General features: G+C 61.2%; 3 protein-coding genes and 1 long non-coding RNA gene across 4 annotated transcripts in view; 2 read left to right on the forward strand and 2 right to left on the reverse strand.

The window, feature by feature from the left end:
• Window positions 1-8,118, reverse strand: part of MARCHF9 (membrane associated ring-CH-type finger 9) — a 17,107-nt gene extending 8,989 nt beyond the window's left edge. Inside the window, exon 1 of the mRNA XM_075901732.1 lies at window positions 7,091-8,118. Coding sequence (XP_075757847.1) covers window positions 7,091-7,465 — 375 coding nt within the window. The 5' untranslated portion in view covers window positions 7,466-8,118. The remainder of the gene's footprint in view (window positions 1-7,090) is intronic.
• An 18,166-nt stretch (window positions 8,119-26,284) lies between these two features.
• CDK4 (cyclin dependent kinase 4) lies at window positions 26,285-34,084 on the forward strand. Its single transcript, XM_075901730.1, has 8 exons — window positions 26,285-26,430; window positions 26,922-27,155; window positions 28,698-28,833; window positions 29,014-29,181; window positions 30,260-30,369; window positions 31,181-31,231; window positions 32,410-32,545; window positions 33,321-34,084. The coding sequence occupies exons 2-8, from the start codon at window positions 26,938-26,940 to the stop codon at window positions 33,411-33,413; spliced, it is 912 nt and encodes a 303-aa protein (XP_075757845.1). The 5' UTR covers window positions 26,285-26,430; window positions 26,922-26,937; the 3' UTR covers window positions 33,414-34,084.
• A 1,913-nt stretch (window positions 34,085-35,997) lies between these two features.
• TSPAN31 (tetraspanin 31) lies at window positions 35,998-54,464 on the reverse strand. Its single transcript, XM_075901734.1, has 6 exons — window positions 54,272-54,464; window positions 41,936-42,103; window positions 39,045-39,125; window positions 36,931-37,080; window positions 36,505-36,618; window positions 35,998-36,415 (listed from the first exon to the last, which is right to left on the reverse strand). Exons 1-6 carry the CDS (start codon window positions 54,332-54,334, stop codon window positions 36,341-36,343), a joined length of 651 nt encoding a protein of 216 aa, XP_075757849.1. The 5' UTR covers window positions 54,335-54,464; the 3' UTR covers window positions 35,998-36,340.
• A 187-nt stretch (window positions 54,465-54,651) lies between these two features.
• On the forward strand, window positions 54,652-60,292 carry LOC142818914 (uncharacterized). Its single transcript, XR_012896611.1, has 3 exons — window positions 54,652-54,748; window positions 56,010-56,146; window positions 59,950-60,292. It is a non-coding gene; the product is annotated as an uncharacterized LOC142818914 (long non-coding RNA).
• Window positions 60,293-60,948: the final 656 nt, after the last annotated feature.

Genomic DNA, 60,948 nt, shown 5'->3' on the forward strand with positions numbered 1-60,948 from the left:
CCCGTCTGGGCCGGGAGGCTGGGGGCAGGACGACTCCCGTCTGGGGCGAGAGGCTGGGGGCAGGACGACTCCCGTCTGGGGCGAGAGGCTGGGGGCAGGACGACCCCCGTCTGGGGCGAGAGGCTGGGGGCAGGACGACCCCCGTCTGGGGCGAGAGGCTGGGAGCAGGACGACCCCCGTCTGGGGCGAGAGGCTGGGAGCAGGACGACCCCCGTCTGGGGCGAGAGGCTGGGAGCAGGACGACCCCCGTCTGGGGCGAGAGGCTGGGAGCAGGACGACCCCCGTCTGGGGCGAGAGGCTGGGAGCAGGACGACCCCCGTCTGGGGCGAGAGGCTGGGAGCAGGACGACTCCCGTCTGGGCCGGGAGGCTGGGGGCAGGACGACTCCCGTCTGGGGCGGGAGGCTGGGGGCAGGACGACTCCCGTCTGGGGCGGGAGGCTGGGGGCAGGACGACTCCCGTCTGGGCCGGGAGGCTGGGGGCAGGACGACCCCCGTCTGGGGCGGGAGGCTGGGAGCAGGACGACCCCCGTCTGGGGCGGGAGGCTGGGAGCAGGACGACCCCCGTCTGGGGCGGGAGGCTGGGAGCAGGACGACCCCCGTCTGGGGCGGGAGGCTGGGAGCAGGACGACCCCCGTCTGGGGCGGGAGGCTGGGAGCAGGACGACCCCCGTCTGGGGCGGGAGGCTGGGAGCAGGACGACCCCCGTCTGGGGCGGGAGGCTGGGAGCAGGACGACCCCCGTCTGGGGCGGGAGGCTGGGAGCAGGACGACCCCCGTCTGGGGCGGGAGGCTGGGGGCAGGACGACCCCCGTCTGGGGCGGGAGGCTGGGAGCAGGACGACCCCCGTCTGGGGCGGGAGGCTGGGAGCAGGACGACCCCCGTCTGGGGCGGGAGGCTGGGAGCAGGACGACCCCCGTCTGGGGCGGGAGGCTGGGAGCAGGACGACCCCCGTCTGGGGCGGGAGGCTGGGAGCAGGACGACCCCCGTCTGGGGCGGGAGGCTGGGAGCAGGACGACCCCCGTCTGGGGCGGGAGGCTGGGGGCAGGACGACCCCCGTCTGGGGCGGGAGGCTGGGGGCAGGACGACCCCCGTCTGGGGCGGGAGGCTGGGAGCAGGACGACCCCCGTCTGGGGCGGGAGGCTGGGGGCAGGACGACTCCCGTCTGGGGCGGGAGGCTGGGGGCAGGACGACTCCCGTCTGGGGCGGGAGGCTGGGGGCAGGACGACTCCCGTCTGGGGCGGGAGGCTGGGGGCAGGACGACTCCCGTCTGGGGCGGGAGGCTGGGGGCAGGACGACCCCCGTCTGGGGCGGGAGGCTGGGGGCAGGACGACCCCCGTCTGGGGCGGGAGGCTGGGGGCAGGACGACCCCCGTCTGGGGCGGGAGGCTGGGGGCAGGACGACCCCCGTCTGGGGCGGGAGGCTGGGGGCAGGACGACCCCCGTCTGGGGCGGGAGGCTGGGGGCAGGACGACCCCCGTCTGGGGCGGGAGGCTGGGAGCAGGACGACTCCCGTCTGGGGCGGGAGGCTGGGGGCAGGACGACTCCCGTCTGGGGCGGGAGGCTGGGAGCAGGACGACCCCCGTCTGGGGCGGGAGGCTGGGGGCAGGACGACCCCCGTCTGGGGCGGGAGGCTGGGAGCAGGACGACCCCCGTCTGGGGCGGGAGGCTGGGGGCAGGACGACCCCCGTCTGGGGCGGGAGGCTGGGGGCAGGAGGAGGTTCAGAGCTGGGACAGGGGTTCAGGAAGCAGGCTGGGCACCGTTTAACCGAGACGGCTTCCAGGTGGTGGCGCCGTGGGGCTAAGGCAGGGTGAAGGCAGCTGGCATGGGCAGCAACGGCTCCATGGGCTGCCCCTCACCTACCGGCACTGAGCCCACAGATCCCACTGGCCGCGGATCCCTGTGACTGATCAATGGGGGTTGCAGGAGGCTGTCTGCAGCCAAGCACAGCACGCAGAGACCCCCTGCTCTGCCTCCCCCAGGGGCTGCAGGGACGTCCAGGAGCAGCAATCCCCACAGCGCTGACTCCAGCCAGGACAGGTTCGGCGCGTTAGACCCGCCCGCTCGGAGAATTACATCGACGTGTGAGAGAGAAACGAAAACTATGAAATGCACCGAGCTGCCAACCCAAACTCACCCACTTTGCCAGCAGTGTGTGTGTGTGGGGGGGGGGGGTCGGGAGAGGAGAAGAAGGACAGTGTGTGTATGTGTGTGTGTATGTGTGTGGGGGGGGGTTGGGAGAGGAGAAGAAGGACAGTGTGTGTATGTGTGTGTGTGTGTATGTGTGTGGGGGGGGTTGGGAGAGGAGAAGAAGGACAGTGTGTGTATGTGTGTGTGTATGTGTGTGTGGGGGGGGTCGGGAGAGGAGAAGGAAGGACAGTGTGTGTATGTGTGTGTATGTGTGTGGGGGGGGGTTGGGAGAGGAGAAGAAGGACAGTGTGTGTATGTGTGTGTGTATGTGTGGGGGGGGGGTTGGGAGAGGAGAAGAAGGACAGTGTGTGTATGTGTGTGTGTATGTGTGTGGGGGGGGTTGGGAGAGGAGAAGAAGGACAGTGTGTGTATGTGTGTGTGTATGTGTGTGGGGGGGGTTGGGAGAGGAGAAGGAAGGACAGTGTGTGTATGTGTGTGTGTATGTGTGGGGGGGGTTGGGAGAGGAGAAGAAGGACAGTGTGTGTATGTGTGTGTGTATGTGTGTGGGGGGGGGGTCGGGAGAGGAGAAGAAGGACAGTGTGTGTATGTGTGTGTGTATGTGTGTGTGGGGGGGGTTGGGAGAGGAGAAGGAAGGACAGTGTGTGTATGTGTGTGTGTATGTGTGTGGGGGGGGTTGGGAGAGGAGAAGAAGGACAGTGTGTGTATGTGTGTGTGTATGTGTGTGGGGGGGGTCGGGAGAGGAGAAGAAGGACAGTGTGTGTATGTGTGTGTGTATGTGTGTGTGGGGGGGTCGGGAGAGGAGAAGAAGGACAGTGTGTATGTGTGTATGTGTGTGGGGGGGGTCGGGAGAGGAGAAGGAGGGCAGTGTGTGTGTGTGTGTGTGTATGTGTGTGGGGGGGGTCGGGAGAGGAGAAGAAGGACAGTGTGTGTATGTGTGTGTTGCAGTGTGTGTATGTGTGTGTGTGTGTGTCAATGAGACACACACACAGTGCGAGTGTGACAAAGATTAACATGGCCAAACTCCCTCCATCCCCTTCTCTCTGTGTGGAGATGGGGTACAGGAGTGAGGGGGAGGGACACCCTGACATCAGCGCCCCCTTTCTCCCTCCCACGCCCTGTGCAGCAAGCAGGAGGCAGCTCCCTGGCAGGGGAGCAGGAGCAGCAGGACAGGGGGTGGGGGGGCAACTGAAGTGCCAGCACTAGAGAGCTTCCTGGCCAAACGGGTCAGGATCCCCGGTCAGAGGCTCCGAGATCTACCGGTCGATCCCGATCGATGGGCTGGGGGCCACCGTGCTGGAAGGAACCGGCGGGGCCTTCTCACCATGTCAACCGGCCACCCAAGAGCCGGCCTGCGCCTGACGCTGCCCCACCTGGGTTCTGGGCGGCCCTGCCCCGTCCCTCCTGGCCCCGACAGCCCTGCTCTCAGATCACACCAGGGCCTCGGGAGGCACCAGGGAACTTTGGGGGGGACAGAGCTGGGGGAGCAGGGGCGTACCTGGGGGCCCTGTACACTTGGTCCTGTACATCGCCAGGACACCTCGCCCCTGCCTCAGGGGTACCCCAATTCGGCCTCCCTACCAACGCACTCTGCCACATGCCCTGTGCAGGCTGCAGGGGCACAGGGATGATCCGGGCAGCACACGCCTGTCTCAAGCCAACACGCCAACGCTATGCCAGCCCAGCCAGGCCTCGGGCCCGGCTCTGCATCAGGGTCACCACTTGCCACCCACCTGCCGGGGCCACACGACCCCGTTCAGAGAAAGCTGCCAGCTGCCTGTCCCTGCCGTGTGCAGGCTCTCTGGGAAGCAGGTACAGGGGGACGGGCACACCTGCCGAAGGCCTAGGAGCAGGCTCCTGGCTGCGTGCAGACTGGCTCGGGCGTGTCTCGCCCGCTGAGCGGCGCGCCATCACAGAGAACCCAAATTGCTGCAAGCATGGAAACATGCACCAACACACGTGGGCCTGCCCGGCCATGTACTAAAGAGACAGGCACACATTAGCCCCGCGGTGTGCGCACCGCTCCATCCAGAGCACACGCATGTTGGCACACGTGTGACTGGGCATGTATGTGCCTTCACGTGTGCATCGGCGCATGGCCAGGTGCAAAAGCACAGGCGTGTCCCCACCGACATGCTCCGGGGAGTGCCAGACATGCCGCTGGGGAACCCGGATCCACTGCCTCCTCCTAGCCACGCCTCGCCTCGCCCCTTCCTAGAAAGATTTTGCTCCTTCCAGGACGTCCGCGGCCAGGCCGCTCACCCCCCGGCGTCCCGCCTCCTCAGGGGATCCGGCAGCCCCAGGCCTGCGAGATCGGGCTCTGCGCGGTTTCCACGCAGGGGAGTTGGGAGCAGCGAGGACGGTGGCTGCCGGCTCTCGAAGGGGGAAGGAGAATTAGCCGTTCCCAGATCCCAGCGTACAGATCCCGCCGGCACCGGCAGGTCGGAGTCTGCTGAGAAGTGGGGATGGAGGGAGCATCCCGTCCACCCCATGGTCCCAACCTCCTGCTTTTCTCTCACTTCCCCTCCTCACCCCGCCCTTGCCGGTCATGCCAAGGACCCAAAAGATTTCTCCCTTGCCCCGGCAACCACCTGGCACAGCGACTTCCATGCCATGCTGGGCACCGGCCTTGTCTACCGTCGCTGCCCGCTCCCAAAAGCAAACAGCATTCCCCCTCGTGTGCCCCACTGCTGCCGTGTCTTAAGCATACCCAGCTGGTGCCCCTCTGGCCGGGACGTGCAGGAGATCTTGCCGGGTTAAGCCTGGGCATTGCTCCTAGGGGAGATCTACCAGGGGCCTGCAGTCAGCTGGAGCATCAGCAGGGGGCGATCTCTCCACCCAGGGCTTGCCCGTCCGCTGGCACGCACGGATAAGTGGCGGCCGCGCTCCGCCCCAGCAGTGGCTGCATTTCAGCGGCGGGGAAGGGAGCTGCTGGACACTGTGGGTGGCCCGCTCTTGGGGCCACCTGCACACCATCAGCACTATGCGCCGCCCCAGCCCTGCCTGGGCGGAGCCGCATGAGGCTCCGCCCACGCCCAAGCAACAGCCCCACAAGCCTAGTCTGGCGAAGGCCTGGGCGTGATTTCAACCCCAGGACAGCCCCTGAAAGCTCCGAAGTGGCTTCCTCCTCCGTCCCGCAGCCGTAGCATGGGACACGTCCCCCGGGGCCCCAGATCCGCCCTGCAACCCAGCCCCGGAGCACACCCAGTCCGTCCATGGCACCCAGTCTGGGAGCGGGGAGGGAGGGTTGCAGTGGGCTACAGGGGACCTGGCCCCTCAAAGGACTGGTCTGTGCAAACATAGACACAGTGTCCACTAAGACCACTGTCGTCTGGGCCCTGGCATTTCCGAGGAAGGCCAGAACAACTCAAACACCGCCCTTGCCATGGTGTACAGACCCGGCGCTGCCTGGTGCACAGACCCAGTGCACGGACCCGGCACACAAACCCAGAGCTGCCTGGCATACAGACCTGGCACACCGACCTGGCGCACAGATCCGGCACACTAACGTGGCGCACAGACCCGGTGCCGCCCGGCGCACAGACCCGGCACACCAACCTGGCGCTGCCCAGCACACCAACCTGGCGCACCGACCCGGCACACCGACCCTGCACTGTCTGGCACACAGACCTGGCACACTAACATGATGCACAGATCCGGCACTGCCCAGCATACAGACCCAGCACACCAACCTGGCGCTGTCCAGCACATAGACGTGGCACTGCCCGGCGCACAGACCTGGCACACCAACCTGGTGCACTGACCCGGCACTGCCCGGCGCACAGACCCGGCACACAGACCTGGTGCACTGACCCGGCACTGCCCGGCGCACAGACCCGGCACACAGACCTGGTGCACTGACCCGGCCGGCGCACAGACCTGGCACACCACCCTGGTGCACTGACCCGGCACTGCCCGGCGCACAGACCTGGCACACCACCCTGGTGCACTGACCCGGCACTGCCCGGCGCACAGACCCGGCACACAGACCTGGCCTTTGCTCACGCTTTGTCCACTGGCATTTTTACCACTTGGCACCTGACTGACCCCTGCTGCACCTTTGCAGTCTCCTCCAACATGTTTTTCCTCCTCGCTCTGGCTCAGGCCCTGGCACGCTCCCCTTCTGATGGCCAGCCACAGCCTGGCACTGCCTGACACCTTCCCTGCAGCCCCTGGCATCCTGATCCGCTGGCTCCGCTCCCCGGTTGACAGCCCTGAGCCAGCCTGACCCGCGTCAGGAATCCCCCGGCACCCTCATCCCCCTGGTACCTCCACCCAAGACCTCTACTTGGCCCCCTTCAAACTAGTAACTCACCAGGCACCGTCCCCTTAGTAACCAACCTGGCACCCCACACCCCAAGTAACCCCCGTCACCCGCACCTCCTTCACCCCTAGTAACCCTGGTAACTCCTGGCAACCTTCTCCTCCAGTACCCCCACTCCGACTAACCCCAGACAACTCTCCTGCCTAGTAACCGTGGTAATTCCTGGTACCCCCATCCCCAGTAACCCCTGACAACCCTCCCGCCTAGTAACCCTCACCTCCGGTAACCCCCGGTATCCCCTCCCCAGGTAACCCCCCCAACAACCCTCCCGCCTAGTAACCCTGGTAACTCCTGGCAACCCTCACCCCTACCAACCTCTCGGCTCCCTGCACCTCCAGTAACTCTTTGTAATCCCTTGGCACCCCTCACCCCTAGTAACCGTGGTAACCCTGACACACCACACCCCTAGTAACCCCTGGCACCCCTCACCCTAGTAACCATGGTAACCTCCTGTCACCCCACATCCCTAGTAACCCCTGGCACCCCTCACCCTAGTAACCGTGGTAACCCCAACACCTCAAATCCCTGGTAACCCCCGGCACCCCTCACCCCTGGTGACCCCCCAGCACCATGCACTCCGAGTGACCCCCCGCCCCCCCCCCCGTCGCGAGGCGCCCCCTGACCTGCTCGGGCCCCTGGAAGCAGATCCGGCACTGCGGGGTCCTCATGCCGCTGTCCAGGCTGCTGCTGAGCGACACACTGTCCAGGGCCCCCCCGGCTCCGGGCTGCTGGCCGGGCTGCTGGCCGGGGGGCTGCGGCCGGGGCTCCTTCTCCTCCAGGGCCAGGCTGCGGGGCCGGGGCTCGCCCAGCCCCCCGTAGTACTCGGCCTCATCGTCCTGCCGGGCCGAGCAGTCGGCGAAGGGGGGCCAGCCGCAGCCGCTGCCCCCCAGCGCCCGGCCCCCGCCAGCTCCGGGCTCGGGCTCCGGCCGGCCCCGCCGCATCAGCACCAGCAGCTTCAGCTCGTTGAAGAACATTCGGATCCGGTACTTGAACATCATTTACCCCCGGCCCGGCGGCGGCGGCGCCTCGGGGAGCTGGGGCAGGACGAGGGGCGCCCGGGGCCCGCTTAGCTGTGTCCCGCCGCCCCGGGGGCAGGGGAGGCGGGTGGGGGGGCCTCGAGGGGGCAACAAGGGGCAGCGCCGCCCGGGGGACACATCTCCGGGCGCGCAGGGACCGGGGCGCACGGGGGGCAGCTGGGGACGGAGGGGAGGGGGGCGGCGGGGCGGGGCGGGGCAGGGCAGGCGGCCCCGGCTGCTCTCCTAAGGCCGGGCCGGGGCTGGGCCCCCCCCGTAGCCCGCGTCCTGCTGCATCCCCCTTGGGTCTCTTGGGGAGGGCGGCCGGGCCCCCCGCGGCGGCTGCAAAGGGGCTTACACCCGGGGCGCCTCCGCCGGCTCCTTTGTCTGCAGGGCTCCGGGCATGTCCGCCGGGGCTCAGCCGCCGACGCGCGGGGCCCCGAGCAGCCGCATCCTGCGCCCGGGCCGGGGGCGCCGTGCGCCGCGCGTCTCGCCTCTCCGCGCCCGGCGCGCAACAGGGGGGCCCGGGCGGCAGCCTCCTCCCGGGGCACGGCGCCCCCCCGGCGGGGCAGGGCAGGGCAGGGCGCGGGGCTGGCCGCGGCCGGGGCTGGCCAGGAGAAATATGGCTTCTGCTTCCGGTACAGCAGCGTGTTCAATAAAACATTTCGGGAGGCGAGAGCGCGCTGGGGAGGGGGGGGGGGGGCCGGGCCGTCGCGGCGCTGCGCGGCTGATCAGCCCCCCCCTCCCCTTCGCCAACGTGGGGAGCACGTGGGGGAGTCCCCGGGAAATGTGAAAGTGACCAGAGGGGGGGTCCCCGTCCCCCCCCCGTTCCCAAAGGCGGGAGCCGCCCAGACGGGGAGGGGGAGAGGCCAGGTCTGGCTTCTCCGGGAGGGAGGCAGGTGCGGGGAGACCCAGCTCCGCCCCGCCCAAGCCTGGGGTGTGTGGAGGCTCCGTCTCTTTGTCTCCTTCCCACCTGGGTCCCCGCGTCGGATGGAGGCACTTTGGCTGGGAATGTCCCACCCTGGCCGCCCGCTTCCAACCCCTCCCCGCCAGGGCGCCGACACCCAGTGGGACCAGCCCCACCCGTCACATTATCCACCAGGCTCGCAGCTGTTTCTTTGTTCACCCTCCACCCCCTGCGTCTCCACCTGTGGACTGGCAGGATGGACTGCAAGCCCCAGAGGGTGGGGGGTCCCCAAAGCAGGCCTTCAGAACGCAAGAGCCACCAGCCGGGTCAGACCAAAGGTCCACCCAGCCCAGTGTCCTGTCTGCCCGCAGTGGCCAATGCCAGGTGCCCCAGAGGGAGGGAACAGAACCGGGAATCGTCCCTGTCACCCATTCCCAGCCTCTGACCAACAGCAGCGAGGGACACACCCTCCCTGCCCATCCTGGCGGATAAGCATTGATGGACCCATCCTCCATGAATTCTAGCTCTTTTTGGAACCCTGTTCAAGTCCTGGTCTTCACATCCTCCAGCAAGGAGTTCCACAGGTTGACTGTGCTCAGCATGAAGAAAAACGTCCTTTGGGTTGTTTTAAACTTGCTACCTATTCGTTTCATCCAGTGACCCCTAGTTGTTAGGGGATGAGAACAAGAACATAACTTTTCTTTATTCACTTTCTCCATACCTTGTACAGCACCCGGCAGGCAAAAAAAGGTTCCCCGCATTCCCAGTGGTCTGGCCGGCCCCTTGCATGCACCTGTCCCTCTCTGGCTGATTTTTGGATCCATCCTGGCAGAACACTGGAGCAGCCAAAAGGCACAAAGTTCGGCCCATAGACATGGGGCCTAATTTGTGGAAGCTTCTAACTGGAGACTTGTCAAGGAACCCAGTAAGCAAGGCAACCGGTGGAACTCCTTGCCGGGGGATGTTGCGAAGGCCAAAAGTAGAACAGGGTTCAAAAATAGAATTAGATAAGTTGGTGGAGCATAGGCCCATCAGGGGGGGTATGTCTACACTACCCCGCTAGTTCGAACTAGCGGGGTAATGTATGCATACCGCACTTGCTAATGAAGCCCGGGATTTGAATTTCCCGGGCTTCATTAGCATAAGCGGGGAGCCGCCATTTTTAAATCCCCGCTGCTTCGAACCCCGTGTAGCGCGGCTACACGGGGCTCGAACTAGGTAGTTCGGACTAGGGTCCTATTCCGAACTACCGGTACTCCTCGTGAAACGAGGTGTACCGGTAGTTCGGAATAGGCACCCTAGTCCGAACTACCTAGTTCGAGCCCCGTGTAGCCGCGCTACACGGGGTTCGAAGCAGCGGGGATTTAAAAATGGCGGCTCCCCGCTTATGCTAATGAAGCCCGGGAAATTCAAATCCCGGGCTTCATTAGCAAGTGCGGTATGCATACATTACCCTCCTAGTTCGAACTAGGAGGGTAGTGTAGACATACCCTGGCTGTTAGCCAAATTAGATCACGGATGCAAACCCATGTGGTGGATGCAGGGGTGGCCCAAGGCAGGTTGATGGCAGCTGGAGCCTCAGGCAGAATGCGCGATCGGTGCCCTCGCCTCCACAGCCCTCAATGGCGTGATGTCATTATTGGGCGCCCCGTTTAACACGGCACCCTAGGCAACGGCCGAGTCGGCCTATATGCACGGGCTGCCCCTGGGTGGATGTCCCTAGCCTCTGACTGCCAGCAACTGTGAGTCGGGCTCCAAATTGGTGAGACTGGCTTTAAAACCCTGAGACAATTTAAAAATAACCCTGGGAAGTGAGACTAAGACTTTTCAGCTTGGAAAAGAGGAGACTAAGGGGGGATGGGATCGAGGTCTATAAAATCATGAGTGGCGTGGAGAAAGTGAATAAGGAAAAGTTATTTACTTGTTCTCATAATATAAGAACTAGGTGGCACCAAATGAAATTAATGGGCAGCAGGTTTAAAACAAATAAAAGGAAGTTCTTCTTCACACAGCGCATTGTCAACCTGTGGAACTCCTTGCCTGAGGAGGTTGTGAAGACTAGGACTAGAACGGGGTTTAAAAGAGAACTAGATACATTCATGGAGGTTAAGTCTATCAATGGCTCCCTGGTCTCTGTGTGTCAGAGGGTGGAGATGGATGGCAGGAGAGAGATCGCTTGATCATTCCCTGTTCCGTTCACTCCCTCTGGAGCACCTGTCATTCGCTGCTGTGGGCAGACAGGCTACTGGGCTAGATGGGCCTTTGGTCTGACCCCGTCTGGCCGTTCTTATGTTCTTAAGTGGCAGGGACTAGGGCCCACTTCCTGCAGTTCCCATTGGCTGGGAACAGCAATCAACGGCCAATGGGAGCTGCGCTCACCCGTACCTGCGTACCCGTACCTGGGGCCCATCAAGTGCCAGGAACCGGAGCCAGCCCATGAGTTGGTATTTGCCCACCCCTGCTTTCGCATCTCCCTCAGGGCAGAATTTTGGGCTGAACTTTTTAAAATCCAAACGCTGGGATTCCTGTCTGCTCGTCCAGCTCCGGGAGCTGGGACTTGAAGAAAAATCCCAAACGCTGCAAAAGGCGCATTCAAAACACACTTGCCGAGTACACACTAGTGGCACCTCGGTGCAAGGTGAGGAAGAAGCGTCGGGCCTACGTCAGTTTCAACGGCGCTTCCAGTCTCCCTGGGGAAAGCTGAATATTCCCAGGTGTTGTCAATACCACAGAGGAGGGTTTGAAAATACAATCGGGGGTGGAGCTGATAAGCTCTCGTGGCGTTGTGGGGCTTTCCCCTTGTGACAACGTGAGGATTGTATTTGCTCTATTCACTTTAGCATGTTGCATGGGATTTCGAAGGTGGCATGGGATTTTAACAGGCAGCAGGTTTAAAACAAACAGAAGGAAGTTTTTCTTCACTCAGCGCGCAGTCAACCTGTGGAACTCCTTGCCAGGGGATGCGGTGAAGGCCAGAACTTTAACAGGGTTCAAAAAAGAGCTAGATAGATTCATGGAAGTTAGGTCCATCAATAGCTATTAGGCAGGATGGGTAGGAATGGTGTTCCTAGCCTCTGTTTCTTTGGAGGTAGGTGACAGGGGAGGGATCATGTGAGGATTAACTGTTGGGTCCCCTCCCTCTGGGGCACCTGGTATTGGCCACTGTCAGCAGACAGGACACTGGGCTAGATGGACCTTTGGTCTGACCCAGTGTGGCTGTTCTTATGTCCTCTAGTAACTGTGTGTGTGTGCCTCAGTTTCCCTAGGCACTGCACCAATAGTGAGATGGGGGTGGGAATTTCGGTGGGACAGCCTCTCCCACTTACACAATGGCGGATTCTTTCTGTGACGTGAGCCTGGAGGTTGGGGGGGTGTTATCGGGTGACACCTTTCACCCCAGAAGCTGGATGAAAGCTGGAGGTAGGGCTGGCTGGAGGGGGAAATGGGTGTATGAGGGAGTCTCCCTGGCTTGTGGGGCAGAGATGGGGGGCAGGGCCGTTGGGTCTGAGCCCCCCTCTCCCCCGGGTGGATTGTACTTTTGCTTTTGGTTCCTGTGCTAACAAGCCTGTGCTACGCTATGTCCCTGTGAACTAGTAAACCTTCTATTATACCTGCCGCCTGAAAGTCACCTCTGGCTGTGGATTGGGGTGCAGGGCCAGGTAGCTGTGACACCCCCCTATTTTCTTGTTCCAGGCTGCGTGGGACCGTGGTGCACCATACGGTGCTGTGTTGTATTGTGTTGCATTGCATGGCGTTCTGCTTCATCGGGTCACATCACTTGACTCTGTGTTGTACATCACAGTGCAACGCAACGCAACACAACCCAGCATAATGCAATAAAACAGCGCCACTCACTGCCATGCAAGCCCACACCATGCAGTGGTTGTGTGCAGCATTCCCTGTAAGCGTGCGCTGCGGTGGCCACCCAGGACAGATTCAGATGCTGCCCAGCTGATAGGCAGAGGGCCCACAGCCACCCACAGCGGGCAGCATGTGTTTCTACTGGTGGTGCACACCTGCCCTTGCTTCCATGCACATACAAAAATGTATTCCGCACGCAGATGGGAAAAATTAGAGGGCCCATTGGTCGTGTGCTGTGCTGAATTGTGCCATGTGGTGTGGTGCTGTGTGGCTCTAGGATGTTGTGTTTCTTTGTCGTGCCACATTGCATTGCATGGTGCTTCGTGGGACTGGCATGGCATTGTGCCGCGCTGCCTTGTGTTATCTGGAGCTGCACTGAGTGGGACTGTGTTGTGTTGCATTGTCGTGTGTCACTCTGACCCCCAGACATTAAGGAATCCCGCAAAACGTGTTGAAATTGACACGATCCCAGACTGCCCTTCCATCAAACCCGGTTATTTGTCATTCGAGTCCCTTGACACTTGGAATTTACATTCTGTCCTGTAGCAGGAAGGTCTCAGAGGGCAGAATTTGCATAGGAAGCCACTTTGCTCATTTACCAGGGAAAACCACATTTGATTTCTCCAACGAACCTATGGCTGGGAGCCCAAAAATGCTGCCCAGTACATCAAAGGACTTGTCTCTGGATATGTACAGATACAGCCAAGAAACAGACCTCCCCATATCCAGTCATATATAACTCATCTCTTTGAGTCCCTCGGGCCAAATGACTCCATCGGAGGCACTGTTAGCCCAAAGTGGCCAGTGAAAACACTGTTATATTTACAGGCCATTAATTTCTCAATTCCCACTTATTATCGCTGGATAATATCCACAGGGTCACATGTTCTTACTTGGTTGTGGGCCCAGCCAATATTGTTTCCATGCGTTTTGATAAGACAGTTGGGATAATTTCCTTCCTTTCTAGAAATGATTAATGGCTTTGACCTTAATTTGCTCCGAAAGAAAGAAAGAAAGAAAGAAAGAAAGAAAGAAAGAAAGAAAGAAAGAAAGAAAGAGATGTGTGGGTGGATTGATGGATGGAAGGAAGGAAGGATGGAGGATGGGTGAATGGATGAATGAATAGGTGGGTGGGTGGATGGATGGAAGGAAGGATGGATGGGTGGTTGGTGGATGGATGGAAGGGTGGGTGGGTGGATGGAGGGAGGGAAGGGTGGATGGATGGAGGGAGAGAGGAAGGGAGGGAGGGGTGGGTGGATGGATAGATGAAAGGAAGGGTGGGTGGGTGGGTGGGTGGATGGAGGGAGAGAGGAACAGAGGAGTGGGTGGGTGGAGGGAGGGAGGGATGGAAGGGAAGGATGGATGTGCGGTGGGTGGGTGGGTGGGTGGGTGGAGGGTAGATGGATGGATGGGTGGGTGTTGGATGGAAGGAAGGGTGGAGGGATGGATGGGTGGGTGGGTGGGTGTTGGATGGAAGGAAGGGTGGAGGGTAGATGGATGGATGGGTGGGTGGGTGTTGGATGGAAGGAAGGGTGGAGGGTAGATGGATGGGTGGGTGGGTGGGTGTTGGATGGAAGGAAGGGTGGAGGGTAGATGGATGGATGGGTGGGTGGGTGTTGGATGGAAGGAAGGGTGGGTGGATAGATGGGTGGAGGGATGGGTGGGTGGGTGGGTGTTGGATGGGTGACTGAAATCCATTTACCTCAGGACTTGGATCACAAAGGAGTCTCCCGCCCATCTTCATGGGCCCAGAGATTGCATCCCTCAGGGGATTGGCCAGTTGGATGGGCCAATGGGCAGGGCCAGTTTGACAAACCTACCCTGAGGTTCTGTCCAAATTGGCCTATTTTAGTCTCGCTTTTGTGGCCTTGCTGCTGGAGCGCCCCCTTGTGGCCGGGCAGCGTATGTGCACCCGCCCTGCCAACTGGCCGCTCTAGGCCCTCCCTTTCTGGGCTAACAAAGTCCAAGAGACTAAGTCCAACGTTCTCACAGAGCTTCTGCCCTGACTGGGAGCCCTGCCGTCCTTACCCTCTTCTCTCAGGCGAGTGGTGAGTAAGACACAAGAAGTCATTCTGCTGCTCCCCTCTGTGCTTGCTGGGCTCAGCTGGAGTCTTGTGTCTGGTTCTGGGCACTGCATTTCAAGAAAGATGTGGAGCAATTGGAGAAGGTCCAGAGAAGAGCAACGAAAATGCTTGAGGGTCTAGAGACCATGAGCTGTGAGGGGAGGCTGAAAGAACTGGGCTTGTTTAGTCTGTAAAAAATCGGAAGACTGAGGGGGGACATGAGAGTCGCTTTCAAGTATCTAAAAGGGGGTCACAAGGAGGAGGGAGAACAACTGTTCTCCTTGGCCTCTGAGGATGGAACAAGAAGCAATGGGCTTAAACTGCAGCAAGGGGGGTTTAGGTTGGACATTAGGCACTGTCAGGCTGGTTAAACACTGGAATAAATTGCCCAGGGAGGTTGCGGACTCTCCATCTCCGGAGATACTGAAGAGCAGGTTGCACAGATGCCTGTCAGGGATGGTCTAGATGGTGCTTGGCCCTTCCCTGAGGGCAGGGGACTCGATTTGATGATTTCTCAAGGTCCCTTCCCATTCTAGTATTTTGTGACTTTCTCAGGGGGTCCACTTGTTCTTTTCCCCTTCCCGGGGCTAGAGGGAAACCCAGGCCTTCATTAGAACCCTCCCCCCCTTAGAATCCTAGGGTGCTAGAACAGAAGGGACCCTGAGAGGTCATCAAGTCCAGTCCCCTGCCCCCCCTCCCTCCCGGCACAGCCCAGCACCTAGATCATCCCTGCCAGGAACTTGTCTCACCTGCTCTTAAAAGTCTCCAATAATTGATCATAATTGTTAGTGTTAATTAAATAAGCCAACAGGCCAGCCCACTGGTTTGTAATTAGCTGTGTGGGCACCGGTGACCCGTAGTGACACACAAGAGATGACCCGTGCTCCCGATGCCCCTTTTAATTGCTAAATGAGGAGATCCGGCTTACCCCCTGCCTCTCTGGGGGGCCCTCCCTGCACCCCCTCCCTGCACCTGTCACCCCGTGTCTGGGGCCCTTCCCACACCCCTCCCCTGCACCCGTCACCCCATGTCTGGGGCCCTCCCTGCACCCCCTCCCCTGCACCTGTCACCTCATGTCTGGGGCCCTCCCTGCACCCGCTCCCCTGCACCCATCACCCCATGTCTGGGGCCCTCCCTGCACCCCCTCCCCTGCACCTGTCACCTCATGTCTGGGGCCCTCCCTGCACCCCCTCCCCTGCACCCGTCACCCCATGTCTGGGGCCCTCCCTGCACCCCCTCCCCTGCACCTGTCACCTCATGTCTGGGGCCCTCCCTGCACCCCCTCCCCTGCACCCGTCACCCCATGTCTGGGGCCCTCCCTGCACCCCCTCCCCTGCACCCATCACCCCATGTCTGGGGCCCTCCCTGCACCCCCTCCCCTGCACCCATCACCCCATGTCTGGGGCCCTCCCTGCACCCCCTCTCCTGCAGGCACCTGTCACCCCGTGTCTGGGGCCCTCCCTGCACCCCCTCCCCTGCAGGCACCTGTCACCCCGTGTCTGGGGCAGGGGCTGTGGTCCCACGGCTTAACCGCCCCCCCGGGGTCCCAAGGCGCTCCTGGCCGACAGGAAGAAAGGTGTTTTGGCAGGTGTTCGTCTGCAGCCCCCCCCCCTTCCCCGCGTGCGTGGAGCAATGGGGCAGGCGCTGTCTGCCGCTGAGCCCCGCGCTCGGCCCACGCGTGACACGGGTGGACGTTTGTCCAGACTCAGCCCACGGCTGGTCCCGCGTTGGAAGCGCCCCGGCCCGCGGGAGTCAAGCCAGCAAGAGCAGCCCCCCCCCCCCGCCTCCCCCAGGCTTTTTCGCTCCGCTCCCGCCTGCCGGGCCCTGTCCGTGGTGCTGAAACTCGGGCGGCCGATCCGCCGGCTCTTGGCGCATCTGTCTCCTCCCGCCCCGCCCGCCTCTTCGGGGCAACGCTCGGGCGCTCGCCCCGCGGCCCAGCGGTGGCCTCCTGCCCCCAGGCGATGCCCCACTCGCCATATCGGGCTGGGTTGCGGCAGGGCCCCGACGGGCCGGGCGCTGTGCAGCGAGGATGGTCTCCGGCCCCAGCTAGGAAGGGGCAGGCAGCGAGGCAGGATGAAGGGAGCAGCAGGCAGGTAGGGCGGCCTAGTGGGGGGAGCAACCGGCGTAAAGGCGCTCAGAACAGCCAGGGTCCTGGATGGGGCAGGCTGGATTCTGAACAGGGCTGAGCGCTGGGATTGAGGCCAGCTGGGTTCCCCTAACAAACCTGGTCATGCCCCCAATCGGGAGCTGGGCAGCCCTGCGGATGATCTAGCTCCCCCCTGACTTGCCCGAGCTCTGTAATAGGGACGTAAAATCCCGGTTAATCACCTCCAGGATGGGAGCATCCGCCTGGCTGCTGCCGGCTCCTGGCTCCCAGCCTCCGCCGGAGCAGCCCCTGTCCACGGTGGATCTGGGCTCCCCCTGGACAGAGGGTGCTCTGGATGCTGGATTAGCTCCTGCCTGTGGGGTGCCCGGGGCTGCCGCACATAGGGCCTGCTCTGGACGAGAGCTCCAGCCCCCATGGATTACCGGTTAACCAGAATGGGTACACATTAGCCCTGTGGGGTGATAGTGGTTAACCTGGTATGACGGCGCATTAGGGACCCCTCAACCCTGCACCCCCATCTGCAGCAAGATGGGATTCCGCCAGCCAGTAGAAGAGAGAGGACTTATTGCTTCTCCGAGGCACAGCGCAGCCCGGGTTCGATGTGGGCATCCAAGTAAGGGGGCAGGCAGCCTCAGACCCCTTGGGGTAGGGGTCCACAGGCCCCTGGACCCCCAGGACTCAGCTTGGTCTCTTCTCTTCATGATTGCCCAGCCAAGACTGCCCCTTCCCCCCACCACTGAACACACCTCCCCCAAGTAGCCACACCCCTTCCTTTGTTTAAACCCCTTCCCCCGTCAGGTGAGAACCGTGCTTACAGACAGGGGACAGTAGGGGTCACCCACAGCCCACACAGCAACTAGTGACTGCCCCACCAGCGTGGACCTAGAGCCACTAGAGTAGACAGCCCCCCAACTACGTCACACCTGGTACCCGCTTAACCTTTCACATCCCGATTCTGCACACACCAGCCGCAGGACGGCACCCTTGGGCGCTCCTGGCACAAAATGCCTGGAGGAGCCGGTGGGGCTAGAAGAGCCATCACCGTGGGTAGCCCCGGGGTGTGCCTGTCGCGGGCTTGGTGATATGCACAAGCCAGACCAGCGAGAAAGGTCACGGGAAGAGAACACTTCCCTCTGATTGCGGCCCTGCGAGGAGTATCCTACCGCTGCCACCAATATCGCCGAGGTGAGGGAGTCACCAGGCCCTGCACCACCCTCTGCAGTCAGACACAACTGTCAGCCAGAGGATTCATTAGTCCCCAGGGATACCGCGTAGAACAGACTTGTCAGCCCAGGAACCAGAAGCCGTCAGCGCAATCTGTCCTGGGGAGAGGGAGGCCCAGAGGGGCTCAGAGCTGGGACCCTGGCTGGCCCTCCACCTGCACCCCACGCCAGAGGAGACTGACTTACTCCCAGCAACCCGTTCTCAGCCCTGTCCTCCACCAGGCCCCTCCTGCAGCTTTTGTCCTGCTTCCAGGGCAAAAGGACACCTGGTCCCACCCCCCCATCCCAGGCCTCAGCCACTATGCACCTTTGCAGCCACTATGCACCTAAATTCCCATCACCAGTTAGGTATTGGTGCAGTGCCCAGGGAAACTGAGGCGCGCACACAGGGTTACTACCGGACAGCAGAACTCCCACACTACAGAATAAGGTGAATACAATCCCTGCTTCGGCACAGGAGGTGAGAGCATCGCCTGCCCCGTTAAGGAATGCCTTCCGGCCACTCCCCCACTGCTCGCCTTGGTCTCCTGTGACGCTGTCAGTCGGGATGTTTCCGGCAAGGGGGTGTATTCCCCCGGGGGCACCCGGCTGGGGGGGGAGTCTGCTCCTAGCTCCCAGCTCCCAGCATTTTGATCCTGCAAATGGGAACATGCCAAAGGGATCAAAAAATCAGCGATGCGGGGAGAAAACACGCCAGGCTAGGGCGTGTGCATGGCAGCTGAGCCGGGAGAGGGCCTGGCAGCTCCCAAAGCTAGTGTCGGACCTTTGCACGGGTCCACGTTCACCCCCGTGCGGAGCCGGACCAAGGCTAGAGGCAGCGGTGTGCGGCCCAGGGGTCTCAATCCGTGCTCAGCACCCAAAGTGCCTCGCCAGAATGTTTCGGAGGGTCGCATGGCAGCGCCTGCCCCACGGGCCTGGCTGGGTTGCCCCACACGGCAGCCTCCGGGGCCCAGCCATCATGACAGCAGGAGCCAGACTGGAGCGACCGGCCCTGCAACCCCCGAGCCAGGTCCCAACTCCACAGAAATGTGGTCGGGAGGCTGAGAGGGGCAGGGTCTGCCTGAAACCAGCCCAGGGCTTCCACTCCCAGCCTCGCGAGTGGGTCGCGCCAGCCCGTAAAACGGGCCCTGGACCCAACGAGGGTGAGATTCCAGCTTGCGCCGAGTGAGGCCGGGTCACGCCGGAGCTAAGCGCCAAGCACAGAAATTCCGTGGGCGGCGGGAGCCCGACTGGCCCTTCCCCAGGCCGGGTGCTGCCCGGGGTGAACGTCACCTGCTTGCGTTGGTTCCACGGCCGAGAGGCCCCGCCCAGCCCCTCGCCGGGTACACGGCGGCTTTCGCGCCCCCGGGCAGGCGGGTGGGAGGGAAGATTGGGAGCCTCCGACTCTGGGCAGGTTGTCTGAGTCTGTTTCCTCCTCATCGGCCTCTTTCCTGCAGGTGGCCACTTGTTCTCTGACACTTTTTGTTTCCCACCATCCCGTCTGGCTTCCAGCACAGCGCAGGCCCAGGGCAGGCGTCAGCCTCAGTCCCTCACCGAGCGTGGGCCCTGAAGCCACACAAAGCAGCTGGCAGACAGCTCCCTCCTCTTGGCCGGAGGGCTGATGGCTCGGCCGTCTCCTCCCCGGTTTCTTCCCAGGGACTGCAGAGCTGTGTGTGTGTGTGTGGGGTGGGGGAACCACACTGATCCCTCTTGGCCATCTGCAGCATGGCCTGCTCCCCAGGACCCGTCTGGCCGTGTGGAGCCCTGGACGCCTCCGCCAGCTCCCTGCCATGGGTGGGCAGCCAGAAGGGCCGGGGAAATTGAGTCCATGTCCTGGGTGCCGTAGCCAGAGGATATGGGGCAACCTGGCATGCATGCTGCCGGGCAAAGGGGGTGGAGGTCAGTGTGGTGGGGGGGTGCACAGGTGGGAGGAAAGAGCAGGGTTGGCACGTAGGGGGCACTGTGCAGCGTTTGGGGCAAAGGGGGCACCATGCCGGGATCAGCAGCAAAGGAGGCACAGGAGGACGGCAAGAGTTGGGGAGCCCCTGGGCGCCAGGGAAATGGCTGGTGCTGGGCCCGCAGGGGCACCATGTTCCCTAAGGCCGGCCCTGAGCCAACTTCTCCCTGGACCCCTCCCGCTGCTGGCCCCAGTTATCCTGCAGAGCTCCCCTGAAGGGAGCTGCCAGCTCCCCCACCCCCCGCTCTGACAGCAGCGATGGGCCGAGGTGCCCACTAGGGGGCCCCGGTGCACCATGAAATGCAAGAGGCATCAGCTGCTGAGCTTGCAGAGATGGGCCGGCTACTGCCCCCCACCCTGCCCAATGGGGAACAGGCAGGGGGGGCAGCAGGGAGGGGGAGGGGAAACCCGCTTGATTGGCATTAAGAGCAAAGAGGTGGCTCTGCCCGGGGCCTAAAGGGTCGGGATGGTCCCAGCTCCCGCAGAGCCGGCAGTCCCCTGGGTTTAGAATCCCTCCCTGGGCTGAACCCAGCCGGTAAGGCAGACCCGGCGAGAGCCCGGCGCCTCCTGCAGGGGGCTCTGGGAACCCTGCCCCAGCGCAGCAGCCATCCCAGGCTCGTCTGGAGGGCCCCGGGGGTTCCCCCTCCAAGCCAGGCCCATCCTTAGGGGTTCTGGGGCCCCAGGCAGGACTATTAACCTGCTGCCCCTGTGCCCGATGGCATTTTCAGAAAAAGCGCGTCTAGATTGGCAGAGTGCTTTTCCGGAAAAGCGTCCGTGCCAATGTAGACGCGCTTTTCTGCAAAAAAAACCCCGATCGTCATTTTCGCAATCGGGGCTTTTTTGCAGAAAAGAAATCTGAGCTGTCTACACTGGCCCTTTTCCGGAACAGTTTTCCAGAAAAGGACTTTTGCCTGAATGGGAGCAGCATAGTTTTTCCGGAAAAGCCCTGATGATTTTACATTAGATCGTCAGTGCTTTTCCGGAAATTCAAGGGGCCAGTGTAGACAGCTGGCAAGTTATTCCGGAAAAGCGGCTGATTTTTTGGAATAAGTGGCCAGTGTAGACACAGCCTTCTTGTGCAAGAAGCCTGCAGTCTAGGTGTAGCCTCGGGCCCAGGGATGCCCCAAATTTTCGGGCGCCCTACGCCACGGCGTAGTCTGTGTCTGGGTAAAGACAGCCCTGCCTGAAATGCCTGGCAGTTCTCCTGCTTGCGCAAAAGGGTTTTTTCCCGACAAATGGCCCAATTCACACCGGGATTTTTAGCGCCAAAACCTCTTCCGCAGAAAGGACTGGAAGACGATATGCAAACGAGCATGTGCGAGATGCAAATGAGCGCTCTATTTGCATTGCCTCTTCCGCCAAAAACACACAGTGTGCACGTGGCCTGAGAGAGAGCTGGGCACCCGCGCTTTGGGGGCGTAACTCCGGCCACTCAGGGGCGGAATATTCTCCCTCCGAGTGACACAAGTTTCGCCAGCGTAGGCGGCGGCACGGACGGAGCCGTGGGAACAAGCCACGAGCCTGCCGGATTCCTTGGAACAACCGGGCGTGATGCCACCTCGGGCCCAGAGAGGCAATGCAGAGCACCGGGTCCGGCTTCCAGCCTTCCCTTCCATGACCAGCATCTGCAGGAGCAGAGGGCCTAGTGCAGTGGTCCCCAACCTTTTGGGGCTGCCGGGCTGTGACGGACCGGACCGTGTCTGGGCACAGCTGAGGGCGTCCGCTCAGGGCAAATTGCTCAAATCCGGGGCTCCTTACAGCCCCCAGACTGGTGACCTCTCCAAACCGGCCACAAACCAGTCCCACAGAGCGCTTCAGCTGCCTGCCTGAAGCCTCCCGAGCAAAACCCCTCCGACACCCCAGCAATATCCGTGCCCCAGATGGCCCCGGGCCTCATACACAGGTGGGGGGTCTTAGCACCCAATCCCACCTACCCTGAACATGTCCTGTCCGGTCCCAAGAAACCAGCCACAGATCCCTGGTCAATTTACCCTCTGAACCTTACCCACAAATCACGTTGGGCCAATCCTTTAGCATCTAACATCTAAAGGTTTATTATTACAATAAAGAAAAGCATGAGAGTAAGGTTGTTAAAGGATAGTACGTTACATGCACCGAATCTCCCAGTCCTCAATGCAGGCTCTAGCAGAGATGTTACAGCTGCTGGTTTAAAAGTCCTTGTTGCGCATCCTAGGATCAGGATGGGTCCACAGGTCTTTCCGGCTCTTCGATCCCTGCAATGCTGCCTCTGGGATGAAGTGCTGAGCTGAAGACCAAGATGGAGTCCACCACATGGCCTATTTATCCCTCCTTCCTGGTCTCTTCTTGGCTACAGCAGGTCACCTGGCCCACGGCTTATTCCTGTGTTCCCTGCTGGTAGCCCTTAGGTATGAGTCACCCTCATTCTTTAGGTGTGTCCTTGGCCCATTGAGTGCCATTGTCCCACAGGGCCTCACTGATTAGCACGTCCATAGGCCGGGCTCTGCCCAATGCTCAACCACATGCAGAGAAATATTCAGTATCTACACAGATTCCAGATTCCTACCTACACACACAGACATTATACAATCACATGACTAGAGTACATAGGATTAGCAGACAGTGAGCTATTCAACACCTCACATGGCCCCCCTTTTATACCATTTTTGGGGCCAACACCCCCACCTACGGGTGCATCAGTGATCTGGCTGCTCCCCTCAAAATCCAGTAACGTGACGGCTTCCTGCCCTTCCCTTCCATGACCAGCATCTGCAGGAGCAGAGGGCCTAACGCAGTGATCCCCAACCTTTTGGGGCTGCTGGGCGCCCAGGGGTGGGGCCGTGTATGGGCTGGCCCTGGCACTCAGCGGGCGCACATAAACACCCTGGCGGGCGCCATGGCACCCGCAGACACCACATTGGGGGCCACGGGTCTAGCATATGGGTTCCCAAACTGGGGACGTGCCCCCTGGGGGGGTGAAGAAATTCCAGGGGGACACAAGGCAACCCAGCCTCTCCTCCATCAACCCCCCCCCCCCCCAAAGTTTTGCTGCTATTTTTGTTTTTGCCCCTGGTCAGTTCCTTTTTTTTTGCCCAACAAATTTTGCTGCTGGGGGCGGGAGGGGGGGGGGCTGGAGGGTTTCTCAAAAATCAAAAAGGGGGCGTGATGTCGAAAAGTTTGGGAACCACTGGGCTAGCAGGGTGAGGGGCCACGACCCAGCCTAGAATATTGGGGCATCGGCCAAGCAGCGTACGGGGAGCCCGGGTCTGGTATCGACGGGGCAGATCAGGCCTGGGGTGCGAAAGGGACAAAGGGTCTGTTTTCTGCGGCGAGTCCAAGGCTGCATGGGGTGCGCCGGGTACTTGGCCGCCAGGGGGAGCCCAGGTCCCTGCCTGGGACGGCTGCCTTGGGCAGGGGGCTTTCCCTTTGTAAGGACCTGGAATGGGCAAGAGCCCCGTTCAAACTACCCCACACGCCTGGCTCTTGAGACAGAGGCCATTTGACCACCAGGTGGCGCCAGACTATCCTGTATGGGGGGCATCCCCCCCCCCTTTGATCTCTCTGGGCCCATGTGGCCGGCTCTAAATAAAAACAGGAATTCTAGCAGCAGGCAGCTTCCCAGGTGAAAGGAGCAAAGATGTCTTGAGCGGATTTAAGTGGCTTCAATTAATTCTACAGCTTAACGACCCGAGAGTCAGGTTCCTTCTTGGCAGGCCTGGGTGGCTAGAAGCCTTTGGTAGGCGCAGGGTGTGACGGCGCGTTGGGGGTCCCCCGTCTCCTGCACCCCGAAATGGCACAAACAGACTGCACCAGCCGGTGGAATAGAGGAAGTTTATTGCCTCTCCAGGATACAGCACAGCACAGATGGAATCTGGTCACAGAGCTGGGCTAGGATGCCTCAGGCCCCCTTGAGATGGGGGAGACTGGGCCCCTAAACTCCAGACCCTTTCCCTAGGCTGTCTCCTCCATGCTCCCAGCCAGCAACTAACTAACACTCTTCCCGCCCTGCCCCCAGCCAGGGCAGCATCCACCTTCCTTTGTTCCTCTCCATGGGGGGTGTCTGGCCATACCGGTTGAGAGGTCCCTTTGCATAGTGACTCATCCTGTTTTGCTGGGTCGTGGTACCCGCGGCAGCCAGTGAGGGTTACCCCAGAGCCAGCAGCATAGAAACCAGCCAGGTTCCCTCACTACGTCACACAGGGTAGCACTGCTCGGGCGCCGCTGCAGCAGACGGTAGGATGCTGCGGAAGGAGGAATCCACCTCCACCAGCTCAATGCCGCAGCCGCCGTTAGGAGAAAGCGACAGAATCCCGGGGACTGGGAATGGAAACATGGAGGAGCAGCTTCCAGGGGTTCTCCTAGACAGGGCAAGACCGAGGCATGCACCAAGACTGGGACACACCAATGGCCCCTCTCTCTGGAGCTGGGGTGTAGGGGGAGGCCGGCAGGACATGCAGCAGCAATAACCGTGGGATGCCCACCCCTTGAATCCTGTGTACGGATGTGGTTGCCTCATGAACAGGTGTGTTGTGAGCAAGACCCGAGAAGTCATTCTTCCGCTCTGCTCTGTGCTGGTTCGGCCTCAGTGGGAGGATTGTGTCCAGTTCTGGGCACCGCATTTCAAGAAGGATGTGGAGAAATTGGAGAGGGTCCAGAGAAGAGCAACAAGAATGATGAAAGATCTAGAGAACATGAGCTATGAGGGAAGGCTGAAAGAATTGGGTTTGTTTAGTTTAGAAAAGAGAAGATTGAGGGGGGACACGAGAGGCGTTTTCAGGTATCTAAAAGGGTGTCACAAGGAGGAGAGAGAAACATTGTTCATCTTGGCCTCTGAGGATAGAACAAGAAGCAATGGGCTTAAACTGCAGCAAGGGAGGTTTAGGTTGGACATTAGGAAAAACTTCCTGTCAGGGTGGTCAAACACTGGAATAAATTGCCCAGGGAGGTTGTGGAATCCCCATCTCTGGAGATATTTAAGAGGAGGTTAGATAAATGTCTATCAGGGATGGTCTAGACAGTATTTGGTCCTGCCATGGGGGCAGGGGACTGGACTCGATGACCTCTCGAGGTCCCTTCCCGTCCTAGCTGAAACAAAAGACAGGACTATGTAGCACTTTAAAGACTAACAAGATGGTTTATTAGGGGATGAGCTTTCATGGGCCACAATTTGATCTGAGGAAGTGGGTCTGGCCCATGAAAGCTCATCACCTAATAAACCATCTTGTTAGTCTTTAAAGGGCTGCATAGTCCTGTCTTTTGTTTCAGCAAGACCAGACTAACAGGGCTGCATCTCTAGCACTACCCTTCCAGTCCTAGTATTCTACGATTCTATCTCAAAAAAGATATATTAGTATTGGAAAAGGTTCAGAAAAGGACAACAAAAATGAGGAGGGGTTTGGAACAGGCGTCGTATGAAGAGATTAAAAAGACTGGGCCTTTTCAGCTTAGAAAAGAGGACACTACGGGGGGATAGGATAGAGATCTATAAAAACATGACTGATGTGGAAAAAGTGAAGAAGGAAAAGTTATTTACCTATTCCCACAATGTAAGAACTAGGGATCACCCGATGAAATGAATAGGGAGCAGGTTTAAAACAAACAAAAGGAAGGTTTTTTTCACTCTGCGCACAATCAACCTGCGGAACTCCTTGCCAGAGGATGTGAAGGCCAGGACTTTAACAGGGTTCAGAAAGGAGCTAGATAGATTCATGGAGATTGGGTCCATCAGTGGCTATTAGCCAGGCTGGGTAGGAATGGTGTCCCTAGCCTCTGTGTCTGGAAATGGATGGCAGGGGAAGGATCACGTGAGGATTACCTATTGTGTTACCTCCCTCTGGGGCACCTGGTATTGGCCAATGTGGGCAGACAGGATACTGGGCTAGAGGGACCTTTGGTCTGACCCAGGCTGGCTGTTCTTATGTTAAGTGAAGTAGCACAGGAGATCTGCTGACTGAATCCCGGAGCCGGGATGGCCCAGAAGGAAAGACGACCAGGCAGCGACGGGTCCAGGTGGCAAAGGAATTTGTGGCTCCCAAGAGGCTGAGAGAAGGAAGCAAAGTCTGCCCCCCCCCTCCCCGCCCCAAGGCAGCAGGGCCGAGCGACGCCTGCTTGCGATGCCAGAGGCTGGCACCGGGCGTAGCCCGCGCGTGTGTGTCCAGCCCAGTGGAGATCCACGACTGGGATTCCCAGGGGCTACGGCAATCGGTCCTCTCTTCCAGGCGGCGGGCGCCCCCAGAGGATAACAGTTCACTATTGCTGCCGGCAATGCGGCGGTCCGTGTCCCCGAGAGGGCTCAGGGTTCAAGCCCGGGGGGGGGGGGGGCGGGTTACACCAGACAGGCCGGTCCCCAGGAGGGTTTTGCTGCTGCCTTGGGGACCAGTGAGATGGGGGGGGGGGCGGAAGCACCTCCGAGCTGCCCACGACAGGCCTGGGGGGGGGGCTGGGCCCCTTCAGACCGAGCTCAGGCCCCGCGGGCGAGTCGGACCCTGCCCCCCCCAGGTCCCAGGGAGGGGGCTGCGCGGGGGGGGGCCCTTGAGGGACAGAGCGCACGGCCAGCGGCCCGGCTGGCAGCAGTGGTAGGGCCGTTACCCGGGCCCAGCGGGGGGGGCTCAGCCTCTGCCCCCCCCAGCCAAGGGACCCCCCCTCTAGGGGCACCCCCCCAGTTAGGGACCCTCCCCCCCGAGCCAGGGGACCCCCCCCCCGCCAGAACTCCCCCCCCCCCCGGGAGCGAGGGGGGAGGGGCCGGGGGGGGGGCTTCCCCAGGGCCCTTCCGGCCGGCCCGTCTCGCTGGTTCCGGTCCTCCGGCCCCGCCCCCGCCCGGGCCCCGCCGCCGACACCCGCGGCCCCGGCCCCGACGCTGCGCTGCCGCCTCGGGGTGAGTCCGCGCGGCCCCCCCCCCCCCACAGCTCCCCCCGCCCCGAGCCCCGCCCCCGAGACCCCCCCAGTGCACGCGGGGGGGGGGTCTCCCCTGGGATCCCCGGGGCCGCCCCGCCTCGTCCCCTCCCCCTCGGCACGTGGTGGGGGGGCCCTTTGCTCCCCGAGCCCCCCCCCCGCCCGGCGGGGCTGGACCTGCGCCCGCGTGGCCAGGTGGGGGGGGCTGTTATTGTAGGGTCGCCCCGGGGGGCGGGGCCGTGGTCGCTGCTGCAGGGGGCGGCGTGGAGGTCGTGGGGCGCTGGGCGTGTGTGGGGTCCCCCCGGGCTCGGCCTGCTGGAGCGTTGGGGGGCGCGGTGGAAGGGCCCCCCTTTATCCTGAGCCCCCTGCGGTGTCTGAGTGGGGGGGTCTGGCCGTGGGGTGCAGGGGGACCCCTGGGTCGTCCCTTCCCCCTCCGCCGGCGCCTGCCTAACCCGCCGCCCTTTCCCCCCGCAGCCGGCGCGGTGCCAGGATGGCGAAGGAGATGCGGGCGCAGTACGAGCCGGTGGCGGAAATCGGCGTCGGCGCCTACGGCACCGTCTACAAGGCCCGGGACCTGCAGAGTGGCAAGTTCGTGGCCCTCAAGAACGTGCGGGTGCAGACCAACGAGAACGGGCTGCCGCTGTCCACCGTGCGCGAGGTGGCGCTGCTCAAGCGCCTGGAGCACTTCGACCACCCCAACATCGTCCGGTGAGGGGCTGGGGGCGCCCTGCCCGCCGGGGAGCCAGCGGAGACCTGGGGGGGGGGAGAGGAATTTGCACGGGGTGACCGGTCACATGGGCCACTTAGCTTGCACTGACGGGCGTTCGTTTTGGGGGACCCAGCGCCCCCTTCCCGCTGGGCTGTGCGAGAAGGGGGCCCAGTATCCCATGGGGAGCTCCCTCGGGGTGGGTAGGATGGGAGAGGGGATTTGGGGGTGAGAGTGGGAGGGAGGGAGCGGGGACGGTGGTCTTCGATCCGGGGGGCTGTGTAGGAGCCCAGCTCTGCCTAGGGGGGGCCAGCTCTGCGGGGGGGGGGGGCCCTGCTTGTGACGCCGTTCACGGGACAGCACCCTGGCCTGCTCTCTGGTGCCTGGCTTCCTGGAGGAGCCGATCCCTGTTGCTCCTTTTTCCAGCTCTGGGAAACATGCGGCTTCCTTCCCCGCCAGCCAGGCTGCGACGGGACCAGGGAGGGAGAGCGGCCGGGCTGGGCCCTGCGAGGGCTGGCTGGCGGGTTTCCCCTGGCAGAGGATGTCAGTCCCCTCCCTTCCGAGGGGCCCGCCTGCGCCGGAGGGGGCGGGGGAGGCCCCAGAGCTGCTGGGAGCCTCCCCGGCCTTGGCCCCCGCCTTTGGGCCTGTTCCATGCGCCTCTCGCTGCCAGCCAGTTCCACCTCGCCGAGGGTCTGACGCCGGCTCTCCAGACGCGGGGGTGCAGGGGGGGAGGTCGCTGGTGGGTGGGGTCTCCATCCCCCTCCCCCCCCAGACACTCAGCGGTAAACAGCCATTTTAGGGGAGGTGCTAAAAATCCAGCCTCAGCAGCGGGCCCTTGGGGCAGAGGGTGGGGGCAGGGCAGGGCTGGGGAGGGCGTGCTTTGGGGGCCTGGAGGCAGGGGGTGCATCGGGGTTGGCAGGAGCTATTTAAGCGTTGTCCTGCTGCCTGGTGGCTTCCTATGGTGAGTGGGCCTAGTGCAGCCGCTCCCCTCCCGCCCCCGGGTTTTCCTCGGAGAGGGGGGCTCTGTTGCCTTCGGCGCGAGGGCTCCCCCGCAGAGGAGCCTGTGGGGCCGGCACGTTCTGCCGGCCCAGCCCTGAGCGACCCCACGAGACAGCCCGCCCCCTCCCCAGCTCTACAGACATTGCCCAGCCTGGCCGGGAGTCCCCTCGGGGGGCGCAGGGGGGGAAGGATCTGGTGTCCTGTGCTGATTAGTGGGGCCAGGGACGGGCTGATTGAATTAGCCCGCTGAGTCTGGAACGCCGTGGGGCTACCTGGCTGCAGCGTCTGCCGCTGCACAATCGGCTGCAGCTCCCTTGTTCTGGGCTTTGGTGCTGGGGGCTCAGGAAGTCTGGCCCCACATCACGAGCTTGGGACGCAGGAGGGGCCTGAGCCCTGTTCCATCCCTCTAGACAGGCCCTGGTCTGTCCCTCTGTTGAGCCAGATCTTGGGGTTCCTGGGAGGGGGGCGCCAGCTCCCTGCCTGGCCCCTCCCTTCCGCACTCGGGCCCCCGGCCCCCACCAACGCCCTGCTCTGCCGCCCGGCAGGTTGATGGACGTGTGCGCGACCGCCCGGGCGGAGCGGGAGACCAAGGTGACCCTGGTCTTCGAGCACGTGGACCAGGACCTGAAGACGTATCTGGACAAGGCGCCGGCCCCTGGCTTGCCAGCGGAGAAGATAAAGGTACGAGGGAAACTGAGGCCTGCCCCACGGCTCCCGCCCCAGGAATGTTGCAGAGAGCGGGGCTCTCACGACAGGGTTGGCCTCAGCGGCCGGGGAGGACTCTGCCCCCCCGAGGCTCCTTCCTGTTCTGTGGCCCCAAATCTGACCCTATTCCCCCCCCACCCCACCCCGCGTGGCCAGGAGCTGATGCGCCAGTTCCTGAGCGGCCTGGACTTCCTGCACTCGAATTGCATCGTGCATCGCGACCTGAAGCCGGAGAACATCCTGGTGACCAGCAGCGGGCAAGTGAAGCTGGCGGACTTCGGCCTGGCCCGGATCTACAGCTGCCAGATGGCCCTGACCCCCGTGGTGAGCCCCCAGCTCCGGCCTGTGTGCGCCCGGCGGGGCGTTCTGCCTCTCACCCTGGGGCAGCAGCCTCTGCGGGGAGGGGGGAGACGTGGCGGAGTCAGTGTCCGGGGAGGGCTGGGGGGGCCTTCCCCACCGATGCGCAAAACATGCGGCCACGTGCCTGCCCCGCCCTGCCCCCGGGCCGGCCTGGCTGGCTCTTCGCGCTCGCTGTCCCACTGGGTCCCCCTCCGCTCCAAGGCGGGGGATTTCCCTGGGACTCGAGCCGCCCAGACACCAGCGTTTCCCGGAGCCGTCAGCGAGACCCCCCTTCAGCTTCCACAAGGCCCCGCCTGTGGGGGGTGGGATCCTACGGCCCCCCCCCCATTTCCAGTGCTGGAGGGAGCGGGGTGTGCTGGGATTCCGGGCAGAGGGGCTGGGCTGTTGAGGCCTTTGGCTGGGGGCTCTGAGTGTTGTGTGCACGCGGGGGGGCTGGCCTTGCAGCTCCTACTTCTCTGGGGGCCGGAGATGGGGGGGGCTAACCTCTGCCCTGCTGGGAGGTCTGGGGGTTCCCTCTTCTATATCCCAGCTGTTGGGTCGCTGGGGGAGCCCAGCCTGGGTCTGCTCTGGGGGTTACCCTGTCACTGCATGGCGGGTCCCTTCTCCCAGTGGGCACCGCGGCAGCCCGCCCTGTGCCCGGTGGGCGGAGGCAGCTGCCAGCCCCGGCAGCCCCCACCCGGCATGGCAGCCAGCCAGGCTCTGGGACCCAACCGGGGTGGGGGGAGGAGGCGCGGAATCCGTAGGGTAAACACTGCGCCGTGGGCAGGAAGTGGGGCTGGCGGGGGGAGGGGGACAGTCGGCCTACAGGCATTTCCTGCCCAGCGGGGACTGGGAGCTTGGCGCTTCCCACTAGCTCTGGAGAGACCTGAAGGAAGGGGGCCCTAAACCGCAGCAGGCCTGCCGGGGCACAGGGCTGTGCTGGGCTCTGTCTGGCGAGCCACAGGACGTGGCCTCGGGGGCTGCCCCCCCGGCGAGCCTCTTGGCTGGTCGCCCCCCATGGGAGGGGCTCAGGGTGCCCCCGTGACGGGCCTGTGCCGTGCAGGTGGTTACCTTGTGGTACCGCGCCCCCGAAGTGCTGCTCCAGTCGACCTACGCCACCCCCGTGGACATGTGGAGCGTCGGCTGCATCTTTGCCGAGATGTTCCGGCGAAAGTGAGTGGCGGGGGTCCGGGGGGGGGGGGGCGCAGAGCGGGGCTGGGGGACACGGGGGGGCCTGCAGACACAGGGTGGGCATAGGTGGCAGGGGGTGGCGTCTGTGTCACCTCCCACCCAAAGGGGCCTCTCCCCAGCACCACGTAACTGAGCCCCCCAAAGGGCTTGATGCCAGGGGTTGGTGTGGGCAGGCGGCGACCTCTGCTCCGCCCATTCAGCCCCGCTGCCTTGGGCTAACGTGGTCCTGCTGGGGACTGGGATGGCCTGGCCGGCCCACCCACTGGCTCCTCCCCTTCGGCTTGGCTAGGCAGCTGGGAGACAATTGATTAGGGCTGAGCCAGGGCCGACCCCCCCCTCAGTTTATCAGCTCCGCTGTGTGCTGATAAATGGGGAGGGGCCCTGCCCTCCCCTCCTTGTGGGCTCCTCGCTGGGCCTCTCCAGGGGTGGGGGGTTGTGTGATAAGGACACTGCCGCCTGGTGTCCTTGGCCAGGCCCAGCTGGGGGAGGGGGGCTGGGCCCCAGCCTCCGACAAGGGCCCCTCCGCGCCCACGCCTGCCATTGTCGGAGGCCTTTGAGCCTGGGAAATGCGGGGGGGGGGGGGGGGGAGGCTGGGTGTCTCTGGCCCCAGCCGGCAGGGGGTGGGGGGCAGGAGCGTGGCCGTGCAGCCACCTCGGGGTGGGGACGGGGGCCACGCAGAGCCGTGGAGGAGAACCTGCTCCGGTTCTGCCCCAGAGCCAGGGCAGGGCTCAGGGTGGGGAGCGTGCCCCAGGCCCGGCGCTGCTTGGCTCAGCCCCCCCTCTCTCCCCTGCAGGCCCCTCTTCTGCGGCAGCTCCGAGGCTGACCAGCTGGGCAAGATTTTTGAGTAAGTTTTGAAGTTCCCTGGGGCAGGGCGGGGCGGGGGTGGCCCAGGGTTTCTCAGGGGAGGGAGGGGACTGGGTCCAGCAGCTTTTCAATGAGGCGCGAAGTGAGGAGCCAAAGGGGCTGGGGAGGAGGAGGAGGCTGCTGATTGATGGGGCGGGGCGGGGCTGCTGCTGGGGGTGTAAGGCAGAGCTGGGGGGCTGCCCCTTCAGCCAGTTACGGAGTCTCCGGGACATTCAGCAACCGCCCCCCTGCTCCCCTGGCCCTGCGCCAAGATCAAGCTGGGTCCGGCCTCCGCCTGGTTTGAGTGACACCCCCCCCCCGGCACACACCTCACCCCGGGGTGGCCAAGCAGGGTCCACGCATTAGTCAAGGGGGGTTTGCCTCAGCGGGCTGGGAGCTGCCTCTGCTTGGTCTGCCCAGGCTCGGCCCGGGTGAGGTGGCTGCTGGGACGGCCCAGGCCCCCTTGGTGCAGGAGCTGCACGGGCGGGACAGACGGGGCCTTCCCCGGGGAAGAATCAGGAGCACGGGTTCCCTTCGCGGGGGTGGAACAGGCCCCTTGGTTCCTAGCAGACGAGGCTGGAGGGGCAGAGCCGGGGTGGGATGTATCCTGCTGCCAGGCTGTGAATTGCGGGGGAGACTGCCGTCCGCCCCGGCCTCCCCAGGGGTTCGGTACTGGGCCGGGAGAGGCTCTGGGGTGAAGGACGTCTGGAGAGGGTGAGGCTGGGCAGGGCATGGGGGGTCAGGACAGGGAGCCTGGGCTCAGCCAGGACACAGATAAGGTGGAGTCCTTGGACCCCCCCCCCCCCCACTATGCAGTATTAACCTGCGGAACTCACCGCCACAGGGACTGCGAGGCTGAGAGCTCAGCGGGGTCGGGAGGAGAATCTGAGCCTCCATGGGCAATGCGAGAGCAAAGTGCCTGGTTTTTAAAACAAGGGCTCAAAGCCCTGGAGCCACAGGACTGAGGCCAAACCCTGGTGGGAGTGAGCAGGGCAGGCGAGTCCCTCGCGTCCTGGGCAGGGTCCCTTACACCTTCCCCCTGCCTTGCTCCGGGTCCCTGCTCCGGCTGCTGATGTGCCAAACCCGCTCCCTGCCTGCAGCCCCGTCCTGGTTCTCTTCCGCCCGGCGCCGGGCCCCCATCCCAGCTGGGGTTCAGTTGTTCTTTCCCCTGCCCTGCAGCATGATCGGGCTCCCGGCGGAGGACGACTGGCCCCTGGACGTGGCCCTGCCGCACTGCGCCTTCACGGCACGCTCCCCGCAGCCCGTGGAGAGGTTTGTGCCAGAGCTGGAGCAGCTGGGAGCGCAGCTTCTCCTGGTAGGTCGGGGGGCAGCCATCGTTTCGACTGAGGTGGGGAATTGAGGGGGGGGGGCCCTCTGGAGCCCCTCTGGGCTTTGAGTCCCAGCCCCTGGAGCTGCTGGGGAAACAAGGGCCTGGTCTCCAGGCTGCAGCCGCGGCTCCAACCCGGGCTGGAGCCAGCTTCTCGGTGGTGGGACCTGCTCGCAAAACCTGCACACGGGACTTGGCACGGCAAGGCTCTGGAAATGACACAGCTGGGGCTAAGGGGACGGGCTGGGGGTCGGGAGGGAGGCAGAGTGGTGGGGTGGAGATCCTGGGGGCTGGGTGAGCAGGGGGCTGTGGGTCAGAGGGAGGCAGAACTGTAGGGTGGGGAGCAGGGAGGGAGGCAGAGCGGTGGGATGGGGAGCCCGGGGCTGAGGGACCAGGGGGCTGTGGGTCAGGGAGGCAGAGCGGTGGGATGGGGAGCCCGGGGCTGTGGGTCAGAGGGAGGCAGAGCGGTGGGATGGGGAGCCCGGGGCTGTGGGTCAGAGGGAGGCAGAGCGGTGGGATGGGGAGGCTGGGGCTGTGGGTCAGAGGGAGGCAGAGCGGTGGGGTGGGGATCCTGAGGCTGGGGGACCAGGGAGTGGGGGCACTGGCAGAGCTGGGGGGGCCGCAGGGGCCTGTTAATCCATTTGCCCTTCACTCTGAACAGCCAGTTGGCTCAGACTGATCCTTAGCGGGGGAGACGCAGCCCCCCAGTCTCTGGGGGCAGGGGGCTGGTCTGTCCCATTTAACCCTTTCTCCTCCCCCCTAGGAGATGCTGACCTTTAACCCCTACCAGCGGATCTCGGCCTTCAGTGCACTGCATCACCTTTACCTCCAGGACAGGGGCCCGGCGGATGGGTAGCGCCCAGGGCCCCCCGGCGTGGGGACCCGCCAGAGGACTCGGGAGGGTGCAGACCTTGCCCCTGCCGCCACGCCCCCTCCTCGCCGTCAGCCCCCGGCCCTGCCCACGCCCCGCACACGGAGACGGACTGGAGCCGGGCGCGAGACGCCTCCTCCGGGGGTGCCAGGCCCTGGGGGCGTCCCCCCCTTGCCCTGCGGGCGCGTGGGCCCGGCCGGCCTCGCTCTGTTTAAGGTCAGTTTGTGTTGGGCGGAGGCCGGTGGCTCTGGCCCATGGACACTTTGACTCTCCTTTTGTAAACGTTTACAAACTACCCGCTGCCTTATCACATTCCAGCCTCCTGGGGCGCCTCTCCCCCGCCTGCGGGGGCTGAGCGCAGCACTACAGACCCCTCCCCTCCCCACACCCGGGCCAGGCTTTTTCTACAAGAACTATTTGTGCTATTTGTGCGCGGTTTTTTTACTGCCAGGGCGGTGGCCGGGGAACCGCAGGATCCTTGGGTGCACACGTGGGAGCTGCCTCCCGGGGGGGGCCGGGAAGGGGATCAACCGTTTATATTTATGATGATTCCCCTCTGACACTTCACCGGTTTTTTTATCGGCTCTGACCATGGGGAGAGCCCAATAAAGGGAAGGCAGGGGGGACAGATGGGGCAACCCCAGCCTGCTTTGTTACTCGGCGTGCCTGAAAGTGTCTTGGGTTTGAGTGGTGCGGCCGAGAGGGCCCCTCCCGGACGGCTGCTGGACTCGGGACGAGGTTACAGGGCCCCTGGAGTGGAGGCAGCCGGGCGTTGCCCCTTCCTGCTCTCGACTGACTGGCTCACCCGTGGGGCTGAGATGGGGGTGGGCTGTGGGCCCCCCCTTCCTCCGCAGCTGGACACCTGCCCGGCCCTAGTGCCAGCCCCCGTCGAGCCATTTACGTCCAGCCAGGCCAGTTTAGTGGGCCTGCGAACATGCCGGCGCCAGGTTCCCAGCCACGCTGGAGCAGCCCGGGTGTGGCTGGGCCACTGCCCTGTTGCACATGGAGCCTCACTGGTGCATCTCTGGGCGTAGGTAAGGCCTTGGTGTGTCTCTCCCCCCCCCCCCCCCCGCCCTGGCAGCTCTAGCGCAGCCCCCCAGCTGTAATGAAGGGAAGCGCTGGCAGTCCTGACCCACAGGAGTTTAACACCCTGGGGCTGAGAGCCTCTCCCTGACCCCACGGGACACTGGCCCGCCCTCTCCCCATCTCACCCACTCCTGCCTTGCAAAGAGCCGGGAGCTAGCGCGGGTGAGGCTCCCGCTCCTGCTCCGGTGGGGGGCTGGTCCTGGGGGAGGCGGGGCACACAGCGGAGCCAGGGGTCACTGAATGGTGTTTATTGAATGATCGGTAACAGGGTCACACGACAGGTGATGAGCCGGGCGGATTCCCGCCGCGCCACCGGACACTGATAGGTGGGCCTGGCCCGGAGCCGCGCCGCCGTCCTGCCCGTTTCAACGCCAGGTCTGGGAGCAGCTTCTGCTGTGCTAGCACCACGGCCGAGTTCTGCTCAACCTCCGGGCCCACCAGCTGGGGCAGAGCGGGAGGCGGGGGGCACTCACTGCTCTGCCCAGCCGTGCCACGGCCACGGCCACTAGAGCAAGGCCCTGACCCTCCAGCAGCAGGTGCTGTGCCGGGCGCTCTGCCAAGGAGCCAGCAGCCTTCTGCTCCGCGGCTGGAGGGCAGCAGCTGGGGAAGGACCCGTTTAGGAGCCGGGTGGATCGGCTCAGGCAGAGGCGCTTACGTGGGTCCTGCAGACACCCCCCGTCTCCGGCCCCGAGCCAGGGGCAGGGAGGCCATTGGGCTGCGGGAACCCACCTTCTGGCCTCACAGTGGGGGAGTTTCTAGCTCGACTTCTAAATAAATAGCATGTGGCCCTACCGGGCCCGAGTCACGGAGGGGTGGGGGGGCTCAGAGGCAAGAATTAAATCTACCCAGTGTCTAAAGGCTGGTGCTTCTCCAAGGACAGGGGGCTAGGGTTGGGGGGGAAGGGGTTTCCCTAGCTTTGGCTGGGCCCCCTACTGCATGCAGGGAAGGGGAAGCAGCAGGCATCCAGCCCCCATTCTCCGCTCAAGGCAGGCGGGGCCTCCCCAGGCCTTGGGGGCACAGAGCTGAGGGCTGTTCTCTGCCGCGGGGGACGCTCCGGGCAGGCCCAGGTGAAGCTGAGAAGCAGACACCAAACCCAGCTGGCCTTGTCAATAGCACCTGGGCAAGGAATCCAGGCAGGGGCGCCTCTGCACGGGGGGGGGGGGGGGGGGGGGGGGGGGCAGGAGGCAGCCGGGCCCATACGATTCCCCCTCTTCTAAGGATGGAAATGCCAGTACCCAGTACCTGCTAGACACCCGCTCCCAGGGACATCTTCAGGGCAGCTAGCTCAGCCAGAGGGAGGCTCTTCTCTTACAGTAACCCAGCCCTTAAAGGGGTATCACGCCCATCCTCCATTGTAGGCCCTGGCATTAGGCTCTTGCACCGCTCTCAGCCACGTAGGCGCTTTCCAGGCTGGGTGGCGTGGCCGGGGCCTGGGTAGCGTCCACGGGGGGAAACACAACCCTGGAGTTTTCAGCAGGGACGAGGCGCCTCTCTGCCCGTGGCCAGGCCAGGAACAGCCAGCGGCCCTGCTCGGAGCCAGGCACCGACGACAGCTTAGCCGCTTCATGCAAGTTCCCGGTGCCTGGCGCGGCGGCTCGTTCTCGTAGGGCGCCCCACCCAGCACCGGTCCTGCCAGCCGGCTCTGAGCTCGGCCCCCGTTTGCCAAAGGCGTCATACCAGGGACGGAGCCGCCCGCCCGATCGGCGCTTTGGTGGCACAGCCAGGGCTGGGGGAAGCCGGGCCAGGCGTCATGTTCCTTCCGAGCAGGGGAGATGGGTTCTCTGGGCTAATGTACACGAAGCTAAGGCGGGCAGGGGCTGACGGCTCTATAAGAAGGCACTGGGGTTCGCTCTGGGGTCTTTCTGGTTTCTGTAGCGCATGGCTAGCAGCACGCCGAGGATCTAGAACAGAGAGAGAAGACGGGGACTTCCTGGTCACAGGCTGCCCCGAGCCTCTGCCCCGGGGTCCCCCTCCCGGCTGGAGGCATTACCTCCGTGAAGCTGAAGAAGAGCCCGACTCCCCCGAGGATTTTCAGGGCCTCGTCCGAATGCTTCAGCATCTTCTCCCCGCACTTGGGGCAGCGGGTCATGTTGACCTTACACACCTGGAGAGGAAGGTAGAACCCCGTGTGACTCCCCTGCTGAGGGGGGCAACAGCTGGGGGAGCTGAACTGTCCCCCCCGAGCCCTGGGACCCAGCCGGCAGAGCATGGCGCAGCAAAGCGAGCCTGGCGTGGGATCCGCAGCCCCGCTGCACGCTTCCTGAAATCAGCACAGCCGGGAGGAGCCGGATGCAAGAGCCAAGAGGGGAACCCGGCCTTTCCCGTGTACCGCAGCCGCGCAGGCCTGAGCTCTCGGGCTGGTTACCCCGGGGGGCTTTTGCCCAAGGGGACAGGGGCTGCCTCTCCTGGGACTCACAGCCTTGCAGGCGCTGTAGTCGGCCTGGAACGTTTGCATGGCCAGGGCGTCACTGGTGTTGTTCAGCAGCCCGCAGCAGTTCAGTTTCACCTCGATGTCCTTGCGGGTGGAGTTGCCCAGGATGTTCCAGGCGGCTGTGAAGAGACGCTCCTGTGGGCAGAGCCCAGACCCCCAGGGTTACCCCAAGAACAGCACAGCCTGCAAGCGCCCTGTGGGCCGGCCCTGGCAGGGAACCGGCCGCCAGCAGCCATGAGAGGACACTGAGGTTTTCCCACTGGGCCCCTTCGGTGGAGGGGGGCAGGGCTAGAAGAGGGAGCCCTGGGAGGGGAACCAGCCCCCCTGCCCTTGCACGGGCGGAGCCTGTTGTGATCCGTGGGGCTGCACAAGGCACCAACCCCGCCCAGCCACGGGGGCCAGGCCGGAGCGAGTCCAGACACAAAGGCGGTTGCTGTAACTCAAGGGCTGGGTCATACTCCGGCCTGGAGACACCGGGCAAGCCACACCTGGGTGTGTTGGAAATTAGGGCGGACAGGTGGACACCACAGGAGGGGTGGGGGTGGCCCCCCCCTTTGACCGGCTGTACAGAGAGTGTTTGGGGAGAAAAACTGGCTGTCAAGTGAGCAACTGCAGCAGGAGTCCTGGGACTCCAGCCCCCCCCACCCCCCCAGCCTGAGACAGGCCCCGCCCAGGTGGCCCCAGGATACATGGCCGCCTTCCCCCACGCCAGCTCTGCCCCCAACGCCAGTGGCGACGGATCTTACAGGAGGCGGTTCGCCCTTTCCGCTACTAGAGACTGTCCGCTCCGGTCCCAGGCCTGGCCGTCGAGGGACACTGATCTAAGAGCCCCGGGGCTGCCAGAAGCGGCTCTCCGCTTTCGCTGCCCAGGAGGTGCAATGGGGCTGGCCCCACGGCACGAAGCAGCCTCGGGTCCCTGCTTAACGCTGGCCCGTGACTGGGTTACGTCGACACCTTTAGCGCGTACAATCCACGTGAGGTAAACAAAGGTTCTTACAGCTCCAGGGCCCCCGTCCCAGGGCCGACCCACGGGCCTGGCTAGTTCTACGCCCAGAGGCCAGCTCCTGGTGGCTCAGCGTCCAAGGGGGCCCTCGAGGGGAAGGGGGGGGGGCTTGGCAGAGGAGCGCAGCCCGAAATTGGCACTGCCACATCAGCTTGAGGATGGGGGGGGAGGGCGGAGGGCCAGGGCCAGCAGGGCATACCTGTGAAACACAGGGCAAATTGGGGCAGGCGTTCCAGAGCACCCAGCCCCACACCGGGGTCTGGTCCTCCCTTAGGAGCAGAGTTAAACCAGCCCCCACAAGCCCCAAGCACAGAGACAGTCTCGCCTTGGCACCCCACCTTCCTGTTTGTCTTTGCCGCTTCCTCCCAGCGTGAGAACAGCCAGGTGGCAGCTACCAGCCTGCTCCGTGGGTGCAGGGCTCAGACCGGCGTGGGCACAGCCCCTGAGCCGCAGCAAGCCGAGCCGCTCTGACTCCCCGGGGGCAAAGGCGGGTGGCCGGGGGCACGGAGAAGGGTGTGGAGGACGAGTGGCGCTAGCCTGCGCTCACAGTACAGCCTGCTGCAGAGAGCAGGCGCCACACTGCACTTGGCGACCTGTACCCAGGCAGCTGGAGCTAACCCCCCCCCAGGCTAGGGCCAGGGGGTGCAGATGGGACCCCACTTGTGATTAGGGATGTGAATGTTAAAGGGGTGGGGATGCCCCCTCCCCCAACCCAACTAAACAGGATGTTACATCCCTACTTGAAACAACCCCTGGCCTAAGCTCTTTGGGGCAGAGGCTGGGAGGGGACACAGGTCTGGTCAGCCTGCAGGCCCCCATTCCACAGGGGACAGCTGAGTGCCGGAGGTATGGGGATACACAGCCAGCCCCACCGGGCAACGGATCCCCCTCACCCCCAGGGGTGAGCGAAGGCCTGCCAGGCCCAGCACTTACTGGGAAAAGGGTTGCAGCTCATGAGTTGGGACAGGCTGCGTCCGTCACCCACTCAACCCCTTGCTTTGTGTCCAAAAGGGGCAGTGCCCCTTTCCGCTGGCTGAACAGGCTCTCCAGGCCGTCGGCTCGTATTAAGGGCTCGTATTAAGGCAATACGACTTACCTGGCGGCTCGTATTAAGGGCCAGACATGAACAGGAGACGCCCAGCTGGAAGAGAAAGACCAGGCCTAAAATGACCATGTACTGCAGGCGAGTGGGGGTTAAGGAAACACCAGGGGGCGCTGCCCTCTCCTCTGTCTGCCGCGATGTCAGCACCGAAAGCCCCCCCCCCCCCCCCCAGGAACCACCCTCCATGCACACCAGCATTTGGGGGGATGTTCAGAGACGATAGTCTCTTTGGGCCACCGTTTCCTTCGCTGGGCGCTTCCCACAGAGACCTGCTCCCGGCTGGACTTCAGAGTTGAGGCTGGTGCAGGAGGCAGGGCAGCCAGCATGGGGCTGTGGAAAAGGCGGCTGTGGCTTTAGGCAGCCCCTGCTCAGCTTGGTCTCGGAGCAGCACAGTGAAGCCGGAAAGCTCCCTCTGCCCCTGCTGTTCCACCGAGGCTTCGGTCCTGGAATTGCAGCTCCCGAGGGTTAGCCAGAGCAGGGCTGGGGGTCGGTGCTAGCCCCGTGGGACAGGCAGGGAACGACTGGGCTACGCTCACACCCTGCTGTGACAAGTGGAGCCCAGGTTGCTGCTCCACCCTCTTGTTCAGAGGACAGGCTGGGCTAGCTCCCAGCCCACAGGGCTCCTTTCCCATGCTAGGACCCCGCATGGCAGCTGGGCAACTAGGGCCTCTTAACCCCACTGCTTAGCCACGGGCCGTTTCCCCCTGAAACCCCACGCTCTGCGTTGACAGCGCTGCAGCCCAGTCACAGGAGGCAACAGGAAAACAGCAGCTGCTGCTGGCGCAGCATAGAGCTTGTCCATGGGGGGAGGGGGAGACAGGTTTTCCCCCCTATCTGAGACGCCGCTTTCCCTCTCCACCGGCAGCCTGACCTTCCAGCCCAGGAGGTTTGGGGGAGAGTCCCCCCTCCCCCGGTGCAAGCACAACAAAGAGCCCCCCGAAGCCTCCAACGCCAGCCTAGTCTCCGCCGCCAAGGGCTGCAGGCTGGCCAATGCTCCTAGGGGAGCACAGCTCCGCCCCGCTGGCCGGGGGAACCAAGCGAACCCGGCAATGGCATCTCCGCTGGGGCCAGACCAGACGCCCCTTCCTCCCCGCCGCTGGCCGGCAACAGCAGCTTGGCAGAACCTGGCCCATGCGACCGCGTCCTGTGCGTCCCCCGCCTGAATCCCAGCCCTGCAGCCTCAGCACTTCGCAGCTGGCCCATTAGAGTCAACAGCCTCGCCCAGCCCCGCTTCCCCCCTTCCTCCTGCTGTGGGCCCCCTAAAGTCAGGGCATGGCCCCAGCTGCTCCCCATGACTGAACCCACTCCCCCGAGACCGAGCCTTTGCCCTCCGGAGCCTAGGGAGCCGGCCCTCCTCCCCCACACATCCCTGTTAGTTGTCCTTGCTGAGGTCTCCAAATCTGCTACAGCCACTTGCCAGCTCAGCTGAATCTTAGGTGGCTGTCTCAAAAGCGAAGGCTTCAAGCGAGCTGTGGTTTCCTCTTCGCATCACTTCCCCGTCCCGACATCAGCCCACTTACGGGTGACAAGCTGCTAAGGCTGGCCTGGTCTGCGGCTCAGCTAGGTAAAAACTGCCCCTGCCCCTGCACAAAGCACAGCACCCGTGTCTGCCAGCCCCAGGGAGATGAACACCCCCCCCCCCCCCCCCGCCCATGGGCAAGGGAAGCAGAACAGGAGCTGTACAGCAGTGTGGCTGCCGGGGGGGGGGAGGGCGGAGGAGAGGGCTACGCTCCAGGGTTTATTTATAGATCAAAAGGAGCATCAGGAAGAGCGGGGCTCGGAATGGAGCACCCACGCTTTCCCCGGAGCACGGCCGGGAGGGGATCTCACACCTCCCCGGCTGGCGCACAAGAGCCTCTCCCCCCGCGGCGCCGGGCGGGGTCTCTGCTCCAGGACTGGCCTGCAGAGGGGGGATCGGCGCTGCACGGCCAGCCTTCTTTTTCTGACAGGGACTGACCCGCGGGCTGCTGCTCCTCTGAGCGCCCCACGCCTGAGCGCAGGGCTGCCTCCCCGGGCCGGCTGCAGGTCTCAAGCGCTTTGTCTAGTGAGAGTTTGAACAGCACCAGCCTGCGCTAACCCACAGCCAGCCCCGCTCCAGCTCCCAGCACCCCCGCCCCGGTCCAGCCATCACCCACCTGCTCTTAGCCCGGGGGTGGGCAAGAAAACGGTAGCAGTACATCAGGGTTACCCCGGCTGGGCTGCTGCCGCTGTTTACCTGCAGCTCTGCAGGCCTGGGCGATCGCAGCGCCCGCCAGAAATGGAGATCCGCGGCCCCCAGGAGCCCCTACCCCTGCAGGGGCACACAACAGGGTGGGGGCCTGCCCACGGCCAACCCCGGTAGACCAGATCCGCTCCACGGGCCGGTATTTGCCCACCCCAGTCTCAGCCACGGCTCCCACCAAGCCTCCCCCCGCACTTGAGAGAACGCGGATCCTGAAGGATCCGTGCCCCCTCCTTATAAACATGTCAGAGCCATGGCCGTCTACAGCACAGGCCATAGATCCGCACCCTAAAGCTTCCCTGCAGGCAACGTGGGGTCTGGCTTGTTCCGACAAGGCTGCAGCTTCGGCGTAGTGAGCGAGATCCCTTAGCAGGTGCTGAAGGACCAAATCTCCCGCTTCCAGCCTCTTGGGTTGGTTCCCAACTGTTACTACCCACAGCTAGAGCACAGAGCAGCTGGAGTTTTAGCCACCCTGCTCCGGGAAGGAGTTGGCTACCCTAGGGCTCCCCCTCATGGAGATGCCTGATGATCGCAACAGTGGGATGGGCAGACACAGCCCAGAGGTTACTCTGGCCCCATGCTTGCTCGGCCCAGCGGCTGGGCCTGGGGGAGGATTGGCAGCGCGGGAGTCAGGGGCCGGCCCCCAGGCAGCTGGCAAGGATACAAAGAAGAGCATGACTTGGTGGTGGTTGATCGCCCCGATGAGCCCCACGATGGCGATGAGCAGCAGGAAGACGCCCACGGCGATGACTCCGCCGATGATGTGGATGCTGGAGACGATGCCAAAGCTTTTCCCCCAGGCTGCCACCCCGATCAGCAGCAGCCCAACAAGCTGGAAAACAGGAGGAGCAAGTCAGTGCTGGGCCGTGGGGGCTCCAACCCCTGGCACCTCGGCGTCCCATCAGAGGCACCTCATCTTCCGCCCAGCCCCTGGCAACAGAGCCCGTGCAGGCCCAGAAGAGGGAGCGCTGGAGCGTGTCGTGCGCATTGGGCGCGCTACGACAGGAAGCCAGGGCACTGGCCGGGGGAGAAAGGCGGTTCTATTCCCAGGTCTGAGCGACGTGCCTCAGTTTCCCCAACTGTAAAACAAGGCTGATGGTAGGGAACTTGAAGCACTTGGAGACCTGCTAGGAGTAATTTTTAAAGTAGCAAAGGGCCTCGCCCGCCTCACCTGTGGAGCCCAACTGACTAGGCAGGATGACTCAAGCAAAGGAAGGGAAGGGTGCACCAGAAAGGCAGCTGACCCAGGGTCTTGTTTTGTGACTTACCCCTTTCCTGGCTTTATTTTAAGCCTCTTGTCCAACCCCTGCCAGTTTCCCTTCCACTAACCATTGTTTATTCCAGCCCCTCGCCCCCACTCTGGATTGCAGGCCCTCCCCCATTCTTTTCATGCCAAGAGCCAAGCTCGCATTCCCACCCACGCACGCCTGCAATTAGCTGGCTTAATCACCAATTTCAAGAGAGCAGATGCTGGAAAAATGGGATGCCAGCTCCTGTTTAGCATCTTTAGGGTTGGGGGTGTCTTTGCACCGTTCACATGCTCCTGCTGCGCTCTGCTATCTCTAGTCTACACTGCCATTTGGTTCCTGAAGCAATTACCGGACTGGACTCATGGGCCATCTTGGCCCATTTCCTGGTTTTGGCAGCAGCCAGCACATTTCAGAGAAACCCACAGCAGGTGGAGGAGGAATAATCAATCCCCTGATCACAACTGAAGCCTGAAGCACCAGGGTTAATACCCCTTCCGGTCTGTTAACCTAAACGGTCACCAGAATCTCCGGAGTTATCCACAGAAGGATCTTTTGGAACTTGCTACTTTTGTGGCAACTTCGATGGTCTAATGACACAGGTGCGGTGTACTGCTGTGGAGTTTGCCACCTTTTAATCAGCTGACTTGTGACCATGAGCGGCTCATTCTAAGAACAGCCAGACGAGGTCAGACCAAAGGTCCATGTAAGCCTAGTGTCTTGTCTGCTGACAGCGGCCAATGCTAGGTGTCCCAGAAAGAATGAACAGAGTTTTTCATCTCTTCAGAGAGCAGCCGTTCCAAGCCCTCATCATTTTTGTTGCCCTTTTCTGAACTTCCCCCCCCAATACCAAGATGACTTTTTTGAGAGGAGGCAACCACATCTGGCAATAGGCAGCGGTGGGAATGTGCAGAGAGTTGGGAAGTTGGTTTAGAACGAGTGGAGGTACCAGACAAGGAGATCGGATATCGCCAAGTATCTTCATCAAGCACCTAGAGAGCGCGATGGACAAGATCAAGTAAGAGGTAAAAGGGATATTAGTGCATGAGACGAGAATTAACAACTTGAGCTTCGCGGAGGATAGAGTTATCATTGAGGAAGATGAAGAGATGCTACCGAGAACGGTGCAGGTGATAAATGAGGAAGGGAAGCGATATGGACTGATTATGAATATCGATAAAACGAAGACAATGGTATTTGGAGATAAGGAAATAGGAAAGAAGAACAGTGTAGATGGGATCGAACTAGAGAACGTAGAGAAGATCACGTATTTGAGGAGCAACAGGACGTATGATCAGACTGTAAGAAGGAAATAGCGACTAGAATAGCGAAAGCAAGAGCGAGTTTGAAGGTGATGGATAAGATCTGGAAAAGTAAAGCAATTAGCTTAGGAACGAAGCGGAGTGTCTTGAAAACGTGTCTATTTAGCAGCATGTTGTATGGATGTGAGACATGGGTGATGACAAAAGTCGAAGAGAAGGATATTGACATTCGAGAGAAGTTACAGAAAGAGCCCGAAAATAGGGTGGATGCAAGTGGTCACCAACGAGGAATTATATAGGAAGATACAGCCGAAAGAGAACCTACTGCAGAAGGCTATACCAATGGGAGTTACAGCTATTCAGGCTTATCTGCAGAATGAACAATGAGCGAAAAGTTAAGACCCTGGTATTCGGCATAATGGATGGTCCGAATAGGAGAGGCAGACCTCACAGAGAATGAGTAGATGATATGGTAGACTGGTGCAGAGCTAGTCTACAGAAACTAAGCCACTAAAGATGGAAGGAAATAGTGAAGAAGGCATCGGACACCAATGAGTGCTGAGCCCATGGTGTTGATTATGATGATAATGAATAAGATATTCTCTGTCTTACTCTCTATCCCTTTGCTTATAAAATTCCTTCTGCTTCAGAGCCACAAGGACATTAGCGTGGATGCATTTTTCACAACATGAAAGTTGAACTTTATTTCCTTTAAGAGCTCAGCGGGGAGGGGGGGGGGGGGAGGGGGGCTTTCCAACTCCTAGACTGACGTGTCCCAGAAGTGTCCATTCATCATTCGGGCTCATAAAATGGGTACCAACTGGGGAAGAGCTGGTTAGCTCTTGCCATCTTTCATCCTCGTGTCTACACAAACATGAATCCGTGTAAGCTAACCTGGTTTAAGCTGGAGCAAGGTACTCAAAATCAAGTCAGCTTGGAGGGCTTCCAAGGCCAAGCCAATGTAACAGGCCAGTCAAACGGAGGTAAGAGCCCCTCCAGGGCTCATGCTGACTTAGCAAATCCAGTTAAAGAGGCACCTTTGCACCTTCCAGGCCAGGACTAAGAGCAATGTGAGGGGCAATGATGAGCCAACATGGAGTATAACTAGGCAGCAGTTTAGCTGGTGCGCAGCAACATGGCCAGGTCAGCAAGAAAAGAATATAGACATTGGCACAGGCTGCTTCCCTGGCAATTTATCCTGCAGCACGTCACATCACGGCACCTCAGAGCCCCCGCTCCAGCTCAAGCCCAAACATCTACACAGCAATCGTATAGCCCCTGCAAGCCCCAGACAGCTGCAGCTGCGCTATGGGTCTCTTACTGTGGTACAGACACGCACCAAGGCACTACAGTGACAGCCACAGAACTATCAGGTAAAATCTGATGAGGTTCAACAAGGACAAGTGTAGAGTCCTGCCCGTGGGACGGAAGAATCCCAAGCATTGGTACAGGCTGGGGACCGGCTGGCTAAGCAGCCGTTCAGCAGAACAGGCCCTGGGGATACAGTGGATGAGAAGCTGGATACGAGTCAACAGGGCGCCCTTGTAGCCAAGAAGGCTAATGGCATATTGGGGGGCATTAGGAGCATTGCCAGCAGATCTAGTGATTATTCCCATTTATTTGGCACTGGTGAGGCCACATCTGGAGTATTGTGTCCAGTTCTGGGCCCCCCCACTACAGAAAGGAAGTGGACACATTGGAGAGGCTGAGGGATTTGGTCTTATTCAGTCTGCAGAAGAGAAGAGGGAGAGGGAATTTGAGAGCAGCCTTCAACTTCCTGAAGGGGGTTCCAAAGAGGAAGGAGAGAGGCTATTCTCAGCGGTGACAGATGGTGGAATGAGGCACAATAGTCTCAAGTTACAGTGGGCGAAGTCTAGGTTGGATATTAGGGAAAACCATTTCCCTAGGCGGGTGAGGAAGCGCTGGGCTGGGTTCCCCAGGGAGAGGGTAGAATCTCCATCCCTAGAGGTTTTGAAATCCTGACTTGGCAAAGCCCTGGCTGGGTTGATTTAGTTGGGGTTGGTCCTGCTTTGAGCAGGGGGCTGGACTTGATGACTCCTGAGGTCTCTCCCAGCCTTGGGATTCTAGGATTCTAGAATATTCTGGCCCCAGTGAATTGGAGGCAAGACCCACTTGAGTTAAATGGAGCCAAAATTTCACCTGCCTCGTCTGTGTTCTGGGTTGTGAGCGGTGAGGTTGCCTAGAGCCAGAGGTTTGAATCCTGGCCCAGCTGGCCTGACATCACACGGGGAACTTTCAGACAAGTCCTGTGTCCTCTGTGCACATGTTCACTAGGGCCCTCGAGTTTAAGATTCCCCGATCACCTCTTCACCTACAGGCACATGTTGGTGCCTCACCACCAGCTTTCAACAGCCCCAGGCCCACCCCCCAAACCAGGCTGCAGCTCAGTGATCAGGTAGCTCCTAGGGGACTGTTTGTGAAGCACTTTGAACCCTGCAACTCTTAGCGCTGTAGCCACTTACTGCCAGCACAGGTCATCTCAGCCGCTGGGGGCAGCGAGACAGGGCCTGAAGTCACCCCCTTGCTTGGTGCCAAGACACCAGCGTTTGGGTGGCACTTGCATCTGACGAGTCTCCCAGCAGTGCCAGCTCCTGCAGAGACCAGGTGGGGTTTAAGTCAGTGAATCCCTGCTGATTTCTGCACCGGCTAATGCAGCCGGAGAGCACCAGGCTGCCAGGAGAACACGGCTGCTGGCAGTGCTCTCGCTGAAGATGCTTTGGCGCTGGGCAGGCGAGGGGGGACCTCAAAGAAGAGCGCAAGACTCACTGGGCAGTTGTCCAGCATCCTAGAAGATGCAGGGGGCTAGGTAGGGTCTCATGAGGGCACCGAAATTTCCCTCCTGCCTTCGTTCTTTAGCACAGTGACAGGTGGAGCCGCGTGCCACCAGGCTGCTCCAAACAGGTGCGCTGGGCTCATCTGCAGCAGGACTCCCATGCAGCTGCGGCCTGGGACACAGGAAACCCTTGACCAGATTTCCCCTGGTGTAACTGACCACGGCGAGGTTCCTCCAGGCACCAGTCCACTGTATCTGCATGCGTTTCATTCGCAGCCTACGGCGCTCCACCGCCTCATCCCCCTCAGCCACGCTGGGCCTTCTCCACGGCCCAGTTTGGTTCCTGGCCTCCCTTCATGTCAGGTCCACGGAATAGAGGGGCCACGACAGGCCCTTCCTCTTGTGGTTCTCTCCACTGAGACTAAACGAATGGCCACAACAAGGCCTCCCAGCTTGGGGGGCGGGGGGGGGGAGGGGAGGAGAGGAAGAGGGGCACACCAGAGGCATGGAAGACAAGTGAAGCTGCAGGCCAGGATTGCTGGTCATGAGGACTTGTGCACGCACACTCCCACAGCCACCCACCCCTTGCTGTTCCCACATTCTTTGCTCGGAAGCGCAGGCTCCAGTGGACACCCCGTGGCTCTCCCCAGGGTAGAGGCAAGGATCTGACGGGAGGTAAAGGCTGAGTCAGTCTGCCCCGTCCGTCCGTCCTAGTTCCCAGGGCTCTCACTGCACAGAGGAGGAAGTGGTGGTCAGCGCTTTAAGCCAGCTGTCCTTTTGACGAGGTTTACTCCAGCCTAGCAGCCTGGCCCATGCTTCTGAGCCACAGTTACCAGATTCCCGCCGCTGTCACGGACACAGAGGGCCCAATTCTCTGTTGCCCAGTGCTTCAGGTTACTTACACCCCCTTCATCCCTGGTGTGAAGGGCTACCGGGTAGACTGGTAGCACTCGTGTGAAACTGGGCCATGATGGAGTTCATCTGGAGTAGGCAGCTCATTGATTAGCAGGCTAGATCGCTGGTCACTAGGACTCCAGCCATTTCTGTTGGCAGCCCTGGACACCACAAGGAGGAGGGAGAAAGATTGTTCTCCTTGATCCTTGAGGACAGGACAAGGAGCAATGGGCTTAAGCTGCAGCAAGGGAGGTTTAGGTCGGACATTAGGAAAAGCTTCCTACCTGTCAGGCTGGTTACACACTGGAATAAATTGCCGAGGGGGGTTGTGGACTCTCCATCTCCGGAGATATTTAAGAGCAGGTTAGACAGACACCTGTCAGGGATGATCTAGATGGTGCTTGGTGCTGCTGTGAGGGCAGGGGGCTGGACTAGATGACTCTCGAGGTCCCTTCCAGTTTTAGTGTTCTGCGATTCTATGGCTTCCCTCCCTCTACCTGTCGGTCCATTTCCCAACCCCCTCTCATTGCACACGCTCTCGCTTTCCATCAGCATGTTTGGCTCAACCCTGCCTGTTCCGACATTAGGGATGTTAGTGATGTAAGCGACTGGTCAACTATCGGCTAGTCGACTAGTGACTCGACTAGTTGCTTGCCTCCCGCCTCGCTGCCTCTATCAGAGAGAGAGAGAGAGAGAGAGCATGGGGGAGAGCAAGATATGGTGCTGGAGGGAGCTGGTTCTCCCCTCAGCACTGTCTCCGTGGGGAGAAGGGGCAGGGCACAGTGGGGAACACAGTCCCGCACTGGCCCTGCACTCCCGACGACAAGAATCGGTGTTATTGCCACTTGGTTAAAAAAACCCAGCTCTGAGCACTGAGTCTGAGGCATTACGGGCAACAAATACTTCTGAATACTCAAAGCCACTGCAGGACCTAAGGGAGAAAGACTTGAGCTCCAACCCACAAAGACAGCTAAGGCCCCAGACTTCGGTGCTAGGTGCCTACGTTCCAACTTTATGCACCACTGCAATCCACACCTGGCAGCCACCTAACCCGGAAGCACCTAAGCCTTCCCAGTGCTTAAGACTTTGCAGAGACATTGCCTAGGTGACTAAGTCTCCGTCCCTGAACCCAGACGTCTGAGCCCGAGAAAGGCAAAGATCTATCTTCCGCCAGTTGATTGAGCTATCTTCCCTGCAGAGCCCAAGCCAGGAATCGGGTTCAGAGGCTGCCTACAGGAGAGGGGCCTTGTAGCCAGACACAAAACCCCATCTTGTTTTTCCACGAGCCCCATCTTGTTTCCCCCCCCCCCCCAGAGAGCAAGAGAAAGGCAGTCAGCCTTTGATGCCCTGGGAACACAGGTTTGCTGCCTGTCCCTGACTCTACCATAAACAGAAACCAGACAGTAAATGGGCTAGCTGACGACCCGGGGCCTCCCGTCGCCCTGATGGCTAGTACCAGTAATTGACACGCCTGCACTGTCCCAGAGAGGAATCTTCGCCCATCACATACCAGAGGTGCCCATTGTCTGCATTTTCCCAGGTGTAAATTATGCTTTGCACCCTTCGTGGGAAACTTGGCATTCAAAGCCATTTTTCCTTAATGGCCACTTGAGCCCAGGAAGAAGCCTACATGACCCAAGGGGTATAAAAGAGGTTCAGCAGCCCACCCTATTTGAGCTCCAATCATCTATACCTGCTGGCAGGTATTGATTGTCTCCCGAGGTCTGTGGGATGCCCAACCTCGCCCTACTTCTTCCCGAGGGATTGAGAGAAAGACGCTGGCCACGCCAAGTCTGGAATGCAGGGGTGAGAATATATACCTGCTATGTGTCTATTTTGCATGCATTTAATAAGAGCTCAGAGAACCAAAGGGTTTCATGGTACCTGTAAGTGACTTCTTAGTGTAATTTCTGTCCTGTCCTTTGTAGTGTCTGTGTTATCTGTAACACAGTAGTAGCATTTAACAACTAAGTTTACCCTGTAACAATAAATAGTAACTGTTTAAGCTTTAACCTGACTCCTTCAGTTGCTGTAACAGAACCAAGCACAATTTAAAAGAACTTCAGCCGGTCATAAGGGACTCACTGCCCTGACCGTCGGCTGACAGGCCTAGTCAAAATCTGGCTGAAAGATGAGGAAGAGTGGCGATGATCAAGGCCACATTAACACTTTCAGCCCAGTGGTTAGCATACTCGCCATGGGTGCGGGAAACCCAGGTTTCATTCCCCTTTCTACCAATGCTCCCTCTATTTTTTTCCATCCATGTGCAGGTGGAATTTTGTTCCGTGTACCAAGGCACATGCCAATGTGCACCACCAATAGAAAACACATGGTGCTGGCTGTGAGCGCTCTGCTAATCAACTGGGCAGCATCTGAACCTCTCCTGGCTGCCCGCCCAAGCACACAGTGTTCACACAGCTTATAGGGAACACTGTTCTCTAAGAAAGCAAATGGCAAGATTTGAATACGGGTCTTGCACCTCTAAGGAGAGCACTGACCACCGGGCAACAGCGGGACTCCCTCCGCCTGCTGAAGCTGACTGGAACAGGGGTAGGATTAGACTGTAGGTCAGCGATGGGCAGCCTAGGCTAGCAAGCAGGCCGCATGAATAGCCCTCAACATTGTCATAACGAGGACGGTCTCCCAGGATAAGGTAGCTTTGCTCCCTGCACTGGCGTGCCTAGATAGGCAGGGTCTGCTGACTGAACCGTAGCAGCACTTTGATAGGATCTGTTCTTGGGCCGGTTTTGTTCAACATCTTTATGAAGGACCTGGAGGAGGGGACGAGTTGCACCCTCAGCAAGTCTGCAGATGACACTGGACAGATCAGAGGATTGATCCAAAAGAAATTGGATGAGGTTCAAGGAGGACAAGTGCAGAGTCCTGCCCTTGACGGAAGAATCCCAAGCATTGGTACAGACTGGGGCCGACTGGCTAAGTAGCAGTTCTGCAGAAAAGGACCTGGGGATACAGTGGATGAAAAGATGGATATGAGTCAACAGGGCGCCCTTGCAGCCAAGAAGGCTAAGGGCATATTAGGGTGCATTAGGAGGAGCATTGCCAGCAGATCCAGAGAAGTGATTATTCCCCTTTATTCAGCTCTGGTGAGGCCACATCTAGAATATTGTGTCCTATTCTGGACCCCTCACTATACAAAGGATGTGGACGCACTGGAGAGGGTCCAGCGGAGGGCGACCAAAATGATGAGGGGGCTGGAGCGTGTGACCTATAAGGAGAGACTGAGGGATTTGAGTTTGTTTAGTCTGCAGAAGAGAAGAGTGAGGGGGGATTTGAGAGCAGCCTGCAACTTCCTGAAGGGAGATTCCAAAGAGGCTGGTGAGAGGCTGTTCTCAGTAGTGACGGATGGCAGAACAAGGAGCAATGGTCTCAAGTTACAGTGGGGCAGGTCTAGGCTGGATATTAGGAAAAACTATTTCCCTAGGCAGGTGAGGAAGCGCTGGGCTGGGTTCCCTTGGGGGAGGGGGTGGAATCTCCATCTCTCGAGGTGTTTAAGTCTCTGTTTGACAAAGCCCTGGCTGGGTTGATTTACTCGGGATGGGTCCTCCCTTGGGCAGGGGGCTGGACTTGATGGCCTCCTGAGATCTTTTCCAGCTCTATGATAGGATGCAGAGGGAACGCAGGACTCCCAGACAAAGTTGTGTGCAATCCGCTCGCTAAACAGAGCCCTGGATTCACAAGCGTCTGTTTAGCAATACCAGGGCGGGCGGGGGGGGGGGGGCGGGGAACGACACACACAGCATGGATGGAAACCAGCGGAGTTTGGCAACTCTGCTAGACCGCAATGGTAAACAAAATGCCTCACACACCACACACAAAACCTTGAGGTGCCTTGGGCCGCAGGCTGCCCAGCGCTGCTCTAGGTCTTCCACCTCTGAAGGGATATCCTAAACAGCCCACAGAATCCCTTCCTCTCCCCAGCCCGGTGGCCCCTCAGCTATTGCCGACAATGAACAGCAGAAGAGATTGAGGGAGCCCCGTGTGAGAATACCCCTCAGCGGTCGGAGCCCTCAGGTGAGAGACCCACCTTCTCCCCTCAGGCAGAAAGGGCCCTGTCTCCCACTACCCAGAGAGCTCTGGTCCCAACACAGTACAACCATCTCTACCCACAACACCCCTGCACGGCATGAGGCAGGGGCTTCGCTCATTCTCCCAACAGCTACACCGTAGGACTCCCAGAGAGAATCACTCACCAGCGGGTGCCTCCCTGCAGCCCAGGGACTGACAGCTGGCTTTTGTGGGTGGCAACCAGCAACCCATGTGTTACATAGGGAGCCCAGCACCTAACTCAGGCTTTGTGCTGTCCCTGTGATTTTCTAGGCATTGCGACTGAGCTTCTGAGCCTGGATCCTGCCCTCGGTTATCAAGTTTACAGCCATCGTGGGGCCACGCTGCTTACTCTAGATCTGAGCTGCCCAGGCTCTTGGGCCTCAACAGGAGGCCCTGGCCTCAACTGGACAGACCCCTTTCCTAGTTAGCAGGGGATCTCCTGGTCTGTTCTACATCCCGCTCTGAGAGCCTGGTCCAGCATCCTGGGATCTGAGGCACTACCCCAATACAGATGAGGGCAGAAAGTCCATGCGGTCGACAGGGTATCATCCAGGGCTATGGACACTATCAAACCACGTGGGTTTCTTTTATGCCATCGCATGCCGTATTGCCACCACTGATGGGAGATTTCCAAGAAGAGGCTCCATCAGCCCTAGAAGATGCATGTCCAGTTACGTGGGTGTGACCTCTGGCTCACCACATTACAGAAGTATCTCAGTGAATCAAGAGGATGCTGCTACCTAGGCGCTGAATTATTTGCCCTTACATAACACCCTAATGCGCTCTGCTGGAGATTACTGAAGCCCCCAGCCAAGACTCCCAACACCAGCACGGCTGGAACTGGCTGTCGTCCGCATGGGACTCCTACTGCAGCAAGAGGTTATGAAACAGCGACTGAAGTTTCACTTCCTTGTTCACTAGCAACTGAATCTGAGACACAAATCTTAGGCCTGGCCTACACTAGGATTGTACATCACTACTGCTACATCTCTCCCAGGGGTTTGAAAAATCCACACCCAAGAGGTGTAGCTAAAGCCATCTAGCCGCCCCCCGGTTTAAACATCACGAGGTCAACAGGGAAATTCTGCCATTGACCAACTACCTATAGCAATGGAGCAAGTAGCATCTACACCAAAATGCTCTGTTTCAGTGTAGACGACTCCTTCCGGGTGCCTAGGAGCCTGCATTATGAAGGCACTTCAGAGAATTCAACTAAAATGAATGCAAGACTGCAGCTTTTATACATACGCTGGGATACCTTGTTTTCAGTTTATTCAAGACAAAAGCCTCTGCCCCACAGCCGTGCACAGCTCATGTACCCTGCGGGTTTGGGCTGCAATGCAGATGGGTTACTTTTTGGGCACTTAAGCACCACACTAGAAAGTTCTGTCACTTGAACTATTCCAGAGAAAGCACCTAACTTGCTTGAACTCAGTTTGATCAGGATACAGAACTTATTCCGTATGTGGTTCTGGAAGGAAAATGAACTTCACCAAAATCAGGCCCCTTTGGCCGGTGGATGGAGTCATGCACTAGGTTCTTAACCCATTAAAGAATCACACCCTGCACAGAGAGGTGTGCCAATAAGGCCTGGTCTAGGCATGGAGCAAGGACACTGATGGCAACTGGCAAAATCTCCGTTGTCGTCAGCAGCCTAACTTCTCAACACGCGCCAGTCGGCTGTGGTGACCGCTGGCCCATAGACACGGTGTTCCCAGCAGGCTGCTGGCTCAGGCGTGGGGTGCATAGGTGGCTGGCAGCCTGCTGAGCGGAGCATGCGGTGGACACGCAGGCACCAGCTGGGGAGAGGTCAGAGACATGCGGACTTTGGCACGACCTCCTCTTTGTTTGGAGGGAGGGATCCACTTCCTTCCGGCCAGAAGGGGCACAAACAAGTCCCCCTCCTGACTGGGGAAGATGCCAAATCAGCTGCCCTACAGATCAGCACCTCTACTGGCCCCAGAGCAGTTACAGCCGGAGCAGAGAGTGGCCAGCACCCATGCAGTGCGCTCCCCCCTCCAGAGACAGCGGGGGGGGCCTCCGCTCCCCCCCAGCCCTCCCCCCCACAAAGAGCAGGGGGGGGCCTCCGCTCCCCCCCTTCAGCCCTCCCCCCCCACAAAGAGCGGGGGGGCCTCCGCTCCCCCCCTTCAGCCCTCCCCCCCCACAAAGAGCGGGGGGGCCTCCGCTCCCCCCCTTCAGCCCTCCCCCCCCACAAAGAGCGGGGGGGCCTCCGCTCCCCCCCTTCAGCCCTCCCCCCCACAAAGAGCGGGGGGGGCCTCCGCTCCCCCCCTTCAGCCCTCCCCCCCACAAAGAGCGGGGGGGGGGCCTCCGCTCCCCCCCCTTCAGCCCTCCCCCCCCACAAAGAGCGGGGGGGGCCTCCGCTCCCCCCCTTCAGCCCTCCCCCCCACAAAGAGCGGGGGGGCCTCCGCTCCCCCCCCGTCAGCCCTCTCCCCCCCCACAAAGAGCGGGGGGGCCTCCGCCCCCCCCTTCAGCCCTCCCCCCCCACAAAGAGCGGGGGGGCCTCCGCTCCCCCCCTCCAGCCCTCCCCCCCCACAAAGAGCGGGGGGGGCCTCCGCTCCCCCCCCCCAGCCCTCCCCCCCCACAAAGAGCGGGGGGGGCCTCCGCTCCCCCCCCTTCAGCCCTCCCCCCCACAAAGAGCGGGGGGGGCCTCCGCTCCCCCCCTTCAGCCCTCCCCCCCACAAAGAGCGGGGGGGCCGCTCCCCCCCGGCGCTCACCACGTAGACCACGTTGAGGGCGCAGAGCGCGTTGCGGGAGCAGGCGAAGCCGCCACAAACCATCTTCCCGGGGGGCGGGAGCCGCGGGCTCGGGGACAGCGCAGGCCCGGCCGCTCCTGGCCCTTTAAATCCCAGCCCCGCGCCCAGCGCCGCACTGCGCCTGCGCGCACGGGCCGGGCCGCCGCGCCGCCCCGCGCCTGCGCGGCGCTCTGCGGACGTACGGCGCGTGGGCCCCGCGCCTGGGCGTTCTTCAGCCTCCCGCCCGCCGGCCGCCAGGTGATGCGCCTGCGCGGCCCCCTCCCGCTCGCACCCGCGGCGCCTGCGTAGCGTCTGTCGCCCCCCGCGCATGCGGGCTAACAAGCTCCCCCCCCCCCCCCCAGCGCGCCTGCGCACGGAACCGCGATTTCAGGACGGGCTGGAGCTTCGTCTCTAAATACCCGGATGAGAGTGACTCCAGGGGCCGGCGAGGACCCGGATGTTAGTGACACCTCCCCCCGGGGCCATGCCGTGGTGCCCTCTAGCGCCCCCTAGTGCCCTTTAGTGCTGTGCCCTGCCCCTTAGTGCCCTGGTGCCCCTAGTGCTGTGCCCTGGTGCCCCTTAGTGTCCTGGTGCCCCTAGTGCTGTGCCCTGGTGCCCCTTAGTGCCCTGGTGCCCCTAGTGCTGTGCTCTGGTGCCCCTAGTGCTGTGCCCTGGTGCCCCCTAGTGCCCTGGTGCCCCTAGTGCTGTGCTCTGGTGCCCCTTAGTGCCCCTAGTGCTGTGCCCTGGTGCCCCTTAGTGCCCTGGTGCCCCTAGTGCTGTGCTCTGGTGCCCCTTAGTGCCCTGGTGCCCCTAGTGCTGTGCCCTGGTGCCCCTTAGTGCCCTGGTGCCCCTAGTGCTGTGCCCTGGTGCCCCTTAGTGCCCTGGTGCCCCTTAGTGCCCTGGTGCCCCTAGTGCTGTGCCCTGGTGCCCCTTAGTGCCCTGGTGCCCCTAGTGCTGTGCTCTGGTGCCCCTAGTGCTGTGCCCTGGTGCCCCCTAGTGCCCTGGTGCCCCTAGTGCTGTGCTCTGGTGCCCCTAGTGCTGTGCCCTGGTGCCCCTTAGTGCCCTGGTGCCCCTAGTGCTGTGCTCTGGTGCCCCTAGTGCTGTGCCTGGGTGCCACCTAGTGCCCTGGTGCCCCTAGTGCTGTGCCCTGGTGCCCCTAGTGCCCATGTGCCCCTTAGTGCCCTGGTGCCCTCTAGTGCCCCCTAATGTCTTTTAGTACTGTGCCCTGCCCCTTACCCTAACCCCCTGGTGTCCCCAATGCCGTGTCCTGGCACCCCCGTAGTGCTGTGCCTTAGAGCTCCCCCACCCCTGATGTCATGCCCTGCCCTGGTGACTCCCAGTTGGCTGTGCCCTTCTTCCCCCCTGTGCCCAGGTGCCCTTCAGCCTTGGGGCTGGGACCCCACTGCCATGCCCTGGGATGCCCCCCATGACTGTGCCTGGTCCCTCCCCTCGACTGTGCCCTGAGATGCCCCCCCATGACTATGCCTGGTCCCCCCCAGTGCTGTATCTTGGTGTTGCCTGCCCCCAGTGATGCCCCTATAACTGGATCTATAACCCCACCCTCCTGGCCTTGTGCCTAGCTGCCTTCTCCCTGTTTGTGATGAGCATCCCCAGTATTACCACTGGCCTCATGCCTGGCGCCTGCCTGCCCTGGTGTGCTGCCCATAGGTGGCAAGCAGTTACTGTTTACTTAGCCATGAATGAACCCTTCTCTTTCCAGAAGTCTTGGCAGCAATTTCTTCCCAGGATTACAAGTGCAAAAGCAGAGGCCTGGGCTGGAGCAACGCCTGCGTATTTCATCCTGTGCTTTAACAGGCAAAGGCTCAAAGGAGAAGTTGCGCCTAGGCGTTAGCTCAGGTGTGCGATGCAACGAGGCCAAAGGGGAACCTTTTTCTTTCTCTTTTTGTAAAGCTGTGCGCTTATTTTTGGTTAAAAGAACAGGTTCCTTCAGGCTAAATTCTACCCTGAAAACCAAATTTAATCAACAGTTTGCGTCACTCTGCAAAGACTGGATTCGCTGGGGACAGCTCCACCAGTGATGAGTAGCCAAGATGGTCCACGACGCAACCCCATGCGTCCCCGAACTCTGTCTCCCAGAAGCTGGGAACGGGTGGCAGGGGACGGATCACTGGTTCTGTTCACTCCCTCTGGGGCACCTGGCGTTGGTCACTGTTCGCAGACAGGACCCTGGGCTGGCTGGCCCGTTGGTCTGACCCCCCACTGACTTATGTTCAGTTCACTCACTGAAATGAAGGAGTCAAGTGACATCCATTAAAACAGGGGTGGGCAGGGGCAGCCTGTGACTATAGGCCGACTCGGCCGTCGCCTACGGTGCCGCCTTCAACGGCGCCCGATTATGACGTCACTCCATTAACGGCCGTGCAGGCTGGGGCGCCGATCGCGTGTTCCGCCTGGGGCGCCAGCTGCCGCAGCCGGCCTCAAGCCGCGCGTGGGGGTGGGGAACCGTTTTTGGGCAGGGGGCCGCTGACTCTCAGCAAAATCAGTCAGGGGCTGCACACATAGGTGAGAAGGGAAGGGTCACTGGTGTGGCCCCTGGCAGAGGGAGAAAGACATTCCCCTCGCGCGCCAGAGCCTGGTGGGACCCAGCGTAGTAGATTTGTGTGCTCCAGCCTGACGGGCGGGAGGTGGTGGGAGGCTGGATCACCATGCTGGGGAACCATGAATCTCGGGGGCTGGATCCAGGCAAGCCAGCGGCTGAATCTGGCCTCTGAGCAGGGCTGGCCCGAGGTATTCTGGCGCCCCGGGCACGGGCGCGTGGAACTGCCCCCGGGTGCACGGCGCATGCGCACCCAGTCCGGCCTGGCTGTCGCTGCTGGCGCCCGCGCCGGGCCGTGTAGGGCCCCGTGGCCGTGGGGGGAAGAGCATTGCCGGCCGGTGCCATGGGGATGCGGGCGGGCCGGTGCTGTGGGAGCCGGGCGCGCGGCACCAGATGGCAGCTGTAAGGAATAATGTGCACCCCTTACAGCTGCCATCAGGCGCCCCCTCATCGGTTGGCGCCCTGGGCAGCTGCCTGGCTCGCCCGTGCCTCCGTCTGGACCCTGCCCCTAAGCCCTACATTCTCCACCCCAGCTTTAAAAGAAGGAGCAGAACTGTTGTATTTGTGAGCTCTGAACTTCTGCAGGGGAAAGATTAGTCATGAGAAACGGGCACACGGTGTGAAACCCTGTGTTTGTGGTGTGATCCTCGCTTCCCCGCTTGCGAGTCTTTCCCCGGAAGGGAGAGCCGGAAGCGTGCATGAAGCAGCCTTCTGCCCACTTTGTTGGAATCCTTGCTCCTGCCTTCCAGCAACAAAGAGACTGTCAGGTGGGGCCCTTTCAGCGGGCATGGTCCTTGGCAGTCCCCAACCTTGCTAAACGGACTCCCAGCACAGACGTGGTAGCACACAGTGCATGCAGATCCTCCCCACCAACTCTGCTCCGTGTGTAGGCTCTTCCGATTGAAACAGAGCATATGTCCTCCGGAAACCGGGACCAGTTGGATCTCAGACTGGCTGCTTGATTGTTCCTGGCCCCCGCCCTCGCCACCCAAGGAATTCCTGTGCCAAACAGCGAGCAGGCATGGTGTGAAGACCGCATATGTTACCCTTGGGGCTGGAAGCTTAAGGAAATTACCAAAGCACATGGACTGTCTCTTAATATCCCCGTGCAGGAACTCTAGCTGCTCCAGAGATCTTCACCGATTAAAAAAGTTGCCCCCAAATGAATATCACACCTAGTCCGCAATTCCAGGCAGGAAGACGTCCCGTAACGTGTGGGCGTGGGGCTAGAGCCGGATTAAGGCATTGGCTAGCTGGGCAGCTGCCCGGAGCGCCAACCTATGGGGGGTGCCTGATGGCAGCTGTAAGGGGCGCGCAGCTCCCAGGGCCACCCTGCAGCAGCCGCGTTAACCCCCGCAACGCCAGCCAGCAGCGCCCTTTCCCCTGCGGCTGTGGGACCCTGCATGGCCAGGGTTGGACCACCCCAGGTCGCCCCTGGCTGCGCACCAGCGACGGTAGCCGGGCTGGGCCGGGCCGGGCACGTGCGTCCTGCTGCTGCCAGCTCCGCACGCCCTCCCACTCGCCGTGGGTGGGGGTGGGGCCACGCATGTGCCCTCCCCCAACCTGGGGCACAATTAAACTGTCTGTCCGGGGCGCCGGAATGGCTCGGTCCAGCCCGGGGTGGGGCGCATGGAGTCAGCAGTTGGAGGAGTAGAAAACATGCGGCGTGGCAGAGCCCGATTTGGGCCCAACCCAGCGCCCTGAAGGGGAAACAAGGGAACACGCAGGATAATTTTCTTCTGCTTGCTATCCAGCCCACTGCGTTTCAGCGGGTCCACCTGGCAAAATCCCTCTGAAACGTCAGTGGGAAAGTCCAAAGGGGGCAGCATTTGATCCCTTAAATATTAAACAAGCCCTTGGAGATAAAAGGATTGTGCTGCAGCCCGCTTGTCGGACAGACGGGCAATTTACCAGCTGAGTGGTCTCTGCGCCATCCGGATGAGGGGCCGTGTTGGGCTTCTTGGGACGGGAGGGGCTTGAGGTGAGACCTATCCCGAAGGCCGAGTCAGTCCTTGCACGCACAGTTGGCACGGGGTCTGCGGAGGGGTAAAGCCCAGAGGTCAATTACGTTAACACATGACTCTCCAGGAACCCCGCGCGCTTGCTTTCCTGGCGTCTCAGCAACAGATTCCCGCTTCCCGCGTCAGCTTGTGGCCACCCTGCCGCGGGAACAAAATGGTCCAGATGGTCCCGTTTCTCCACAGCTGCTTTGTCCAGCTGGCCGGCGCGGCGCATGGTCAGCCCTGTGAAACGGGTCGCTCCGAGGACCTCTCTGGGAAGGGTATGCTGGGCTTCCTCTAGCTTCCGGGGGGGCGTAAGAGAAGGGAAGGGACCGTGGGCAGGTAAGATCGCTTGCCTATACGTGTAGCCACACTGACAACTGGGCACAAAGCCCCAGCTCACTGGAGATGATTTCTGGTGCCCATCTCTGGCACTGGCACTTGAAAGGGGAACGTGGTCAGGGCTACGATACTGAAGTCCAGGGGGTGACTTAGTGCCGTGCTGCCTTCACCCACAATATAAGAAAGTTCTTCACACAGTGTGTAGTCAACCTGTGGAACTCCTTGCCAGAGGAGGCTGTGAAGGCTAGGACTATAAGAGAGTTTAAAGAGAAGCTAGATAATTTCCTGGAGGTTAGGTCCATAAAAGGCTATTAGCCAGGGGATAGAAATGGTGTCCTTGGCCTCTGTTTGTCAGAGGCTGGAGAGGGATGGCAGGAGACAAATCGCTTGATCATTGTCTTCAGTCCACCCTCTGTGGGGCACCTGGTGCTGGCCACTGTTGGCAGACAGGATACTGGGCTAGATGGACCTTTGGTCTGACCCAGTACAGCCGTTCTTATGTTCACAATCTGTCGTCACCGCAGAGCAGCCCCCGCGAGGCTCCACCTGCATCCTCCGCCTCCAACACCCACCCCCTTTTTTTATCCCTGTCAATAAAACACACGAGAAGGGGATGGAGCAACGCAAGTGAAAACCAGGAGGGTCTGGATTCCAGATCGGAATGGCCACAGGGCTCTTCCGCCCGCGTGGCTTTGGGCAAGGTGGCGCGGAGGCTTTGAAATGCACTTCCAACTGGACATGTTCAATCTGTGTCTCTCCAGCCTCCACCTGCCGATTTGAGATGATGAATGGCTTTCGGGGCTCACCTTGAAAGAGAACGGCATTAGCATACTCTGCTTGTGCCTGAGACCCTGGCTATGGGCTACTCCGGCCCACCCCTCAAATAAAGCTGCGGTCGTCAGCTGCCATGCCAATTTCATCGAAAGGGGATCCCTCCCACTACCGGAGCCAGCTCCACCTGAGCCAGCTGATGCGTCTGGTTTCTCACCAGCCCCCCTTGCTCTTTTGAGGACAGTACTTGGAGGTGATGCTGCCGTTTACATAGAAATATAAAATCCAGAAGCGCATCTGCTGAGAGCTAAGAAACAAAGAGGAATAAAAAAAATCAGAATTAACTCATCATTTTCTCAGGGAGAGCTGATTTTATTGTTAATTTCCCCGACCCAAGGGGATCTGAGATGCTTTGACGTGTCCTCCACAATGCAAAGCAGCTGGATTTGAGGGCCTTGAAGCCGCCAGCCCCCAGTCAAGCACAATGAGGTTACTTCTTAATAGAGATCAGAGTACCTGAGTGAACTCACTTCTGGGAGGAGGCCTGACTCTAACCACCAGGCAGCACAACCAGTCCTAATGTGTATCCTGGTTACCAGGTGGGAAGTGGTTCCTTTAGCACACTAGGTGGGAGTCCACAAGTGTGGAGCCTGCTGTTGTGAGTCTGAGTCCTGTCTCTGTGTGTGGTTGGCTAATAGCATCCATCCCTCCCCTCCGCTGATTTATATATAGCTAGGGTTTCCATTGTAGGATTCAGATTCATTTTCAGTGGAGCCGAGCAAAGAGCTGCCATCCCTTCTGTCTGGGAGAAAACCCGGTTTTCCTTTGGTTTGGTCACAGACTTTAAAGCAGCAGTAGGCAACTGAGGCTAGCGAGTGAACGCAACATTGTCCTAACCAGGACGGTCTCCCGGGATCGCGTCGTTTTGCTCCCTGCGCACGTAGAATTTGTGGGCTCCATCGAACTGTAGCAGCGCCTTGATTGGAGGT

Source organism: Pelodiscus sinensis, chromosome 19, assembly GCF_049634645.1.
Source record: "Pelodiscus sinensis isolate JC-2024 chromosome 19, ASM4963464v1, whole genome shotgun sequence".
In the NCBI taxonomy this organism is placed as follows: domain Eukaryota; kingdom Metazoa; phylum Chordata; order Testudines; family Trionychidae; genus Pelodiscus; species Pelodiscus sinensis.

Excerpts from the sequence above, each read along its gene's own strand:
- CDK4 (XM_075901730.1), top strand. The coding sequence starts at position 26,938 with ATGGCGAAGGAGATGCGGGCGCAGTACGAGCCGGTGGCGGAAATCGGC. Across the intron at positions 29,182-30,259 it reads AGATGGCCCTGACCCCCGTG|GTGGTTACCTTGTGGTACCG; the intron begins GTGAGCCCCCAG and ends TGTGCCGTGCAG. Across the intron at positions 32,546-33,320 it reads TGGGAGCGCAGCTTCTCCTG|GAGATGCTGACCTTTAACCC; the intron begins GTAGGTCGGGGG and ends CCTCCCCCCTAG.
- TSPAN31 (XM_075901734.1), bottom strand. The coding sequence starts at position 54,334 with ATGGTTTGTGGCGGCTTCGCCTGCTCCCGCAACGCGCTCTGCGCCCTC. Across the intron at positions 42,104-54,271 it reads CCCTCAACGTGGTCTACGTG|CTTGTTGGGCTGCTGCTGAT; the intron begins GTGAGCGCCGGG and ends CCTGTTTTCCAG. Across the intron at positions 36,416-36,504 it reads TCTTCTTCAGCTTCACGGAG|ATCCTCGGCGTGCTGCTAGC; the intron begins GTAATGCCTCCA and ends TCTCTGTTCTAG.